We start from the raw sequence: 71,551 nt of genomic DNA, 5'->3' as shown, positions 1-71,551 counted from the left end.
AATCTTCAAGCCAAGTGTCAGGCTTAGATTCACCGGTGAACTTGCTGACTCCAGTCGCCAGCCTGAAGTTGGGAGGAATCACTGCGGCTCTGATGGCTCGATTGAAACACTCTGGCCCTGAAGCATGTACTCTGCTGCTGGCAGGCGCATCTCTGTTGTGGCCTTCTCGATGAGCTCTGTTCCTGTCAACCAAACCTTGAACGAGGATGGATCTCGCATCAAAGCCTGGGTCCCTGGGGTCGACTGGAATCCTCTGCCCAACACTATGAGGGCGTCTGTCATCTTGCCGTCGAGGCGCATACGACCCACTCCTCGGGGGAGGGGTTGGCACTCGACGTCTATTATCACGGTCGAATCGGTGATCATACTGCTCATTCCTCCTATACTGATCATGCCGGTCACCATGCCCCTCACGCCTCGGGGGCGATCTCGGGTTGTGAGCCGACTGGACTGTATCTGTTGCAACGGATCGACTATGGATTCTATCCCGCGACCGAGAAATGGCGGAATTCTGGTTTCCCGCCGCCCGGAGCAACGCTCTGATCTGCAACAAGCCCCTGCCAGCCTCCGACTGGGAGGGCTGAATTGATTCTGCTATACGGGCCGCAGCGGCCAAATTCTGAACTGGGGTTCGGTATACCTGCGGCAGTGGGAAGAGCTGACGTCGACTGGACTCGGGAGCTTGCTGACGTCGACTGGACTCGGGAGCCCGCTGACGCGCTTGCTCGTCGAGTATTCGCTGGAGATTCTCCAGTCGAGTGCGCTCGGCCAGGTTAGCAAAGCGCGCGTCCTCCAAGGCCCGGGCCTCGGGGGTTTCTCCGACAATAGGAGTGTGGAGCGCGTCCATGTTCCGGCGGCGAAGCTCCTCTCGCTGCAACGACGTGGGAGGTTCGGGGAGATACTCATCGTGGGGATGCGACGGGTCGCCCCCACCCGCGCCTCCATCAGCGCGAGGGTAACCGGGAGGAGTGTGCGTTCCATCGACCGCCAGAACCTCAGCCATTGGGTCGCTGTTGTCGCACTCGGATGCGGTCTCCGCGGAACCAGTCGTCAGGTCGAACAGGCCGCAGAGGGATTCGTCGGGCTCGATTATCGCGACTTGTGGGGCTGCCGACTGACGAGCCACGTCATGCCTCACCCACCGCTGGAGTCTCGACCGACCGGAGCGCTTGCGCTGGTGGGAGACGGGGCAGGGAGACGAAACGGGAGCCGACTGGTACTGGGTCGACGGCTGCCGCAGGAGGACGCCACGAATGCATGCGCGGAAGTGCGTCGCGCCACGGACGGGGAGCGCATCGATGTCGAGCGGCGCCTCCTGAAGCCAGGCGGAGTCTTCGGCGATGAAGGTGAGCGCGCCGAGACGGATCTCGCGGCCCTCTACCAAAACTCCGCAGGAAACCATGATCGAATGGATCGGAAAAGATCGCAACTTCTCCAACAAGGCGCTAAGACTCCTGCCCCACGGTGGGCGCCAACTGTCGTGGTTCTAACTCTGACAGTGATGTAGGGGGTGTGTATGGAGAGGCTAGATCTCAGCTATGGAGAAGTTGTAAGCACACGAGGATTACGAGTTCAGGCCCTTCTCGGAGGAAGTAACAGCCCTACGTCTCGGTGCCCGGAGGCGGTCGATTGGATTATGCGTGTGTGGATAACAGGGGTGCGAACCCTTCATACTGAGGAGGGGGTGGCTTATATAGAGTTCGCCGGCCCCCTCCTACCCTCAGTAATGCAGGGTTTAAGGTACATTTAAGGTTGGGCGTTACTGGTAACGCCCCTAATAAAGTGCTACAATGACCATAAAGACTACTTAATAGCCGACCGTTTGCCTGTGGAGTGACTTTAGATCTCCTGGCGGTCGAGTGGTGGCTTCTTGGTCGAGTGATAGCTTCTTGGTCGAGTGTCTTGAACCCGTCGAGTGGAATACCTTCAAGTCGATTGAAAGGTGATTTCTTCTAGGGATGTCCTTGGGTAGGGCTCTTTGGACGGGTCCGTGCCCCTACCCTAGGTACATAGCTTCATCAGTTACCTCGTCAAGTTCTACTTTCCTCCCACTCACTTCTTTCGAGAGAAACTCCTTCTCTAGATTTCCGAATTTAGCTACAGAAGTCTTGCCTTCGGATCTGTGATAGAAGGTGTATCCAATAGTTTCCTTTGGATATCCTATGAAGACACATTTCTCCGATTTGGGTTCGAGCTTATCAGGTTGAAGCTTTTTCACATAAGCATCGCAGCCCCAAACTTTCAGAAACGACAACTTTGGTTTCTTGCCAAACCACAGTTCATAAGGTGTTGTCTCAACGGATTTTGATGGTGCCCTATTTAACGTGAATGTGGTTGTCTCTAAAGCATAACCCCAAAACGATAGCGGTAAATCAGTAAGAGACATCATAGATCGCACCATATCAAGTAAAGTACGATTACGACATTCGGACACACCATTACGCTGTGGTGTTCCGGGTGGCGTGAGTTGCGAAACTATTCCACATTGTTTCAAATGTACACCAAACTCGTAACTCAAATATTCTCCTCCACGATCAGATCGTAGGAATTTTATTTTCTTGTTATGATGATTTTCAACTTCACTCTGAAATTCTTTGAACTTTTCAAATGTTTCAGACTTATGTTTTATTAAGTAGATATACCCATATCTGCTTAAGTCATCTGTGAAGGTGAGAAAATAACGATATCTGCCACGAGCCTCAACATTCATCGGACCACATACATCTGTATGTATGATTTCCAACAAATCTGTTGCTCTCTCCATAGTACCGGAGAACGATGTTTTTGTCATCTTACCCATAAGGCACGGTTCACAAGTACCAAGCGATTCATAATCAAGTGGTTCCAAAAGTCCATCAATATGGAGTTTCTTCATGCGCTTTACACCGATATGACCCAAACGGCAGTGTCACAAATAAGTTGCACTATCATTATCAACTATGCATCTTTTGGCTTCAACATTATGAATGTGTGTGTCACTACTATCGAGATTTAATAAGAATAGACCACTCTTTAAGGGTGCATGACCATAAAAGATATTACTCATATAAATAGAACAACCATTATTCTCTGATTTAAATAACCGTCTCGCATCAAACAAGATCCAGATATAATGTTTATGCTTAACGCTGGCACCAAATAACAATTATTTAGGTCTAATACTAATCCCGAAGGTTGATGTAGAGGTAGCGTGCCGACCGCGATCACATCGACTTTGAAACCATTTACCACGCGCATTGTCACCTCGTCCTTAGCCAATCTTCGCTTAATCCGTAGTCCCTGTTTCGAGTTGCAAATGTTAGCAACAGAACTAGTTTCAAATACCCAGGTGCTACTGCGAGCATTAGTAAGGTACACATCAATAACATGTATATCACATATACCTTTGTTCACCTTGCCATCCTTCTTATCCGCCAAATATTTGGGGCAGTTCCGCTTCCAGTGACCAGTTTGCTTGCAGTAGAATCACCCAGTTTCAGGCTTAGGTCCAGGTTTGGGTTTCTTCTCTTGAGTAGCAACTTGCTTGCTGTTCTTTTTGAAGTTCCCCTTCTTCTTCCCTTTGCCCTTTTTCTTGAAACTAGTGGTCTTGTTGACCATCAACACTTGATGCTCCTTCTTGATTTCTACCTCCGCAGCTTTTAGCATTGCGAAGAGCTCAGGAATAGTTTTATTCATCCCTTGCATATTATAGTTCATCACGAAGCTCTTGTAGCTAGGTGGCAGTGACTGGAGAATTCTGTCAATAACGCAATCATCTGGAAGATTAACTCCCAATTGAATCAAGTGATTATTATACCCAGACATTTTGAGTATATGCTCACTCACAGAACTGTTCTCCTCCATCTTGTAGCTATAGAACTTATTGGAGACTTCATATCTCTCAATCCGGGTATTTGCTTGAAATATTAACTTCAACTCCTGAAACATCTCATATGCTCCATGACGTTCAAAACATCGTTGAAGTCCCGATTCTAAGCTGTAAAGCATGGCACACTGAACTATCGAGTAGTCATCAGCTTTGCTCTGCCAGACGTTCATAACATCTGGTATTGCTCCAGCAGCAGGCCTGGCACCCAGCGGTGCTTCCAGGACGTAATTCTTCTGTGCAGCAATGAGGATAATCCTCAAGTTACGAACCCAGTCCGTGTAATTGCTACCATCATCTTTCAACTTTGCTTTCTCAAGGAACGCATTAAAATTCAACGGAACAACAGCACGGGCCATCTATCTACAACCAAACATAAACAAGCAAGATACTATCAGGTACTAAGTTCATGATAAATTTAGGTTCAATTAATCATATTACTAAAGAACTCCCACTTAGATAGACATTCCTCTAATCCTCTAAGTGATTACGTGATCCAAATTAACTAAACCATGTCCGATCATCACGTGAGATGGAGTAGTTTCATCGGTGAACATCACTATGTTGATCATATCTACTATATGATTCACGCTCGACCTTTCGGTCTCCGTGTTCCGAGGCCATATCTGTATATGCTTGGCTCGCCAAGTATAACCTGAGTATTCCGCGTGTGCAACTGTTTTGCACCCGTTGTATTTGAACGTAGAGCCTATCACATTCGATCATCACGTGGTGTCTCAGCACGAAAAACTTTCGCAACGGTGCATACTCAGGGAGAACACTTCTTGATAATTAGTGAGAGATCATCTTAAAATGCTACCGTCAATCAAAGCAAGATAAGATGCATAAAAGATAAACATCACATGCAATCAATATAAGTGATATGATATGGCCATCATCATCTTGTGCTTGTGATCTCCATCTTTGAAGCATCGTCATGATCACCATCGTCACCGGCGCGACACCTTGATCACCATCGTAGCATCGTTGTTGTCTCGCCAATCTTATGCTTCCACGACTATCGCTACCGCTTAGTGATAAAGTAAAGCATTACAGCGCAGTTGCATTGCATACAATAAAGTGACAACCATATGGCTCCTGCCAGTTGCCGATAACTCGGTTACAAAACATGATCATCTCATACAATAAAATTTAGCATCATGTCTTGACCATATCACATCACAACATGCCCTGCAAAAACAAGTTAGACGTTCTCTACTTTGTTGTTGCAAGTTTTACGTGGCTGCTACGGGCTTAAGTAAGAACCAATCTTATCTACACATCAAAACCACAACGATAGTTTGTCAAGTTGGTGTTGTTTTAACCTTCGCAAGGACCGAGCGTAGCCACACTCGGTTCAACTAAAGTTGGAGAAACTGACACCCGCTAGCCACCTTTGTGCAAAGCACGTCGGGAGAACCGGTCTCGCGTAAGCGTACGCATAATGTCGGTCCGGGCCGCTTCGTCCAACAATACCGCCGAACCAAAGTATGATATGCTGGTAAGCAGTATGACTTATATCGCCCACAACTCACTTGTGTTCTACTCGTGCATATAACATCAACACATAAAACCTAGGCTCGGATGCCACTGATGGGGAACATAGTAATTTCAAAAAAATTCCTACGCACACCCAAGATCATGGTGATGCATAGCAACGAGAGGGGAGAGTGTGATCTACGTACCCTTGTAGACCGACAGCGGAAGCGTTATAACAACGCGGTTGATGTAGTCGTACGTCTTCACGGCCCGACCGATCAAGTACCGAAACTACGGCACCTCCGAGTTTTAGCACACGTTCAGCTCGATGACGATCCCCGGACTCCGATCCAGCAAAGTGATGGGGAAGAGTTCCGTCAGCACGACAGCGTGGTGACGATCTTGATGTTCTATTGTCGTAGGGCTTTGCCTAAGCACCACTACAATATTATCGAGGATTATGGTGGAAGGGGGCACCGCACACGGCTAAGAAAACGATCATGTGGATCAACTTGTGTGTCTAGGGGTGCCCCCTGCCCCCGTATATAAAGGAGCAAGGGGAGGAGGCCAGCCGGCCCTATGGCGCGCCAAGGAGGAGGAGTCCTCCTCCTAGTAGGAGTAGGACTCCCCTCTTTCCTACTCCTACTAGGAGGGGAAAAGGAAGGGGGGAGAGAGAAGGAAAGGGGGGCGCCGCCTCCCCTCTCCTAGTCCAATTCGGACCAGGGGGGAGGAGGCGTGCGGCCCACCCTGGCTGCTCCTCTCTCTCTCCACTAAGGCCCATATGGCCCATTACTTCTCCCGGGAGGGTTCCGGTAACCCTCCGGCACTCCGGTTTTCTCCGAAATCACCCGGAACACTTCCGTGTCCGAATATAGCCGTCCAATATATCAATCTTTATGTCTCGACCATTTCGAGACTCCTCGTCATGTCCGTGATCACATCCGGGACTCCGAACTAACTTCGGTACATCAAAACTCATAAACTCATAATATAACTGTCATTGAAACCTTAAGCGTGCGGACCCTACGGGTTCGAGAACAATGTAGACATGACCGAGACATGTCTCCGGTCAATAACCAATAATGAAACCTGGATGCTCATATTGGCTCCCACATATTCTACGAAGATCTTTATCGGTCAGACCGCAGAACAACATACGTTGTTCGCTTTGTCATCGGTATGTTACTTGCCCGAGATTCGATCGTTGGTATCTCAATACCTAGTTCAATCTCGTCACCGGCAAGTCTCTTTACTCGTTTCGTAATACATCATCTCGCAACTAACTCATTAGTTGCAATGCTTGCAAGGCTTATGTGATGTACATTATCGAGAGGGCCCAGAGATACCTCTCCGACAATCGGAGTGACAAATCCTAATCTCGAAATACGCCAACCCAACATTTACCTTTGGAGACACCTGTAGAGCTCCTTTATAATCACTCAGTTACATTGTGACGTTTGGTAGCACACAAAGTGTTCCTCCGGCAAACGGGAGTTGCATAATCTCATAGTCATAGGAACATGTATAAGTCATGAAGAAAGCAATAGCAACATACTAAACAATCGGGTGCTAAGCTAATGGAATGGGTCATGTCAATCACATCATTCTCCTAATAATGTGATCCCATTAATCAAATGACAACACATGTCTATGGTTAGGAAACATAACCATCTTTGATTAACAAGCTAGTCAAGTAGAGGCATACTAGTGACGTTTTAGTTTGTCTATGTATTCACACAAGTATTATCTTTCCGGATAATACAATTCTAGCATGAATAATAAAAATTTATCATGATATAAGGAAATAAAATAATAACATTATTATTGCCTCTAGGGCATATTTCCTTCAGATATGCCGTGACAGCCAATGCGTTTTCCTGGGCAACTCAGCCCGGTGGTCGCCGGAGTTTGGGACGCTCCTACGCTCAAAGCTATGGCGTGTCGCGAGACAATGTCATTGGCAGAGGATCTCAACCAGCATCACTATGCAGTGGCCTCAGACTGCAAACAGGTGATTGAAGATATAGCATCAAGAAGCCAGGGAGAATATGCCGTTATAATGAGAGAAATACGAATGAGATCACCACGCACCTGTAAATTTACTTTTGAAAATCGTGAGGCGAATGTTGAAGCCCATAAGTTAGCTAAATTTGCTTTGTCTTTACTTCCAGGGCGTCATGTGTGGCTTGGTCAGCCACATGACCAGACTTGTATCCCACACTCTGTGGACTTTGAGTAATAAAAGGCTTTTCCCCTCAAAAAGAAAACTTGTAGTTGTAGATTTATTTTCTAACCCTGATAAGTGCCACACGTGTGGCGCGAACACATAGCAACTCCAAACGTTTTTATGGCAAGTTTAGTGACAACTTTAGTTGTTAAGTATGGCAACTTTAGTTATTAAGCATGAAAACTTTCTTTTTGCATGGCAAGTTTCAGCTTCTTTTGTTTGCTTTTTTTTGGATGACAACTTTAATTGTAAAAAATGTCAGGACCAGATTGCTTCATGCCACACGTGCGACACCTATCATTTAGTTTATTTTTTTAGAATAGTTGTAAATTGTTTTAAGACCGGGCAAAAAGTTCTTGTCTTATCTTTTCCACCGCGAGGGATACCACCATCAATCAATGGCCACATGCGCCTCATGGAGATCAGAGCACATGCCATTAATCCTAGTGCTGACTTCATCCCGTGACAAATTAGCGTCACACCTCCTATATATGAGACTCTTGCTCTTGTTGCATCCCCATCCATCTCTTATTCGATTAGTCATTCACTCGTCCGCTATGCCTCTATGGGGGGAGAGCTTGTAGGATGGAGTTATAATAGATCAGTCTCCAACCAATTAGTTAAGCCTTGACACTAAAGTCTAAACCATGCCATGCGTCTTCCATTTCTTCCATTGATTCTCATTGGGAACGAGTGGCGTCAGGAAGAGAGCCATGACGCACGCCCTTACCTCGCTCGTGTGTCACGTGGCATCAGCCAGATCCTCTATAAATGATAGGACGAACAGGAGGAGACGTCGTACAAACACCAGTCACGCAATTATGAACTTCATATATGACATCCATAGCGTGCCTAGTGTCACTTCGACGAACCTTGTCTCCATAGCGACCCTTTGGTCCGGAAAATGCCAATGGTGGCCGCGCTGCAGGCAGGCCGGAATCTCGGCCGCTGCATCACCACGGGGATGCGCGCTGGCATTGTATATGTCATGTATTTGCTTTTCTTTTGGCATGTATTGAACTCGTCAGGCCCCACGCACATGCAAAAGGCAGCTAGGCTCCTGATGCTCGTCAGACATGTACGCACAGCATTGCGGGCTGGAAATCTGTACGCATGGCTTCATACATGCACCTGACATGTATGCACAACATGGCGACCCTGGTGCATGTTCACGCACAGTCCGCGTAGCTCCCTACGTCGTGGTGCTTGCATGGCTGACCACAAGTTCTTTCAAGCACGACGTGGATCATTGCTTGCCAGTAAGTTTATGATTCTTCATTAAGCACACTCATGGTTAATTCAATCTCTGTGGCTGGATAATTAAAATGATCAGGACGATTCTAATGTGGTGCACAGCAAGACGACCATCCCGGTCAGAGCATGGTAGTGAAATCTATTTAACATCAATGAACACGTTTTACATCTTGATTGGTACTCATTTATAACACTTAAAAAAACTATCTGACTGTGATGCACATATTGACTTAACTACTATGGATGAAGGGTTAAGAACGTTTTACAACTTCTATATGATCATGTTCCTGCTCCTAGGCGTGAGATCTCCGGCTCCGGTCGTCTTTGGTCTCCGCCGCCGCAGGGTGCGGTTGTTGACTTCTCTGACGCTGCCGTGTCGGAAGAGCTGGGCAGGTCTGCAGTGGGAGTGGTGATGCTTAACCATGAGGGCCGTTGCGTGGCCGCGTGCTCGGAGCCCCTAGCGGGCGCGCTGTCTCCTGAGGTGGTGGAGGCCATGGGGCTTCGACGGGCTGTCTCTGTGGCTCGGGAGGAGGGCTTCACCAATGTCTTATTCAACACGGATTGTCTATCGGTGGTGCAGCGTCTCTCGTTTTCCCTCACTGATCGCTCGGCTGTGGGATCTGTTCTCTTGAAGGTGAAGTTCTTGGCTAGCGGTCTTTCTTTTGCTCGCTTTCAGCATGTTCGTCGGCAATGTAATGTTTTAGCTCATATCCTAGCTAGAGCTTGTTTGAACTCTTCTAGTTTTTGTTTGTTCCGTTCTGCTCCGGATTGCATCCGGAAGACTCTGTGTAAGTTTGTTGCTTAATCAATAAAGGCCGACGTTCTCTAAAAAAGAAAGAGAACGTTTTACAACGCATGCCCGGGCGAGGTGTATGCTTATTGCACAGCGGGCAATGTCTCCACTCCTCTTTCTTCTACACGCGGTCACAACACCACCATGAAGTTTGAACATCTTTTGTCCTCCCATCAGTTGTCTTGTCCTACAGCTAGCCCGACTGCACGGCGTGCATGCACAGTGAGCAGCCGAGCCCGGTGTGGTCCAAGCCGGAGATGAACAAACCATGCATGCCATTTTAACCATATACTAGATTGAACTTGTTGTGTGATTCCTTAACCAAAGCATGCCATTTTAACCATATACTAGATTGGACTTGCTATGTGATTCCTTAACCAAAGCATGCCATTTTAACCATATACTAGATTGAACTTGTTGTGTGATTCCTTAACCAAAAAATCCCATATCTTCTGATTTTCGACACTCCATGCACGCCCAAAAGAAACTAACAGGAAAACTGAACAATTTTTTGGTGTTTAGAAGCATGCGTAGGCCAGATTGCGCTGCTAGATTTTCAGAACAGGCGGCTCCTTGCACGACCGCCCGCGCGCATGCCAGGTCGCAGCCCATGCCGCACCCTGCTGCATGTACTACCTATATGGTCACGTCAATTGCACTCATCCCTAGTGACAATATTGAGCACCCTAGTCAAGCTATGACCAGCCTTGTCATTTCATCAGTTTTGGGATGCCATGCTGTCGGGGGTGTCATGCGACATATGTCAAAGGATGACTTATCATGGTGGGAGAAAGTAATACGTCGCCGGTGCCTGGAAACGGGATAAGGCGTAGATAGGTGCGTGGACGCATCTTACCTAGGTTCGGGGCTCTCCTAGGAGAATACACCCCTAGTCCTGTTCTGTGGGGTCTTCATATGATCACTTTCTCAACAAGTAGCTACAAGCTTGCTCCTTAAGCTGTTTGGCTAGAGGAGAAAGAAGGGCAAGGCTAGCTCTACTCCTATTTCTATGTATATGTACTATCTAAGAAGCTGAACCCTTTGCATGGGTGCCTTGGAGGGTTTATATAGGCCTACCCCAGGGGTACAATGGTAATCTAGCTAGGCGTAGGGCCTAGCCGTTAGTGTCTCTGGTGGCCGGCTTCTCCGCCGGCTACTGGGGCCCGCTGCCTGGTGGGTGCCACCGGTTGTCTTGTACTTGGCCGACAGGCTGGACCCGCTGTTGGCAGGTCCTACCGGCTGCTTAGTACTATGGCAACGCCGCTGATGATGTGTGCTTTGCCGGGGGGAGCATGGCTACAGTGCCGCCGCCTAGCGGGCGTTTACTGTAGCCATTCCCCGTCTCTTCTGGTTAATGACACACAGACTTCGAGGAAGGGGGAGGGCCGCCTGCTAGGAATCGGCCTCCCCCGCGCCAACTGGTCAGGGTCCGCCGCCTTTTGGCTTCTCACAGACAGGTAGGGCCCGCCACCTGCGGGTCGTACCGACAGCCCGTCGTCGGGGCGCCGCACCCTAGGCCGTAGGTGATGTCATGGGCTGCATGGCAACAGTGTCGCACCGGTCAGGGGGTGCCTGCCAGGTACGGGACACTGTGGTCACGTTCCGCCCTGGATTCGAGGATGGCAGGTTGTACTGTAGCCACGCCCCGTCTCGTCGTCGTAAAGGCGTGCTAACTTTGAGGGAACGAGGGGCCGACTGCCAGGAGCCGGCCTCCATGGAGGCCGCCTGCTAGGAGTCGGCCCACCTCACGGCTGTCCTCTGGGCTCCGCCGCCTTCCAGCATCCGGTCGTTTGGACCAGCCGGCCCCCTAAAGGCGGATGCTTATCTTCGGTGCTTTGAGGGGCGCAGAGGTAAGCATTTATCAAGGAGGGCCGATGTGACTATCCGTGGTCATTTACTCCGACACATGTCGTGCATTGGTAAGCGGATTACAAGAAACTCGTACGTGCCTGGTGACCATGACACTAGTGGACAAGTGGAGAAGAATCATTTCTCATGGCTACATTTTTTTTTGAACAGAGAAAGGCACCCAAAGATACCAATATATTCAGCTCACAGAACATTTTACAGTCGAGATTACACCATCTGCTAGAATAAAGAGAAAGAAGAACTGCAGATGTAAAGAAAGAAGAGCTGAATAAAGACATATGAGAGAGCAAGGAACAAGATCCTTGCTGAAGAACAACATGTCCTAAGAAACAAAGGAAGAGAAGGGGAAAAGAAAATTCCAGCTTTGACAACAATCTCCTTCTTTCCAACAATCAAGCATAGACCATCATATCATGTTGAGATGAGGAACTTCCCAGAGCTATCAACTTTCTCCTAAAAGCAATACACCTTATGAAGCTGAATTCCTACAAAATTAAAATCAACAAGAGAGGCAGCTAAAGGACATGATTCAATGACATGAGAGTGAGAAGAGCAATTGAGTGTAGGTCCTCCAGCCATTTGAAAAACTTGATGAGCTAAATTGTGAGCCACCCCATTCAAATTCCTAGAAATATGAAAAACTTGGGGATTAAGATTAGAAGTAGAGTTTACAAAAGAAGCCACTTCTTTTCTAATATTCCAAGGAGTGGAAGAGTGAGCAATATTCCTGGCAGCAGCAACAGTGGCAAGAGAAAGAGAATCAGTTAAAAAAGTAGGAGTTTGAATGTTAAGGCAAGCCGCCAATTGAGCTGCACAAGCAAGAGCAATTGCTTCAGCTTGAAGAGGAGTGTCCGTCGAAGGGCCTGAAGCTTGAACCTGAATATTTATTTCCCTATTAGAAGAAGGAAGACAAAAGTAAACTCCCACACCTGTGCGCAATTGACCTTGCTGAAATCCTGGAACTCTAGAAGTTCTGAAAGCAGCATCAGAAAACACTTTAGCACCATTAATGAGAAGGTCTGATTTGAGAGTATTGCCTTGCTTAGGAAGAGGAGAATTATCAGGTTGAGAAGCCTGCAAAGACTGAATATTAGTAGAAGGCAGAATCTCCTCTTGGAGAATATTATTCAAACTAGTAGCAGCAATTTTAATTTGGTAGGGAAAAGAAAATTTCCTCTCAAAGAGGAAATCATTTCTAGCCTTCCAAATGCACCACATAAAATTGAAAATATTTTGCAAAGATGCATAAGGATGGCCCATAGAAGCAAAGTGAATCAGAAGGGAATGCATTGAAGAGTGACCTTGCACAAGGATGTCAGATCTAAGAAACCAAGGAGCAGAGAACCAGGCCGCTCTAGCAAAGTCACAAAGAAAGAAAAGGTGAAACTCATCTTCTTGCTGAGCACATCTACAACAATTCTGCGAAATGTGAATAGAAAAACGGCCTGCTCTCATTCCTGTGGGCAAAGCTTTGCTAAGCATCCTCCAAGCAAAAGTTTTAACCTTGGGCAATAAATCTTTCTGCTTCCAAATAGTTTTAAGAAAAGCTTTCAAATCCAAAGGAACATCCAGAGGAGCAGTTCTAGGATTAGTATGAATGTCTTGTAAGCAAAGTTTATAAGCAGCTTTGGAAGAGCAAATACCATTGGGAGCCAAAGGCCAACAAAGAATATCAGCATTATCATCATCGAGAATATCAATGTTGATAATCTGAGTAGCCAAAGGTTGCTGAAAAAGAGAGAAAATGAGCTGACGGTTCCATTGCCTTTGCCCAGGCTGCCAAAGATCCCTAACCAAGGAGGGATAAATAAAGCCTGATGGTTGAGGAATGAGAAAATCATGAATAGAGTTCCAAAGATTGCACCAAGGCATGCTCCAAATAGAAACATTACCTTGGGTGAGTTGATAGAAGGCATGCTCTTTAAGTTTAGGAAGCATTTTTAAAATGGAAGACCAAAAGGCAGATTTAGGTGGATTATTAGTAGCTTTCCAAATAGAAGTGGTAGAAAAATATTTGGCTTGAAGAACACAATATAATTGGGAGGAGGGGTTTTTAGCTAACCTCCAAGCCGCAGCAAGAATAAGACTCTCATTGACGGCTTTTAGATTTCTGATTCCAAGACCACCTTCAGACTTGGAGTTGGTAATATCCTTCCATGCTCTGAGACAAAGACTCCTCTTAGAATCTGTTTCTCTAATCCCTGTCCACCAAAAATTCCTAATGATAGAAGTGAGCTTGGCAATAATTTTTTTTGAAAACAGAATGTTTGCCATATAGTAAACAGGGATAGCAGAAAAGACAGAGCGAATAAGTTCAAGACGGGCAGCATGAGATAGCATGTTAGCTTTATAAGAGGGGAGCTTATTTAAAAATTTATCCAAAACAAAGTTATAAGCAGCACCCCTATTCTTAGCAGGCAAAATTAGAGGATGACCAAGATGAGTGAAATTAGCATCAAGATTAGCAACAGGAAAGACTTGCTTAATATCATTAATAATATTCTGAGAAACATGATTGCTAAAGAGAATGGCAGATTTATTCCAGTTAGGAGTTTGACCAGAAAGAGCACAAAAGTGTTGAATAAGACTGGCCATCGTCTGAGCCTCCTGATAAGTAGCGTGCCCACACACCAGAAGATCATCTGCAAATAGAAGAGAATGGACAGAGGGGCAGTTTGGTCCAAGAGAAATTCCCTGCAATTGGTTAGCCTGCAAAGCTTCATTAAGCAAGATGGAAAGTTCATTAATTGCAAGAACAAACAAGTAAGGAGACATGGGACAGCCTTGTCGTATTCCTCTGAAGCTCTTAAATTTAGGAGAGGGCTGGCCATTAATGAGAACAGAGAATGAGGGAGATGAGATGCATGCATGAACCAAATTAACAAAATGACCATGCAGCCCTTTACGAGCCAGAGCAGAAACAATGAAATTCCATTCTAAACCATCAAAAGCTTTGGCAAGGTCAATCTTAAGCATAAAGGCATCATATTTCCAGGATTTAAGAGAAAACGAGTGAGCAATTTCCTGAGCAATGATAATGTTGTCACTAATACGTCTACCCTCAATAAATGCTTGTTGAGCTTGGTCAATGTAATCAGGAAGATGATGCTTAAGTCTATTCGCAAGAGACTTAGCAATGATTTTATAAAGCACATTACAAAGACTAATAGGACGGTAGTCCATGGGCACAAGAGGAACCAACTTCTTAGGGATAAGAGCAATATTGGTATCATTGATGTGAGGGGGAAGTGTAGCAGTATTATAGAAGTGAGTGACAAGCTGAGTTACCTCATCCCCAATCCAATCCCAAGTAGCTAAATAAAATTCTACATTGAACCCATCAGGACCAGGAGAAGCATTAAGCTTCATGTCTTTAAGAATCCGCAAAAGTTCAGTCTTGTCTGGAATAGAATAAGTAGGATCATTGTTGTCATTAGTCCAAATAGGGGAAGAAAAAGGCCTGCCAGCATAAGTGTTAGGAAAGGAAAATATGTGTCTGAAATAATTAATAAACGTTTGCATCATGGCCTCCGGTTTGAAATGAATATTGTCATGCTCATCTTTGATAGAACAAATAGTATTTCTTTTTCTACGTTTGAGCACAGCCTGATGGAAGAATTTTGTGTTGCGATCACCTTTTATAGCCCAAGACTTTTTACTTCTTTGCCTGTAAAACCGATTGAGTTTGGAAAGCGTAAGTTCATACCTATTAGTAAGAGTACTTTCCAAAACATGGTCCTGTTGGTGGAGAGGCAGCTATTGCAAATCCTTGATTCTGGATTCTAGCTCAGCAAGTTCTTGTTGGAGAGGTTTTTTCTTCTTGCACCAGACTTTTAAAGATCCTGCCAAAGAAGATGACTTTGCAGCAAAAGAGGTCAGGGAACTAGAAATCCAATTATTTTTAGCAAAAGAGTGAAAATCTTTTTCCATAAGCCACCAGTTTTCAAATTTAAAAGATTGTCTAGGCCTAACAAGTTTACCTTCCGAGGAAATTAAAATGGGAGCATGGTCACCAAGAATAATAGGAAGATTCAGCACTTTAGTATTAGGATAAAAAGCGCACCAATCAGAATTGACCAAGCATCGATCAAGACGTCTATGAATGGGCTTAGAAGTATGTTGCCTACCACGCCAAGTATAAGCAGGACCACTATAACCAATATCAAACAGCCCACAATTTTTAACAAGAGACCTGAAAGCATTCATACGATAGAAGTTGATATTACCATCACACGCATCCACATCATAAAGGATATCATTAAGGTCCCCCATACAAACCATGGGCTTTCCTAGGTTATCATAGACAAAATCAGCAACTTGGTCCTAGATGGCATTAGTCTGCCTGTGATACGGGTCGCCATATATACAAATAAGACAAAAGTTGACCCCTGAAGCTGCATGAACTACATTTGCTAAAATATAGTGAAAAGCAGCAGCATGCACAGAAACTTTGAGCTCATCGGTCCACATAAGCCAAAGGCCACCTGAGGCACCTCTAGAAGGAACAACAAAGCCGTTGGCAACATCAAACCTATTAACAAGATCGACAGAACGGACTTTAGAAGACTTGATTTCTGAAACAAATGTTACCTGTGTCTTCGTAGACCGCATCAAGTTGGAAATATAGAGCATCCTCTCACTGCCAAGGCTTCTGCCCATACCTCGGCAGTTCCAGGCGATGGCCCTCATAGCGCCCAAAAGATATCTGGAATCGAGACAAATAACTCTGCCTTCCTCACCCCACTCTCCTGGCTCGGCGCGAGCCCGGGGTCACCCACAGCAAGGAGACGCCAGATCTGCGAAAATAAGGCCGTTGGGCAGAAGCTCCGGATCTGTGGCGAAAGTGGAGAGCAGCAGCAGGTCACTAACAGAATCGGAGGGCAGTGAGTATCACGGGGAGGGAAGAAGCAGAGAAGCAACAAAAGGGGATCTGGATGAGCAAGATGGATTGAGGGAACAAGGGGAAGTAGAGAGGAGACACAGAGGAGAAGGGAATCCGGGAGACGAGGGATGAGATAGGAGATCAGAGAAGGAAGGGGAGGAGAAGAAGCGGCATGACGCCAGTCACCCGGAAATCGCCGGAAATCACCAAGGAGGCAGAGCACTAGACGGAGGAGCAGGGGAGCTCGCGGAAAAGACAGAGCGCGGGACAAGGGTACTAGATCTGGTCTTGCCGGACGCGGAGCAGGCGAGAGCTAGGAGATCAGGCCGGCGGCGGCCGGACGGCCACGCGCGAGCATGGCGGTCACAGGAGCGCTCGGGCTACATATTAACGGATTTCTCATGGCTACATGTTAACGGAGGTAAGCATGCACATGAGTTATAGTCTGATAACCAGCAGAACAAAGATTAACAGCGTGAACCCTAAATCAACTGAAATTATCCTATCCCAGATTATTTCTGAAATCTGATTTGACCGGTTGATGCATGTGTTTGCTCTGAATTCTAATTTATCCTAAATTCAGTGAGACATAGTTATTGTCTGAACTCTAAATTATCTTAAATTCAGTGACCCATAGTTCATCAGAATTTCACAATCCAGGACCAAAAAATTCTATACTATCTATACCAATATAAAAAGACCCAAAAGGGCAGATCCAAACCATCTCAGCCGTCAAATCATGTTATTTAGCGGTTCAAATCGCTCCAATGTTTAGCACCAAACATGTTTAACGCTCTAATTACCCACCACTGCCATTGGTTATAAACACGTTTTGACTCAACGTTATCCCATGAAATCTGCCATGTAATTAATATCCCACCATTTCTGCGAAAAAGTAATTGATATCTTACCAAAATATCAACGTGCAACAGATATATCTTACCTAATATAATGTGCAACTAATATACTACCTAATATAAACGTGCACTACACGTACATTATTACTAGTACCACCAAAAGTCTAGCGCACACTAAAACAAAGTTAGTGGTCAATCCTACACTCGAATGCACGGATACTTTAGCCGACCAGCGAATCCGTATCGGATATCGTATCCGATACCGATAATCCTCCGATACGCCCCCGATACGTATCGCTGGAGTATCTGAGAATAAATGATTTAAAACAATTACGGTACTCTAAGATATTTCACCAGTACGTTTTTGATACTTTTCCAGCCCAGATAAGAGCCCGCTCAGCCCAGTTAAGAAGCAACCAGCAACCCTAGTGCCCCGATGCCCCCATCCTTTCCGTCACAGCGTCTTTCCTCCCTCCCATGTTCACACCAGGCGGCGGCTGTGTCGCCAGTGGCTCCTCACCCAGGTCCCAGGGCCAGCAGCAGTGGCGGCTAGCCGGCGATGAGCTCCTCCTCCTTCTCACCAACGTCCCCTCTCACCAACAGCCATGTATGGACACTTCTCTTCTCCATTTCTCCTGCCCAGCCAAGCTTATCTCCTCTTCTTTTTTCTCTGATCTCTGAAGATCTGTCATTCTCATCTCCTCTAGATTGCTTTGAGTACCTACAATGTATCCGTATTGGCACTTTTTGAAAATGGTGAATTTACGTATCCGTATTGGCCCGATACGGATATCCATATCAGTGCATTCGAGATCCTACACTATACCATTTCAAAATCCATATGAAACAGCAACAGTTGTCAATAGGACAGCTTGTAAACCGTGCATCATTACACTATCTCAATTTGAACAGTTCGTTAAGAATAATCACTAATCAAAGTTTAATAACACATGCAGTGCAAAAAGTTGAAACTGTATGAATTAGCACCCCCAAAAAAACATGTTGTAAAAAATTAAGCCGATCTGGCAAATACGCATGGGCATGAATAACATTTTCCCCTCATGATTATCCGTCACATACATCGTCTAAAAAACATCACAGCAAATTAGGATCTGCAAAAGAAAATCGCAAATGCACAGACTATCAGAGAGCACTCTATTATGGGTTCATCAACACAAATGATTTACATCTCGATCCATCCATGCAGCCAAATCAGCCATGCCAAAGCAATAGTAAGGAACAAAATTAAAATCGCCCAAAACATGCAACTCTAAAACACATGAACACCAGCTAGGAGAAAAAGCATAAGTATAGAATGTGTGATCCTGCCTCACCGAAACAATGGAAGAAATGTCTTTTCCCGGACAGATCCTTGGACGAGGACCTCATCCTGAGCAGATCCGGTGTTCCGCAAACTCGAGCTGATTCGGCTGCTGGAGTGGAAGATGACGCTGGATCCGGGTGATTTGGCCGCCGTAGTGGAAGAGGACGAGCGCTCCGGCCGTCGCTTCGGTCGTGGCAACCGAGGGAGGGTGAGGCCCTGAGGCTGCAACCGGTCTTCGGGCCACAGCTAAAGGGGAGCGTGGTCGCCAACGGTAACCACCGCACAGGCAGGGGGGGCATCACTGGGACAGGAGCTCTGGTCTAGTCCACACGGTAAACCAGGGAGGATGGAGTTGGGATGGGATCGCTTCACCTGTGCCGTTTCGAACCAGCACCTATGGGCCAGTCTTTCTGGATGCGCATGAGCAGGTAAGTAGTATGGGCAGAACAGGATACGCCTAGGCGTCGGATAGCCGTATCCCAGACCGTATTTCAGGTAGTAGGCCTGGGACAAGCCTGCCACACACTGACACATTACAGATCCCCAAGCCCAAACAAATGGTCGGGATAGTGGCCTGCCTGTAGCGCGGCCGCCAAAAGCCCTCACTCCCCTTTGGTCTGGCTTTAGTGGACTGCATCAGTGGGATTACCTAGAGCTAGCTAGTCTGAGACTCCTATAATGCTGGAATACTGATCAGCCCAAAGATATGCATTCTTTCTAGAAATCTAAACAGTGCTTCAAACGTTTTTTTACGCTTGACCCATTTTTTCACCAGTCCAAATTAAGAAGATTGATGTGGCTAGATGAAGTGGTCGTCCCTTCATGCAAAGAAAATGTTACTATAAGTTCATCTGAGCAATATCAAAACTGACGCACTAGGAAGAACTAGAAGAACACCCGTGCGTTGCAACGGGGCCACATTAACTTTAAAAGTTCAATATTAATATTCTCATATATATCAAGTGACATTGGCGACCTTTTTACCATCAATTCCTCACACACACTCTCTGCCTCCCTCTTCCTCACTCTCTCCCCCTCTCCCTCTCTCTCTCTAACACATACACATATCCATCTTATTGGGTACGGGACCATAATCCATCTATTTCACACACACACACGCTAGTACATAACAATATGGATTATGTGTATTATATTTGCCACCACAACTGAGGAAATTAATTTCATGTAAATGGGCCAGCCACACCTCCAAGAATACGCGGAGGAGGTGGCCCGGGTCGGCGTCGGCGCCGTCCGGCACAGGCCACGGGCCCGCTTCCAAGCGCGTCTGCGCGTCGGCCACCCACGCCGTGTCCTTCAAGTGCCACTTCCACCGCACCAACTCCCAGGGTCACGGCCATGGCCAGGGCCAGGGAAGCCGCCCTTCTTTGCCCCCGTCACCGGTCGCGGCCAACGCGGTGCCGCGGCACCCAGCCTCGCCGTCCTCGTCCTCCAGCACTGTCGCGACCCAGTGACGCAGGCCAAGCATCGGCCTCGAGAATCAAGAACGCTCGACAACGTAGAGGGAAGGAAAGGTCATATACATGTCATAAGAAAGGGAGTTTATTTACTGCTCCCTCGATGTATTGTTTCCTTTGTTTGGAGATTGATTACCATCCGTGAGTTAAGGTAAGGTTTACGTGATTGAGCGATTTTTTGAAAATCAATTATTTGTTTTCTAATTAATGTAATTGAGTGATTTAAGGTAAGGTTAATTAATTTAGATTTGATCTTTAGAGATTGTTCGTGATTGATTCTACATTACTAAATAACTTGCGCCAGTATGGAAAGTTCTGATCTGTTTAGATTTCTTTCGTTGTGTGAGAGGGTGACGTGAAAATAAACCGATGAAGTGAGGGGAGGGGACGAAAAAAATCTACGAAAAAAACCAGCGAAGGTGGGAGGAGGTACCAAAAAAACCATGAAAGGTGGGAGGAGACTACCAACTGCTTCATTAGGAGTAGAAATTATTAGAGATTAGAGATTATTTGTTTCCTGAAAATCTATTATTTGTTTCCTAAAGCAAATTGCATTAATGAGAGAGATTTCGTAGATTTGGCTAAGGTAGAAAAGAATCTATTATTTGTTTGCTAAAGCAAATTGCATTAATGGGAGAAATCCGTTGATTTGGCTAAGGTAGGAAAGAATCTATTATTTGTTTGCTAAAGCAAATTGCATTAATAGAAGAGATCCGTTGATTTAGCTAAGGTAGGAAAGAATCTATTATTTGTTTCCTAAAGAAAATTGCATTAATGAGAGAGATTTGTTGATTTGGCTAAGGTAGGTGGTTTTTGCGGTTCGTGGCAGCTTAGTGTGAGGTGGGACGAGGTACCAAAAAAACCATGGGAGGTGGGACGAAAAAAAACCTGGAAGGTGGGAGTTTTCCTTGGTTAACCTACAAAATTTCGTAGATTTTTTTAGGACGAAAAAAAAACCGTGAAAGGTGGGACTAAAAAAAACCTGGAAGCGAGACTACCAACTGCTCCCTTAGGAGTAGAGATACTTACAAAACATAACTGACTAGTCGAAAAAACTAAACTCTACAACAAATTGAACATCAACAACTAGGTTAATTTCTTTGCATGTCAACGGCTAATTACAGAAGTCCTCGATATTAAACTCTCAGGTAACTCACGTCGTGACTACATCAGAGATTGTGTGTGTCACGATGTCCGTGAGCCTTTGATAAAACTGGTTAGTATGTCACAAAACTTATATTTTTGGATTTGTATTTGAAAGAAGTTTCCAATGATATTACTTTTCCAGTGTATAAATTATTTTTGTCAATCTAATTGAAGGTCAAAGTTTGACCCAAAGGACGAGGAGGACCGCAAAATGTTTTATTTTTCTTCCTTTCTTTCTCTGCTTCTACTCCAATTCTCCACCATTATCAATAGCTTGTGATCATATTTTGCTTCATCCTCTTTCAAGCGACAACTGCCACTATCACATCGTCAAAAAACACCTTATATTAAGTTAGGATGCAGCTGGATGAATTAGTTTTGTCCCTTCTTGCCAAGAACAATTTTCAAATATCTCGGAATAGCCTCAGAATGAACGTCAAAGCAGAGAAAATAATGTTCAGAGAATGAAATTGAATGATCAAAAGAATTGAACTCTGCAGCCAATTCAACATCAACATTCGGAGCCTCAGTGCCTTTGAACGTCAATGGACGTAGGCTCTTTATTGCCCTTTCCGATTCTGGAAGGAACAAGGAATGGTATGTAATTAAAAAATTAATGATCCAATGTCGACGTATTAGAGCAATCAAATCCCTTGACACATAGTTTTTGAGAGATCTTGTAAATTTCAACTAATATGGCGATAATCGCAAATGTTTTACTAGATATCCTAACAACAATAATGTGTTCGTATATCGAAACAGGCTTTCGCCTCGCTTTATTTATAGACAAAGTAGAAACCAAAGTAGATGGCATAACTACTAGTGAGGTCATCCCTTTTTGGCAAGACTATCAGATGGTATACGGCCAGTCATTTTCTTTTGCAAAGCGGTCATCTTTTTAACTAATAAAAACCCCATTGTTTACTACTCCCTCCATTCCATAATGCAGTACACATAAATTTTCTGAAAAGTCAAACCTTGGAGGTTTGACTAAGTTTGTGGAGGAAGACATTGACATATAAAGTGCCAAAAATATATCAATAGATTCATCATAAGATGTAGTTTTGTATTTTATATATTTTATATTATAGATATAAATAGTTTTTTGGTCAAAGTTTGCAAAGTTTGACTTTTGAGAAAATCTATACGCACTACATTTTGGAACGGAGGGAGTAATTGACTACAGATCCCACTGTATGTACGACTGTATATTCTTTATGTTAAAGTCTAGATGAAAAAAGGTTGCACGAGTCCTTGGATATGTCTATATTTATTTTACGTGCTTAAAGATGCTTTAAGGTTTGCGTTGCACTAGTAGAAAACAGGGCTATGGTCCAGGCCGGGTCAGCCCATTAGTCCCGGTTCAGTCTAGAATCGGGACCAATGTGAGCATTGGTCCTGGTTCGTGAGCCCAGGGGATATATATTAGTTAAGCCTGTGCTGACTAGCTGATTGATGCATTCATTGTTTTGGTATGTACACATATTAATTAAGTCTTTGTTCTTTTTTCTAGCCCTCCGGATCGAGCACAACTTCGGTAAAGAGACGAGGCCCGAAGAAAAAGTTGAGCTCGGATGAAAAGTTTGAGATCATAGCAATTGCGCCCGACGGCCAACCGATTGAACCCCTCTGGACAAAGAGCGCATTTGTTGCTCAGTGCGGGGTTCTGGTTAGGGACAAGATCCCGATAAGCATTCAGCAATGGTTTAAGCCGGCTACAGAAGACCCTGAGGTGTCTTATGTCAATGATATGCAGAAAAATGATCTTTGAACTAAGCTGAAGTCAAATTTCACCCTACCGCCAGAGGATAATCCAGGGAACCCAGTTAAAGAGAAATTAATCAAGTCTTTTGCTCTTAAGAGGATGGCAGAACTATTCAGGAGGTGGAAGAAAGAGCTGAATAAGTTTGTCGAAAATAATGAGACACCAGAATTCAAGGGCAGATATGAGAAGATCAGAGATCACTGGCCCGCATTGTGGCCCACAAGACATCGGAAAAGAGTAAGAAGATGCCGGCGACAAACAAGCAAAATGCTGCGAAGAAGAAGCTTCACCATCGCACGGGGTCAGGTGGCTACCTCGTAGCCCGGCCTAAGTGGTCCAAGACTGAGAATGATCTGGTTGATAAAGGGATCGAACCAGAGACAATTACCTGGCCAGACCGTTGCTGGACTTGGTTCTTCGGGGCTGGCGGAACCTTGGACCCTGTAACAGGGAAGTGCATTTGGACGAATGATCAAATGGACATACCAGTCAGGAAGCTTAAGCAGTATATCGAAGCAGCACAGGAAGGGACGTTCTTTCCAGACAGAGAGAACGACGAGCTCACAATGACCCTCGGGAATCCTGAGCACCCTGGACGGACACGAGGCACGCCAGGCTCCATTCCGTGAAAGGTTGGGTTTCCGGACGCAGGCGGTTACAAATCCCATGAGAGGAGGAAAAAAGTGCAGCAGACCCAAATGCAGGCGCTGCAAGCAAGGGTAGACGCGATAGAGGAACGAGAAGCAAATCGCAGCAAACGTACTGCCGAAGCCTCCCCCGAAGCTACCCCGCCATCTCAGCGCAGAAGCAGCGTGGCTTCCACCGAGCTGCTTCAGCCGGAGCATGCCTTGACGGCTCCTGCCAGCTATCCCGTGGATGCTATCACGGAGTCTCAAAATTGCCACCTTATGACGCAATGGATGAATTTGAAGGTCAAGGCGGCTATTGGCTCTGTTTATCCTACTGAACCCGACGCAACTTTTCACTGCTGGCCGATTCCAGAAGGATATGCTAGGGTGATGGTGGATGAAATAACGGAGGGATTTGAGGACCTCCAGCTTGACCACCCTACGGGTGAAGGGGAGACTCGGCTGGGGTCTGCTCTGAAGACTCCATGCCTATGGCGGAAGGAGCTCATCAACCTTCCGAACTGGATGCCTCCGCCTCCTCCTCCTCCTCCGGCGAGTCAGGGCACTCCGCCTCCTCCACCGCCTCCTCCTCCGGCGAGTGACGATCAGGGCCCTCGGCCGGCTCCTTCTCCGGCGCGTGGCGGCACTCCGCCTCCTTCTCCGCCTGCGCCGACGCGCCCGAGCAGCCAACCTCCTCCTTCTCCGCCTCGTCAGCAAGGGCGGAAGAGACCTGCCGCCACTCCAGCTGCTCCGGCGCGTCGTAGTCCTTCTCCTTCACCTCGTAAGCAAGTAAAGAAGACAACCGCTCCGTCTGCTCGGTCGGCGTCTGGCAGTACAACCAGAGGCGGGAGGACATACAGATTCGGTCCTTCTCTGAAGACTCCAGAGAAGTTACCATACGAGAGGACCCCGGAAAAGAACGCGAAGATCGCGCAAACCGAAGTGGATGACTGGTTTCAAGGGTTGAAAGCAAAGAGACATCCACCTCCAGAGGAGAAGGTAGATCCGGTGAAAGTGAAGTGCACTATGGCTGCCCTGGCAAAACCACCCAAGTCTCCGCCGAAAGGCAACTATGAGCGCATTATTGCAAATACATGGGCCGAAGCGGAGCGGTCGGGAAGTACAGTCAGTGATCAAAGGCTGAAAGAACGACGAGCAGCTAGGAAACAAATTGCCCAGCTCGGCGAACAAGCGAAGCAATCGTGCCCCCCCCCCTCAAGGTGCCTAGCGACATCGTCGATCCGAGGATGGTGCCCGGTTATGGCAATGTTGACGATTACCTGCCCGACGATGTACATTATGATCCCATGGAGGTGCAGATACACAGATACGAGTACGGGAAGCCTCTCGTCAAAGATGAAAAATCTTTAACAACGATGATGCGAAGATTACATGATTGGTACTTGAAAATCTGCAGAGAGTCTGGGGGAGGAGTACTTTGTATGCGAGAGTTAAACCGGAGCATGACCTCGTTGGAATTGAACTGTTGCCTATTCCATTTGAGGAGTTCTATCAGTTTTTCAATCAATTGGCCCTCGATAAAACAACGATCACCTGCTACTGTCTGTAAGTACTACTACTTCTGTCATTAAGTCTCTCTATATAGCTCATCTCTTTCATTGCATGTATTTATAATTATCCTCACTATATTATGCAGAATGAAGATTGCCGAATTGAAGAAAAGACAAATCGGTGATATTGGGTTCGTTAACACATATCTCATAGGTGCAACTGAGGTTGAACATCGTCCCGGAGATACCAAGGCCAACTTGCTACGATCATTCAAAAAAAATGAAAACAAAGATATAATACTCTTTCCTTACAACTTCAAGTGAGTGTTACTGTCTTGTGCATATTCGGTTTCCCTTATATATTAGTCCAGGTTATAGTAATGTAATTGATGAGTTATGCATGCGTGTGCAGATTCCACTATATTCTCCTAGAGATTAGGCTTGAGCAGGGAGTAGTAACCGTCTTGGACTCTAAACGAAAAGATCCCCAGGAGTATGCGGACATGACTGAAATCCTCAAGAAGTAAGTTAAATCGATCATTATCCACCATATCAGCAACTTTGTTCATTTCCTGATATCAAGTAATTGTTTTCTTTGTCCGGCAGGGTTTGGAGAAAATTCACCAGAAAAGTTCCAGGACTGCCGAAGAAGCTGGAATTTAGACACCCGAAAGTAAGTACTATAGTAGCATGTTCCGCGCATCTCCTAGTGATTCAAGCGCTAGTTTCATCAATATCATTTAGCATTCTTGCTTATCAGTTTGATTGACCTCTATTTCTTGTAAAGTGGTTGTGGCAGGAACAAGGGAATGATTTCTGTGGATACTACGTCTGCGAGTCCATCCGCCACACGACCTGTGAGCGGGGCGGGTACTCTGACGAACAATATGAAGTACGTAAATAACAATATTCACAATTTTATTTTATTACCATCATTTCTATTGAGTTTCATTCATTCATATATATATGTATTGACCCCCTTCTTCAAATTAGATGTTTCGGAAGCGGGATGAACTCCTAGCACCAGCTCGCATGCGAGCAATTCAAGAGGAATTGGCGGCATTCTTTCTTGACCAAGTGATCGCTGAAGACGGAGAATACTATGTGGACCATGAGTCCGTATGATTATATTTGTAAGAGATAATTATTGTATATATGTAGCCGGTAGTGTCGGATAGATATACGAGAACTTGTTGTTCGACCAATCTCTCGGAGAAGGAGAGGTGGTCGATATCACTTCTCTCTGTATGCATATATGTTCATGACGATCTTCTGTTTCCTTCGTTTGCTTACTAGCTAACTAGCGTGTCTAGTCCTCTCTATACGTATGTATAGTACGTAGCGTCGACCAAGCACGGACGTAAGAGAGGACACTTCTCTCTATTAATTATAGCTAGCTAACACAATATATGAAACACCTAAATTAACCCCCCAAAACCCCCCAACCCCCCCCCCTTTCAAAAAAAAAAAACCCCAACCACAGAAATGCTGACGCGTGGATGCCTATTGGTCCCGGTTGGTGCCACCAACCGGGACCAAAGGGTCTCCTGCCTGGGCTCTGCGCACTGCCCATGTGGAGGCCCATCAGTCCCGGTTCTGGATTGAACCGGGACTAAAGGGTCGGGGCATTAGTACCGACACTTTAGTCCCGGTTCAGGAACCGGGACTAAAGGCCCTTACGAACCGGGACTATAGGCCCTTTTTCTATAAGTGTTGGTCTAGAGTAGTCATGTAAGCAATGGAGCAACTCATATTAATATACGGTCGTCTAGAGTAGTCATTGTAAGCAATGGAGCAACTCATGTTAACATATGGTGGGCGCATACAGATAACCAGACAGTCATAGCTTGTGTGTGTGACATTCCTGATCGGTTGATGCAGCCTACCTATCATGCCCAAAGTCTCGTAGTAAAGTTTTGACGGAGCAGTACCTCTAATTACTTATGTGCATCTAGGTTCTTAAATGTTTCCACCTCATAATTTTCCTCGCTTTTTTTTTTGCGACTCTTTCTTACTATTCTACATCTATAAATATCTACATACTCAATCCTCTCTCGACAAGAACGCATGCAGGTCTTAGATGCCCAAGGGGAGGCAGGAATTTGTTTGGCTTTGCTTCTTCGGAACGGGCGACATCAAGAAGCATGTTAACAGCCGTTGACTCTAGTCCAGTGTAATGAGATAAACTTCCACATGAATGCCTCACCACTTCTGTCATTGGTCCAACCTAACCCACTGCTCCTGCATCGAGAAAGTGCACAAATCATTAGCTAGTGCAAGGAATACGAGGTGCATAATTCCCAAAAGGTACTGCCTACAAAAGACGACGATCGACACTGACCCGGTCAAGCTTGGAACAAACATCAATGGTGGAACAAACGAGTGAGAGTCAGCAGTGTGTCTCCTCATTGCATCAGTGTATTACTATTGCTCAAGAAGACATGGGATGTGATCCAGAAAGGAAATAGCATGCACAGATCCAAAAACAGAGATATAAAACAGAGCAAGGTAGCAAGTTACAACAGCAAAAAACTGAAGACAGTAACCATATGATACGAAAATGAACTAGACAGAATGGCGCGCTCCGCTACGCCTTTGCTATATTCATGTCCTCCGTATGCGATTTTGCAGGTTTGACCACGAAGGCACCACCCCCGGCAATCAAACCCGCACAAACAACCACACGTAGTTCATTGAAGTACCGCCTACTTCCTCTATCCAAAAATACTGACAAATGGATAAAATAGATGTATCTATAACTAAAATAAGTCTAAATACAACCATTTCTAGGACAAGTATTTCCGAACGGAGTGAGTACCATGCAACGACCAAACACAACACCCAGAACGTTGCCAACTACAGGGAACATCACCGAAAGAGCAGCAACGAACAGTCCACCGGTCTGGCCAAACGGAAGCACAGTCAGCGCCACGCACATAAATCGCATCAGTGTGATTGTAAATCCAACATCATTAGAGCATAGTTTTGAAAACCTAGACCGACGAATGAACCGGACATGCTGCTGGAGCACCGGTACAACCGTTGGTCCGTCCAGGTTCGATAAAATAGTAACACGTTTTTAACTGAAAAAGGGAACTTTTTCCCAAGGTAAAAAAGAACTAAATAGCGCGTTAACTAACGGTCAAATGGCATGATTTTTCATTGCTGGCCAGGGATCGAATCCTACGCACCGCACTAATATGCACACTCTTACGAAGACCGACATGCCATCAACTACTCCCTCTAAAGTTAAGACTTATTTTGGGACGGAGGGAGTATGATTATTTTTTCCAATCATGAGCTCACATTGCATGCATGCAGAGATGAAGCTGGAAACTGGAAGTGTGTGCATAGATAGTGTCCACAGCGTGCCTTTTACTAGAAGTTTATTGCATGGCAACTGCTAAGTGTCTTGGTGACACCAGAAGGATAACAGCTCCCGGACTCGAGCCGCTGCGGCGTTGTGAGGGGCAACGACAGCAGCCTGGTTTATTGCGTGGGCTGGATGCTGCACCATGCATCCGTGCCTGCTGCTGTTCTACAGGGAAGAACCAGCACGGCGACGCCTCGTTGCGTTTGATGCAGCGATCTGACCGAGCTCCTCGCCCTGGTTAGATGCCACTCGTTCCCTCACAGGGGTGTAGTGCCTCAGCCAAACGCCCGTGTATACCTGAAGAAATAGCAAACAAATTAACGCCGACAAAGCAATCATTGCACAAGTATGAGAAGATCTGGCTGCCTGAGTAACTAACTACTGTCTTAGATGGTTTGTTTTAGCAACTGCATGACTCAAATAATGTTAACAGAATTATTTGTTCTACTAATTTTGAGAATATGACAGAAAAAAAAAACAGGATACTATAGGAAGACAAGATAAAGTGAAACATGACTAGAATTCATTGACTGACTTCTGCATAAGCAAAATCGTTTCAAGGTGCATAAAGGAACATGTATCACAGTGATAAGAAGTCCTTGCTAAAGCACAGGGAAAACTAGATCCACCGAACAACACTCAAAAGAATAAGAAGCATGTACAACATTATATTTCACACTACAGATCAAAGAATAATAGCAACTCTTAAGCTGGTGCTCAGTATAGACTGACAAACAAAACAAAAATGGTTGTCCCCGAATTCAGAACAAGCAAAAAGAAGTGCTCTACATAAAACTGTTGATAGCTACTGACCTGTTGAGGCCTCATAATTTTATTGTCAGGGTCATCAAGTGACTCCTTCCAATGTGCTAGCCAACCAGCCATGCGAGGAATTGCAAATAACACAGGGAAAAATTCTGTAGGGAATCCCATCGCTCTGAAAATCAACGAGTCACAATGTAAGTATTCAATAACAGAAATAGGGTGCACGGGGGATAGAAAGTAGACTCAGTTTCGAAGAAACAACTGATACACCTGTAAATCAGGCCTGAGTAAAAATCCACATTTGGATACAGCTTCCTCTTGATAAAATAATCGTCTGACAGTGCTGCCTTCTCCAAAGCAACAGCAACCTGGCATGGCATCAGAAAACATCATAAGGATGTGTTTGATTCGGCAACGCATGATTACAGTTTCGACCACCAATAGCCAAGCTGTTTAGGATCCTCATTTAAAGAAAACGACATAATTATTAGGCCCTTGTTGATACCATAACTCTAGGGTGTTTAAAGAAAAAGAAGTTAAATAGCAAAATGAACGATTGTCAAACCCTGAAGTGTTAGCCATTTGTGATATTAGCAAACAAGAGTAGCATAAAACACACAGCTTTCGTTCGGTCATAAAAAGAACAGATGACGAACAATCGTACAACTTAGGTCCACTATTTTTGTTCCTTTCAACAGTCAACAGATCCAAAGTGGAAATAATCTGAATTGCACTTCATCTATCTCACAATTTTTCAGTCAATTTTCACCCAGTAGAAAAGAGATATTTTTACTGTATTTTCTATCTTGCATGGTTCGATCCTTTTACTCTGTTACTTGCGAAACATAATGTTTCATAGACAAAGTTACTGACACTTAGCACCCACAGCATAAACAGAGCAACACTGTTTCATTACATGAGAGCACCGATCAAACTCTCGCCACATAAATGGAGGTTTCGTAAAGTTCTCAGAAAATCTTCCTCTCTACAGTTAAACAGATCAAGAATAGCTGACCTCGATAAGAGGATCCCGTCCAACAATAGAGAAAACCTCCTCTGCTAACTTTCGGATGACTTTAGCACGAGGATCATAATTCTTATACACACGGTGCCCAAAACCTGACATTTTCCGTTTCCTGAAAAATGACAGACATCGCTTGTAAAACAAGTCCCACGGTACATCAAAAGGTATCGAAGTAGAAATTCTACTGAAAAGACTATCACGGAGACAAGAAAAATATCAATCAAGCAGGAGTTGTGTATTATCACCTGTTCTTCACTCCCTCAATGAAATCTGGAATATTCTCCACAGCTCCAATCTCATTCAACATTTTAAGTACCGCCTGACATACAGAACATAACACTAAGTCCCATGGTAAGATGCAAATCATTGATCTCTTTTGGCCAGGATGCAGGTTTCTGAAATTAAAAGACTTCACAATACATACATTCCCTAAAAACTAACATGGTGTGGGGCTGGAAGGATATTCCTGGGAGGATGGATCTACTTGCATGACGCCACGATGAGAAACAGAAACACATAGAAATGTGTTGGTGGGCCTTGCTTCAGGAATTCATTTTCATGAGTTTCAATGTGAATCAGGCAAAGATTAATCACCTTCGAAATTATAGATAGTAATGGATTCTGCTTTACATGGAGAAAATGACAGCCTGCCAGTATGCATAAACACTTTACAGGTACCAAATCTAATAAAATCCATAGACGCATTAATAAGTTGTTCCTTGTGGTCTAATAATCTTGGTTATACTGTGTGCACTAGTTTTGATAGTTCCAAATTAAGGAGATATTGAGCAATGTAGATAAGGTCAGGGAGATATGGATATCAGACTCTTCATAAAAGAAATTGGAGCATTGGTCGTCATGGAACCGTTGCAAGCTCCTGCCGGGTACATAGGATGAACTAGAACTGCATGAGACTGCTAGTCACATACTTTCAGTTTTGTTAGGTTTCAATTTGGGTTTTGAATGGGCCTGGTAGGGCCAGAGGTGGAACACACGGTCTAAAACTGATTTAAGTGTAGGTTAATGATTATTTAAAATACAAACTTCCTTACAAGTGGATGCAAGATTCAGAAGGTTTTTCATGTAAAGCTACTGAGGCAAGGTCCTGCTGTTTCTTAGATTAATTAATGAATTACTAATGATGAGGATTGTCAAATATGTAGAAACATTATAAGCTTGAATTCATGAACGAGGAGGATGCAGAGCTCGATATAATTTACCTCATTTGCGCCACCATGCAGTGGACCATATAGAGCTCCAACAGCGCCAGAAAGAGCAGTGAAGACATCGACACCACTATACAGATATCATAGGTAATTAGACATCAATTTACTACTCGCACTTGAGAGGAGAATGAAGGACATGATACCTTGAAGCAAGGTGCCTAACAGCAGCTGTTGAGCAGTTCATTTCGTGTTCAGCATGGAGAATAAAAAGGATATCTAGAACCCGTGCAAGTCGGGGATTTGGCTTATATTCTTTGTTACCCCTGCAACACAACAAACATAGAAAAATATGTAGCAAATGGATTATTTAGCCAATATATGTGGGAAAAACAAATGAAAATAATTATCAAGTAACGTGACTTACAAAGAGTCTAGCATATACAAGAAATTCTCTGAATAAGAAAGATTATTTGAAGGAAGGACAGCAGGCCTTCCTGCTAGTCTCAGGTAGGCTGCAGCTGCTATTGCTGGTGCCTAAACAAATGGTCAGATATAGAAAGTTAAGTCACGTAGATGACTAAAGACAGAAAGTACTGTTGTTGCAACTTTCATCATGAGGTTATGTGCGGAATCCGTGGATATTTTAAGCATGGCAACATAATTTAATCAGTTGGATGAGTATCCTGAAAAACTACACTAACTGAAGATAATCAGATTATTAGTCATACCTTCCCAAGAACTCGCACAATTTGCTTATCCCTAACCTGCTTTGAGTTGTACAGATCTTGCCCCTGTATGGGTAGAATATGTCAAAGATCAACTTCAAACTGTTAAGCATAATAATAAAAAATTAAGTATGCATGTACAACAAACTATCAAACAAGAATTATAACAGTGAAAGTTTAAGGGTTTGACGGATACTATTGCATTGCGTAAGAACTATGTGAATAATCATCTGCCTAAATTGGTGCATTCAGAATGTGCTTACTCTAAGGGCAGGGTTTGCATCTGGGTGGAAGACAGAAAGTGTGCTCATTGCACTGGCAAGGACACCCATGGGGTGGGCATCGTGAGGCATTGATTGTATGATATCCTGCCAAAATTAGAAAGCACCATACATCACTTTGTAATCAGAGCGAAGCCCGAAACCTACATGATATTCTTAATATATTGTAATATCAAGACTCTAAAAGAAAAGGTAAGGGACAACGCATACCAAGAGTCCTTGAGGAACAGCAGAGTGCTGTGAAATTGCAAATTCCCAGCCTGCCAGTTGACTCTGAGTGGGCAAGTTCCCGTACACTGTGAACGCACAAGTCATTAACCAACGATTACAACAAAAAAAGCGAATATGCTCTGGAATTCAATAGGAATACAAGTTGCAAAACACTTACTTAAGAGGTAGGCGACCTCAACAAACGAACTGCTTTCGGCCACCTCCTCAATTGGATAACCCCTGTAGCGAAGAATTCCCTCATCCCCATCAATGTAGCAGATGGAAGAACGCACAGGGGCAGTGTTGAGATAACCAGGATCGTAAGTCTTAAGACCCTTGTCATCTTTCCCAGTGGTAATCTACAACATAACACAACGACAATCAGTTTTGTCCTCTTCGATCTGGTTTCATGATACAAATGAAGGATCATTGAGGCAGAGCTCCTGCTAGTTCCTTGAAAAAGAAGGTGTCACTGAAAGTAAAATGCTTATAGCGTGTTTTGTTAAAATTTGGTGCTGCAAAATCACAGAAATCTATAGGCAATTTCTACTGAAATAATTACGGCTACCAGCTTCCCAAGCTATACATGTCGGTCAATTAGACAAGTTCTCCTAGACCATGCCATAACATTGTTAATTGCAACAATTACCCATCAGAACAAATTTCAAGCTTGTACTGATTATCAGCTCAACTTCAACCTCACGTACAATAACCATATATTGTTGGCCCGATTGCATTAAATTTAACGAGCTCGGTCGAATTAAATATTTAATACGTCTATCTATCATCCTCAATTACAATTTCTACAAAAGAATAATTCATCAATTGCTGGATCATCTGATCTGATCACAGGTTCAACAGTAGATCCTAATTATTGGACTGGAACCTCAACTACCAACCAAAACTTAAGCTCTTTCATTACATGCGCCTAGCTACGACGAGTAGGATAAAAATCCTGATCCAATCCCGAATCCATAAGGCCAGCCCACCGCCAACCGAACTGCAGAGCACAAGCACTCTGCTACGGACAGAGGCAGCACAGATCGATTCACGCCACCCCCCGCCGCAGGAGAAGACAAGCTAATATCAGGCTGGACTGCTGGTTTTATACCTTCTTGAAGTCTGTGGCGCGGACGGTGCCGTCCTCCGAAACCTTGACCTCGTACCGCTTCCCGGTCCTCGAGTCCACCACGGCGAGCACGCCGGCGCGGGCCCCCGGGGCCGCGGCCGACGCCGGCGACCTCCCCAGCGCGGCCGCGGGGTCCGCGCCGGCGGCGAGGAGGTGGGAGGAGAGCACGGCGAGGCGGCCCCGCGCGGGATCGGCGCGGTCCATCGGATCGGTCGGTGCGATGCGAGCAGGGTGGACTGGAGACGAGCAGAGCAAGAGAAGAGAGGGAAGCGGTTGCTTGGACGTCTAGTTTGGTACGGCTTTTGCTTCGCGCAGCAGGATGCTGTTTATCTTTTCCTTTTTAAGTAGCGCCGATGGTCAATGTGTTCGTCTCGTGTGTTCACTAGTACGGTTATTTTCTAGGAGTAGGAGCGTCTCTAACACACCCTTTAAACCGCGGAGCGTTTTCAGTTCGTGGAAACGCATTTTTTAAGGATTGGTTTGAGCTGCAGCCGAACAAACTCCTCAAACTTAAATTGTAAAATTAAATACTCATTTATATTTTCCTGACGTCTTTTTCTTTCTCTCGCCCATGTCCACAGTCAGCTAGCTCGCTTCTACGAAACCGGCGAACAGCGCATAAAACGGCCAAATACGGAGCCGCGGGCGTCCAGGGTGACTTGCACGAAACTAACTAGCTCGAATCAATCCAAACGGCCAAATACGGAACCACCATCGTCGTAGCTAGCTGAATCAATCCAGGAGCTAGCTAGCAGGGGCGGAGCCAGGGGGGACGAGCAGGGGCCTGCCCCCCCCCCCCCCCAACGATCAACAATTTTAGTAGAAGCAACTAGTAATTATCAACAAGATTCGATCAATATACGTACTCGGCCCCTCCTATACTTGAATCCTGCCTCCGCCACTGCTAGCTAGTTGAATCGATTCGAGCGGACTGAGCTAGCTAGCTAGCTATCTGAATCTATTCGAGCGGCCGGAGTCGTCGTAAATAGCTCCTTTTGTGATGTGATTTTGTGTTATTTGCCAACCAATCTATATTTATGTGAAAAAAAAAATTGTGTTGGTGGCTACATTGACTATATTGGTTCTATAGTTCACACAATGTGGCACTTTCTTTTTCTAGGTGGTGGGAGGGTGCACGGGATTGATATATTTTTAAAGGCTGATTGCTACTGATTAATTTTGAAAATCATTGACCCAGTCTGAAGCATAAAACCAAATCTCAAATTGCATACATTAATTGATTGGCGGGGCTTCAAAATTAGGAAACATAGTGAATTAAAAGAATTGAATGGGAGCGCTCCTTGAGAAATTGTTGACCCGATCAAAATTGATTGACCCAATCATAAATTGCAGACATCAATTAATTGTGCCGCCCCTTAAAATTTAGGAAACATAATGAGTACAAAAGAGTCGAACAAGAGAGTTTCAAGAAATTGTTGATGCGATCAAAATTGAATGACCCAATTTCAATTGCAGATCTCAATTGAATGTGGGGCTATTTAAAATTAAAGAGCATAATGTTATAGCGGATCTTTGTTAACTTAGCTCACATGAACTGCACCAAATTTATGTGCCGCGGTCTTCAACTAGAGGGTTGGTTTTCATATGTTAGGTGTGGGAGGTGGAGAACCCGGATGGAGACGGTGCCATATCACGCCCAAGTCTCTTGCCGAGTATTTACTGAGCATTACTTCCTCTATTTATATGCACCTAAGCTCTTCACCTCCTGCAACTCTTCTTTACCACTATGTGCTATGCATATATAAATACATGCTTCTCTTGTTCCTTTTCACTTGTGAGACACAAGCTCGATCCTCTTGGCAAGAGTGTATAACTTGTCTTAGATGCCCATGCAGGGGCTAACTTTCACTTCTTCGGAATGAGCGGCATCAAGAAACGTGTTGACCGGATCACGTTCTCAGCTTGCCTAGGGAGGAAATTACTTATGACACATATGAAAACATGTTGAATAAGTTTGATTCCTCCAGATGTATAGCAAGGCAGTTTGTTTCAACATATGAAAACACATGTAGAACGGGAGCACCATCTTCTTCCCCTTTTGATGATTCAATGACAACAGAGTCCGACAACGATCTATCAGATCGTTCATTCCAGAGGCTTCAAAGAATTCCTTTGTTTTTGGGGGGCACAAGTGTCCCTAGTGTATCCATTTGCGCATCTCATGTATGGTCCTTTCTACATTTTCTTTACGTTGGAATACGAGCAGTGATTTTTTTTCTTCACGCGAATCGAAAACTGCCGTTTGTGCACTACACTGGTTGTCACTCTACTTCCTATCTCAATCCTCTAGCAATGATAATAATTCCAAAGTGCATATAGGTTGCACGAGGAACTCGTATTTTCTTTCCCTTTCCACATCGGTAATAAATCATACTTTCTTAGTCTCATGATGTAAGACGTTTTTTGACATTATATTAGTGTAAAAAAAATCTTACATTATATTCCCTTCGTTCTAAATTATTCATCGCAGAAATGGATGTATATAGAATTAAAATACATTTAGATACATTCATACATGCGACAAGTAATTCGGAAATGAGGGAGTAGAACGGAGGGAGTAATTCGTAGACGATCGTGATAAAAATGTGTGCACTGACATCGTCGGCCCACCTGCGGCATGCCAATCCCCTACCGTGGCGGGCCACGCGTCGCGCGCTCAGAGGCGCCACACCGTCTCCCTCCTCAGGTCGCCGACCAGGAGCCCCATCGGCGGCCCCCTAGCGCCACACTCGCTTCCAGGCTCACACCCGATGACACCTGGGCCACGCCGCCCCTGACCCCACGCGCCAGGGAGCCGACGCCCGTGCGCGCAGCCTTTGACACCCACACCCTTCTCCGCATCCACCCACCCACCCGTCCCCCACTCCCGCCGGCCGCCGCAGCCAGGGCAAGACGCCTCCTCCCCACACCCGATCTCCACCCCCACCCCATCCCCCGCCCCCGCCCAAACCCGCGCCATTTCAAACCCCGCCCAAACCCCCGCCCCGAGCATGGCCGACGCGCCGCCGCCGCTGGGGCCGCCCGCGAGCTCCTCCGATCCGCCCCCGCCGGCGGAGCCCGGCGAGCCGCTCTCCCGCGGCTACCTCTCGCTCCGCCAGGCCGGCCCCGCCAGCGAGGAGGAGGCGTCGCCAGCGCCCGCGGGACCGCCCGACGAACGGTGCAGGGCGATGATGGAGGTGGTGAGGAAGGACGGCGGGGTGGGCGGGGATGAGGGCAAGTGGAAGGTGTCCAAGCTGGTGGTGGAGCACAACCACGTGCTGGAAGCGGCGGCTACGGGGGAGGCTGCCCCCTCCGCGGCCGCGGCCGCGCCGGAGCTAGGGATGGAGTTCGACTCCGTCCAGGACGCCAAGGGCTTCTACTACGGCTACGGCGAGAGGGCCGGGTTCAAGGCGCGCACCGGCTCCAACCGCCGCTCGGCCGGCACGGGGGGCATGATCATGCAGCGGTTCCTCTGCTGCAGAGGCAATTACTCCTACAGGAAGGGTAACAAAGCCAAGGATTCGGCAGCCCCGAAGGAGGTGGAGGAGGGTGCCGCGGGGGAAGGGGAAGGGGAAGGGAAGGTTGGGGCGCATAAGAAGAGGGGCCGCAAGCCCGGGAAGAAGAGCACGCCGGTGATCAAGGTGAAGAACTCGGTGGAGAAGGGTGTCGCAACAGCAGGCACAGGGAATGGGCAAGCAGTACCTAGTACGGAGAATTTGGGGAGAGGTGGGGATAAGAAGGATGCTGTGGAGAAGGATGTCGAGTCTGTCGTCGAACTGGAGGAGGAACATGTTGAGGTGGAGGATGCTGCACAGGATGGTGCCCATGACCTCGGTGACGGCGACGATGCTAATTCTGATGCTCATGAGGGTGAAATGGAAAAGGAGGTGGAGGTCAAGGAAAAGAGAGGGAGGGGGAGGCCGAGAAAGGCTGTTACAGAGGATAATGCCCTTCAGGCATGTGTGTCGACGGACCTTGGTGTGATGGCGTCGCAGTGCGCTGTTGATGAGAGAAAGAAGATACTTAATAAGTATCTCTCGAAGCGACAGAGCAGACCTGCCTCGGGCAGGCCTGCCAAGGTAAATCACTTCCACCTTGCTGTTTGTTGTGATGGTGATATAGAATATATCATAATTTGCAATACTGTATTATGTGGATTGTGGACTGTAGAATACGATGTAAGTAGGCCTCATTGCTACAATGAGGCCCACATACTTGCTCATTTCAGAAAAAAGGTTATATACCTGGCACATCAATATTTATGGCCTGTTTTTACCAATGTGTGTTGCATATATCAGGACATAAACATATGTTAGAATGTTCAAGTGTCTGGGTAATCGGCCCTATATCAACTGAAAGTAATCGTAGATATAAATATAATATTGTATGATCCTTTGCTTATTTGGTAAGTACGTGTTCTTGTCCATTTTAGATTGTCTCATGCCAAGCTTTGGCGGAAAGGCGTAAGCGTGGTGATGGAGGTAGATTTCTGTCAAGCGACGGACCGCTGGTAACTTTGCTTGCATATCAGCAATATTTGTATTTGCGAATGCGCTGCATCACTGTGTTCTTTCGCTGTTAGCAGTTTCCATTAAGTGGGTGGTTAGTTATCCAATGAAAGAAAAATGGTAGCACTCAGTTGGTGTCTAATTGTCATCTCACTGTCAGGACTCACAAGCTACAACCGACTGCAGTCTCATACATACTCGCAAATAAATTGGCACCTTTTCTATGGAAGATATTGTCATGTGCTTAGGGTTGGAGCCTAATCTCGTTTTCTGTTTATTGATAGCTTTACATAGCTAGAATATAGATGGTTGGGGTAAAAGGAAGGCTTACGACATAAGGCAAGCACTAACAAACTTGGAAACTAATTGATACGGGGATCCCCTAGGCTATCGTGAGGATCAAGCAGTAGGCTGCCTGTCCTTATCATTGTGCCTGCGCCATACATTCTGCCCCACATGACAGATATGTGTTGTTACTTCATTTGTGTAGCCACTTTCTGTTGCTAATAAACTTAATTTTATAGAAGAAAATGTTCACTATGTACCCGCATTTCATTGATGTATAACTCTTAACTTCTATGGGGCTGGTTTCAACAGATTATCTGTAGCTCTTCTTGTTGCCTTCGCTGAACTAATTTTATGTGATTTGTGGGTGGTTTGTACTTACCTCCACTTTGCAACTCTTGTATGCTAACACAATTCTAATTTATCTGACCTGCTGTATCTCGTCTCATGAATGTGCAAATTATTCGAATCAACAAGCGTTAACTTGCCTCCATGTATTAGTTTTTTCAGAGTAAATGTGAAGCATTTCTGTGACATTTATCTCATTATTTTTATGCTTTCTTATTCTTGTTCTTGGCAGCCGTCAGAAAGGCGTTCAAAACGTCTTGAGAAGCAAAATCTTAAAAATGAAAAGAAGGTAAGCTTGTGTGCAAAATGTTCAATTGTAATGATATGTTTGACTTTTTCTCTGCAAGTGTTGCATAGGAGATACTTGTTTGAGTTCTCTGTATGAATCTTTTGATATAATATTTTTCTTCTATTATGTAACATAGAAAGGGAATAATGAATTCTGTGAGTTTACACCATTTCTTCCATATGAATTATTACATTTGCATATTTGAAACGGCCATTCACTATAACATGTATGATTGTTTTCCCTATTGTCCAGCCTGAGAGTAAAGAAGATGAAATAGTTGAAGCGGAACAGGATCCAGAAACTGAAGTAGTAGCTGGGCCTGGAGGAGAACCAAAAGTTGGTATGGTTTTCCTGAATGAAGACAAGGCCTATGAGTTTTATGTCAGCTATGCTGGAACTGCAGGATTCAATGTCCGAAAAGGATGCTCTGAGAAAACAGCAAATAATGTTACGAGGTCTCGGTCTTATGTATGTTCTAAAGAGGGCTTCCATCCTAAAAGTGTTACTGCTGAGCCAAAGAAACAACGAGCAGAAATAAGAACTGGCTGCGAAGCACACATGACTGTTAGAATCACTACTAGCGGCAAATATGTTGTGACTGAGTATGTGGCTGATCATAATCATGATCTTGAAGCTCCCTTGGTGGACATTCAGATTCTTAGATCACAGAAGTTATTAGCAAAGTTACAGCAGCCTCCGGATCCACCAAAAGTTGTTTTGATACCAAATGATTATAAAAATTACGTAAGGACAAGACACACGAAGGATATGCAATCAGGCGATGCTCAGGCAATTTCTGAATATTTACAGAGGATGAAAGGCAAGAATCCTTCATTCTTTTGTTCCATTCAAGTGGATGAAGACGACCAATTCAGAAATGTATTCTGGGCAGATGTTAAATCAGTGATGGACTTTAACTACTTCGGTGATGTAGTATGTGTTGACACAAGGTATAGCACAAGTGATTATTGTAGGCCTTTGTTGTTGTTCATTGGAGTTAACCATCATAAGGAGCCAACCATATTTGGTACAGCATTTATTTATGATGAATCAGTCGAATCCTTCAAGTGGTTGTTTGAAACTTTCAAGTCTGCTATGAGCGGTAAGCAGCCAAGAACAGTTTTGACTGATCGCTCTACAGCAATAAGCGATGCAGTTGCTTCTGCTTGGCCAGGGACTGCCCATCGCTTCTCACTGTTGCATTTATATCAAAATGCCACCAAGGTACTAAGCGATACATTCCAAGGTTCGGAAACTTTTGCCCATGATTTTAGTCGGTCTTTGTATGACTATGAGGAGGAGGGGGACTTCTTGTCTAGCTGGGAAATCCTCTTGGCGAAGTACAATCTGAAAGACAACGAGTGGCTAAGTAAATTGTATGAGGATAGAGAAAGATGGGCTTTGCCTTATGGGCGTGATATATTCTGTGCAGATATTGCAGCCACACTCCGAAGTGATAACATGGATGCCATCCTGACAGGTGTTCTTAAAACAGAAATAGATCTTCCATACTTCTTCAACAGATATGATAAATTTTTGGAGGAGAAACGTCTAGCTGAACAACAAGCTGACTACCTTGGAGTTCAAATGACACAGAGGGTACCACCTCTGCGGTTACTCTGGCAAGCTGCTAATACATATACTCCTGCACTGTTTGAGATGTTCAGGTTAGAATTTGAACTGGTCTTGTCCTGCATGGTTTATTGCTGTGGTGAAATTGGACCAATATCCGAGTATGAGGTAACTGTCAAAAACAGACCTCAAGTCCATTTTGTTAGATTTGACTCATCAGAATATATGGTCGTTTGTAGCTGCAAGAAGTTTGAATTCGTAGGCCTTCCATGTTGCCATGTACTGAAAGTTCTTGAGATAAAAAATATCAAAGAACTTCCACCACAATATATTTTGAAAAGATGGCGAAAGGATGCTCAGAGTGAATCTCCAAAGGAGAACTTCGGTTTTGCTGCTGTGGATGAAGATCCCAAGTTCACGGTGTCTAAACGGCACAATTCGCTGTATCGAACTTTATATAAAGTGGCAGCAAAGGCTGCAGAAAACATTGAAGGTCAGAGATTTATGGAGAGCCAATATGATCAGCTCCTGGAGCAAGTTGAGCTTCTTTTGCAAGCAAAGTTGCATGACAAGCCTTCCTTAAGCACTATCATGAGAAGTCAACAGCCAAATTTGCCTCAGAATGATACCAGCAACAGTGAACCTCGCAGAGCAAGTAGTAAGAAAAATAAAAATGTAGAGAATCGTCGCCAGCAGCAAAGTCCTCTTGAATCAAGTAAAAAGAAAAAAGGTAGACAAGGTATGTTCATCACCTAAGCTGCTCCATGCTGGATTGAACGTGAATACATGATCAGTGTCTGATCTTATTAAATTGTTGCAGGTCTAGTGGAGCCTGAGGAGGCTGAACTCCCACTTAGGGTTCTTGCTCCCACAATATCGAATGACATCCCGAATCACATGAGTACTCCAACCAACCAGTTCCTTGCCCCAAATCATATAATGCAGGTAAAACTTATATTTCCTTCTACTTCTCTTTCCATAAACCCCTGTTTTGATGAACAGATAAGATGATGAATATTGTAGTTTGTAGTTAAGTCTGATATATTATAGCTTTATCGAAACAGGCACCATATGTTACACAGCAGTTTGGTCTTAATTCTCTTCAAGGATTTTCTGGGATGACGCCATTTGGGCAGGTAATGGACATTTTTTAATTTCTTGAAAAAGCAATACAATTTATACTTTGCTGTCACTACATATCGGTGTGTCGATAGATGCAGGAACAATCACCTGTTCATCTTCAGCAACCTCATCTACAACAATCACCCTTTCATGGCGGTCCTCAAATGCACCAGGTGATTCTACATTTGTGCATTACTCTATGGTTGGTTACACCTGTGTTGTCCTTCTCATGGGATTTTACTCCAATTATTTCTTCAACAGTTGCTAGGGTAGGACTTTTAAGTGAGCATTGATTTCATATCCTTACATACCCCTCTATAACAAGTTCTCTCCATGGGAGATATTCATGTACTCCCTCCGTTCGGAATTACTTGTCTCGGATATGGATGTATCTAGAACTAAAATACATCTAGATACATCCATTTCTGCAACAAGTAATTCCGAACGGAGGGAGTAGTTGATGTAGTCGGTCAAGTGACTGTAATCAGCATTACATAGCATGAGCTCATTCAACACCTTGTTGGCTAATTTTTTTAAGAAGGCAAAATGATGATATCTAGTTTTCGTCGTGTTTTGGTGCAGGCTCCCCCTCCAGATATCCAGTCATTGCAATTTCTTAGCAGTAATCCTCAGCTGGGCCACCAGACCACGGATCAAGGCCAGTACACCATCCCAGTATGGGATTTCCTGTGATGTAGCATGTGTTTATGCCAGAATGTAGAAACTCAACTATCCTAGCTGTAAATCATGTAACGAAAAATAATGTAGAAACTGAGCTGTCCTCCCTGGCCCACCTTGTTTATATTAATGAAAATATGTGGCACTGGTAAAACCTGGACCAAACCTTTATACTATGGGTGAAAAGGTTACGCCGCGTTGAAAGCCATAAAAGTGCAATTATTACTAGTTTTTTTGTTTTGAAATACTTGATGAGGCAAGGCCAGGAGCTCTGCCCTTTTCATATAAGAGGAAAGTTGCCTAGTTAACTGAGGGAAAACTGGGCGAGAACTGGAATACATAAAGTAAAAGCACAAAAAGGAAGACTAGAGCCTGGGGGTAAGGTTTAGATGGACATATTCGGACGGCATGCATAACATCAAGGAACATTGTCTGAGCCAGATACAAGGGAGCCGAATCCCAAAACCACCAGCCGCTGGTCATGAGCAAGGGATCATGGACTATCATTAACAAGTTTGCCATTTTGTTGACACCCGCCAAAGCGTGGATCGGTGCGAAGAAAGAGGCTTATCGTACATATCGAGGTAAGCCTTAATCTTGTTCTCCGTGATCTCATCTTTGATTCTTTGTTCATCTGCAGCATCTGAGGTTGCAGGCGGCTGCCCGCCAAACACCAAAGCGGAAGCCAGCTTTTTTAGCGGCCACCGCGGTTGCCCGCCTTCGGGCCGCTTGATTTTTAGCGGACAGCACGGCAGCACCGTCAGCAACCAATCGTTCTCATGACAGCAACGTTCACATTCAGAACTGCAGAAGCACATATACTGTGTGGAATGGGTCTATTTCCGAACACTCTTCTTCCAGCTCTAGTGTGCCGTGCCCCCTGAAGATCTCCAGACAATTCCTCTGTTTGCCTCGCTGGCTCCTCAACAAGCTAACGCATCACTTGCTTCCAACCCAGTAGCTCACGAGATTCTCAATCAAGTATCAAGTGAGGACTGTAACTGTTAGTTTTGTGAACACTGGTATACATGCAACCTTTTCTTTCCAAGGAAACCCCTTTACGTCTGTTTTTTCAGCTTGCTCCCGCTGAATGTTGCCAATCAGGTGTCATATGTGCTTGGCCATCTCGCTCCTGGATATGGACCTTGGGGTCATGGTTTCGGCTTGGCCCCAATAGGATATGACACTTCAACCGTGTCTCTGAACTCCACAGTGACCGGCCCTCGGCACTCTCTAGTTATAACTGAAACTGGACAAGAGATGGACACTCCGATGGAACACATATAATGCTGATCCTAGCAGCCTGATGGATGATCCTGATGTCTAGCTTAATTCTTTTTTTTTTGAGGGAATCTAGCTTAATTCAGGATGGTGCTACTGACTCTTACAGGTAACTGGCCTCAGTCTGATCAGTCACATTGTTGATCCATCCTCCGGGCCTGCCGAGCCTGCAGCTCCTAAGACGGGTCGCGACAGAGCTCCAGCTCCAATTGATACAACTAGTTGACCCGTTGCGCCAAATGGCGCAGAGACCCGCTAAAGCCATGTTGTCGATGAAAATTGTTTTATTTTGCAAGGACATATTTGATATTGGTAGTCAGAAAACCCATGTGTTAAACCATGCTATATTGAAAATATGTTTATCACATTGCGAAATCTGAATTTGAAAAAAAAAATTGTATGACCCATTGCGCTAAAAAAATATATTTGTATAACATGACCTGTTGCGCCAAATGGCGCAGAGTCTCATTTAAAATCATGTAGTCGTTAAAAGTATTTGCATTTTCAACAACTTTGTTTGAGCAAATACATCCAGTATGAACTTAGTAAAATTTTAATTGATTGTGTGTTTAAGCTCACATAAAAGGCAAGATGGCAACAACATAGTACAATTGTTTCATGTGCAGCAGCAGCCAAAATTAGTTAGCTTATAAATTGTTTGAAGGGAACCAAGCATTTCAGAGTAGATTATCCCACATCTCATTCTCCTAGAAAATGAGCCCAAGCGGCCATCAACAAAAATACAATTGTTTTGATACAACAACGGTAAGAGAAATGAGTAACCGTCAAAGAAACAAAACGAAATTGGTTTTTTAACCATGGAGGAGAGTTGCATGTAAACTTTATAAAAGAAGGCCAACGTCAAGGAACAACATGTTAGGGCATCTCCAGTCGTTGCCCCCCCCCCCCCCGGACGCATAAAAATCGCCCCCTGGGGGCGAGCCGGCGATACAATCGGCGCTGGGGGCAGTTTTGCGCCCAGTCGTCGCCCCCAGCTCGCCTCCAGGCGCCGAAATTGGCCCACTTTGCAGCCCAATTTCGGCGAATAAACGGGCCATATGGGCGAGAATAGGCCCATATTCGGCGTGGTTTCGCCGTGTCTCGGCGTTCAATTATCAACACAATTATTTCTTATCACATATTTCATCACAGAAAAATCAAATACTTCAACAAAATAGTATAACAACAAATAGTTTAATACAAATTATATAGTTCAACAAATAAAAACTCGTATTTCATCACACGGCGTCCCCCTTGAGCCTCCATAGGTGCTCAATCAGATCTTTCTGCAGTTGATGATGCACCTGTGGGTCTTGGATCTCCTGACGCATACTGAGATAGGCAGTCCAAGTTGCCGATAGCTAGTGATCAACTTTGGCTAGAGGACCCTGCCTGTAGTATGGTTCAGTGTCAAACACTGGGTCTTCTTGCTCGCTCTCGATGATCATGTTGTGCAAGATGACACAACAAGTCATAATCTCCCACATTTGATCTTTGGACCAGGTCTGAGCGGGGTACCGAACAACAGCAAATCGAGATTGAAGCACACCAAATGCCTGCTCGACATCCTTCCTGCAAGCCTCCTGAAGCTTCGCAAACCAGGCGTTCTTGCCTCCTGCCACAGGGTTTGAGATCGTCTTCACAAATGTCGACCATCTCGGATAGATGCCGTCAGCTAGATAGTACCCCTTGTTGTATTGGTGCCCGTTGATCTCGAAGTTCACCGGAGGAGAACGGCCCTCAACGAGCTTAGCAAAAACAGGAGAGCACTGCAGCACGTTGATGTCATTGTGAGTTCCTGGCAATACCAAAGAAGGAGTGCCAAATCCAAAGGTCCTGTGTGGCTACCGCCTCAAGCACCACACTGCAACTGCCTTTGGCGCCTTTGTACATCCCCTGCCAACCAAATGGGCAATTCTTCCATTTCCAATGCATGTAGTAGATGCTTCCAAGCATCCCAAGAAATCCTCTTGCTGCATTCTGGGCTAGGATCCGAGCAGTGTCTTCCGCATTGGGTGTTCTCAAGTATTGTGGCCCAAACACTGCCACCACTGCCCGACAGAAGTTGTAGAAACACTCTATACTGGTGGACTCGGCCATGCGCCCATAGTCGTCGAGTGAATCACTGGGAGCTCCATATGCAAGCATCCTCATCGCTGTCGTGCACTTCTGGATGGAGGTGAATCCAAGAGCTCCAGTGCAATCCATCTTGCACTTGAAGTAGTTGTCGAACTCCCGGATGAAATTCACAATCATGAGGAAGAGCTTTCGGCTCATCCGATAACGGCGCCGAAATGTTCTCTCGCCATGAAGTGGAGCATCGGCGAAGTAGTCGGAGTAGAGCATGCAATAGCCTTGGAGATGATGCCGGTTCTTTGCTTTCACCCGCCCCGGCACCGAGCCACCTCGCCGCGGCTTTTCATTGCTCGCCAGCAGCTGGGCGAGGGCGGCGAGCACCATGAGATGCTCTTCTTTCTGGACGTCGGCCGCGGCTTCCTCCTCCAGCAGCACGGCGAGCTCTTCCTCCTCATCCGAGTCCATCGCCGAGACAGGCAAAACGCCGAACACCTTGCGCTCGGTGGGCGTGTACCCGCCGTTAAACCACGCCTCCGCGGCCGGAAACGGCGGCCGAAAATGCCCAGCTGCTGTGGGAGGGGCTGCCGCGGCGAAGCGCTGCTATTTTCCGGCGGGGAATGGCTATCTAGCGGAGTAGGGAGGCGGCCGTCGCCGGGATATAGCTAGTGGTGGCCGAGGGCGCGGGGGGTGCGAGGCGAGTCGGGGGAAGAAAACCTTGACTTTTCCCCTGTCGGTGTGGGCCAGGCATGCTTTTCCCTAGCGCCGGAGCCCCCAACTGCTTTCCAGCGCGCTGGGTTCGGCCTGTGACCGCCGGGCGGAAAAAAGGTCCGAACCGGCAATTTTTGGCGTCCTGAGGGCGCGACTGGGTCGTTTTTTCGGCGCCGGCACCGAAAAAGTGGCCCCGGGGGGCCTGTTGGGGGCGCGGCTGGAGATGCCCTTAACATACTCATCCTACTCTTGGTTCTGGTCATCGGTCCGGGTAATCAACTCCTGACCAACACCTTCAACAACTACCATGAAAACATGCCCCTTCTTATTTACCCTTTCATACAGGAACTCAAACAGGCCTCCCTTCTATTACAACGTGGAAATCAATCTCAGGATTCAAGCAGCAGTCAACATCTCGGCTGCTCAGAGTGGCATGAAGAGTAATGTGGCCCGTGCTCCTGCTCATAAGTATGACAAGACCGATGCCATTCACAGCTCTCACAGCCCCCACATGTGCCGCGTTGATTGCCTACTGAGCAATTTATAAAGAGCCTATGCACTGCACTCAACAACGCAGTTCAACATATGAAACTAAGCTACAAAAAAGCGTCTGCTTGTCTATATACATCCGTATGTAGTTCTTATTGAAATCTCTAAAAAGATTTATATTTAGGAACGGAGGGAGTACATGCGAAGATAAAAACACCAATGCTTTTCTGGACTTTATTTATTATGACAGTGACATTCCAGAATAAAATACAAACAAAGAGAATCATTGTACCTTGATGCCGTTAAATACAATGTCAAGCTCACATACATTCTTGGAGCACCTAATCAATGTTTCAACAAAAACTGCGACAAGAAGATTAGTTGATCTCCTTAAAGAGGTTGTTATAGAAGAATCTTTGTGACAAACAGAGGAGAAAGAAGATGAACAATTCAATAAGTGTTAGATGTGAAAAGGAATGCATGCTAGCATTGTGGTAGTGCAGTGACATTTTTTAGAGCAGATAGTAGTGCAGTTACATGCAAGAGTGTTTAGCAACAATCATAATTTGCACTGGAATACAGAATACAAACAAGTAGTGTATGGATATTGAGCTGAAAGAACCAGTCATGGGATATACAGGCACTAGCGTCACTACTGGTTCAAAGATTGCATCAGCCTCGATGAAATTGCTCACACCCTTCGGCCTTGCAGACAACACTACAAGAAGAGGAACTCAACCACATCATCTATAAAAAGTGTGAAAAGAAAAGGAAAGCGAATTGTGTGTATGCATACACTGGAAGACGCTGCGGACCAGTTCCTAATGCTTCTCTCGGTCTTGCAGCCATCGGTTTCTGTGAGCAGGAGAACAAAGAAAAACAAAGTGCAGAGCTTAATCACTAAGGCATTTCATGAAGCACGTAAAGATCTAAAAATGAAGTGGTTCTGGATTTGGGTTGGGAAATTGGCTGAGCAATTATGACCAGGCTGCAGGAATAAGTCCTTGCCAACATGTAAATTATCCAGTCAATAGTAAATGGTCTAGAGTTAATGCTAATCAGTTCTGCATAGAAAATACTTTCGTAAATAACCCGCCCTGTTTAAACAAATAAATTAGTAATCTGTTATTAATCCAGGACAAAGTGAAATAACTGAGGGGCTATGTACATCTTCCACAGTCCATCTTCCAGAGATGGTGTAATTAACTTCCCTGCAATCTTGGATACATTCTGAAATCTGCAGAAACATATATCCAAATTCATGCTGGTTCTCATGGTATGCGGAACAATCAAGCTAAAGGCCTATGTGATGAATCTTTCTATAAGCAAGTGAACGAAATGTTGCAGAAAGAAAAGGAGGAAATGAACCGCTACACACAAACACATACTCAACATCAGCTCAACTGTACCATGAAATGGCAACCATTCCTAAATTCATCCTAGCTAAAACAAGCATGAGTTTGAACTAATAAAGATGCAGTCGAGCGACACAACAACGAAGGAGAAAAAAGAAGAGAATAACAAGGTGGAGCAAGTAAGAAGGTTCGCTGCACCTCAACTGTTGATGACTAATTCATTCTTGTCAGATAATCTCCTTGAGACAAAGCCTGTATCCATTCTCTCTTCAGCCCACAATCCTAGAAAGTGGGTTCCCTTTTAATCCAGTTTATGTTTTTTTGGTTATGTTTTTTCATCATTATTATGATCCACTTGGAGGATCCCAGTAACTACAACAATCACCTTTAGCTATTTTAAGCATCACTGTTGATGTCTAACCAACACCACTAATACAGCAAAGGTAGATCAGATTACCAGAAAGATCTATATGAGAAACAAGATCATTTCTAGATTTCAGAATTATTACTCCCATACTACCATTCAATTAAAGTTAACCTATAGCCCGTGACTCGAGTCAGATTGTGAAACTCTCTGAAATCTCTTCAATCGTTATGACTATCCATATGGTGATGCAAAGAACATAAATTTGCAGCCAAACAGTACAAATCATTAGAACTCTTCCCTCAAAAAAAATCATTAGAACTCTTGTAGTAGAAGAAAACAGGGGAAACACAGCTGAACTCTACAGTGTAGTTCATCATGTGCTGCAAGATGGAGAACACGACTAAAGAGGCCAGGCTCCCTGAGCATGATATGGGCGGACCTGGCAGCGTCCGTCGCATCCGACACCACGATGCCGCAGGTGTCCAACAAAATCCGAAGGAAAACAGTGAACACTAATGATCACAAGAAGTGCATAGCAAATCCATAGTTTTGATATATAACTATATAAGACAAGATTATTTTTTGCATGAAACTGTATCTTATTACATAGAAAAAATTTCTATTATTGATTATGAAGGAATATATTTAGCCTAACATCTTAATACTTCAAGGTTTTAACAAAAGAAGAACATACAGTTTAGGAGTGAATGGACTACATGAGTATGAGAAAAAAATGATAGCCATTACTGCATACTGATAAACTTCATGATCTAGTACGCACCACACGATCGCCAATAGCTCCTTGGCTTCTCTTATTGGATTGACAGCATCTTAATTTTGAGCTGCAACATCACATACAAGGCAAGCTGTGTCTCAACGCTTCCTGAGATTATACCTGCAGCGAACAGTCCCGTACTTGCAATCCAATGAAAGTGCTGAAATAAGTTGTCTGACTTTAATAAACAACAAGATACATCTACCTCTTGTGCGTCTTCGGAGGTTCCTTGGTTTATTTTGCCATGGTAGGATCATCACGAATGGTAGCATGAACCTTCTTGTACAGTGCTTCCATGTCATCAGCCGCAATCCCCTTCTTGATGTACTCACTAAAGTGAAATTGGTACTCCTCAGGTTCTTCATCAGCTATTGACTGAAATAAGGGTAGGGCAGAAGTTAAAACAAGATTCAGTAACCTGCTTCAGAAATAAGAACAAAGTGCACTGTTTTAGGATACTTTTATATGGATGAATCAGGCTCAGAAAGAATTCATGTATACAACAACGATAGCCCAGGGGAACGAAGAAATGGCATTATAATAATACCACAAGGACAATGGATCCAACTCACCTTCATGCAGTCTGCAACATGATCTTCATAAATGTAGTTGCGGTGAATCTCAGTGTCCAGCCACTTCTCATTCTTCTTGAAGCCAGCAAATCTCTTGTCACTGTGCGGAATATCAAGACCACCATCCAAAGTCCCCCGGCAGCAGCACACAGACTGAAGCAGGTCTCAAACTGATAAATTGTATGTTTCCCTTAATAGTTTAGAACCCTCCTAAATAGAATAAAAGAAACATACCAACACCATGCAATAAATTGAGATTAGGCATACTCCATCAGTGAGCCTCCTGCAAAGCAATTGATCAAACAACATTGTAGTAAGCTAGTATATTTTTCTTGTATTTCGATGTTTACCAACTATACAATTTAAAAATGTTTATTATTTAGATTTCTAACCTGTCAAACAAAATCATCAATCGTGCATTCAAGATCTGTAGGTAAACAAAAGAAAGGAAACTTTTCACCACAAATCTCATCTAGCCATTACAAATCATAGCATCAGAATAAGAGAACAAAGTTTAGCAAAGGGACAAAAAAAATTATAAAGCACTACAGTAGCAGCTCATCATGGCAATCCTGGAAAGGAAGACTTGTAAGTGTAGAAGAGGTATGTGCTGCGTGGGCGCAAATAGTTCTGCATATTGGACTATGGTTGTGTTGGCATTTGGAATATATATTCCACTTTCAGTGATATGTGTACATGGAAACTTCTCCATGTAGGTGTAGTCCATACATAAGCTAAATCCCTGGAATACCTACCAATTTAATATATATGCTTGAATGAAGCTGCAAATGAGAGGAGGTGAAGGCAAACCTGAACCGCCTCGGCATCCTTGTTTCTGCTGTGTCGGGAAGGAAAGGGTTGCGGAGCGTAGGAGATGCATGGAGTCCCCATTGCGCACCCGTTGAGGCCCCCGCACCACCGCGCGAGCTGCCGTCTGCCCACTGCACATGCACCTCGAGGAAGAGGTGGAGCGCAGCCTGCCGTACCTCGCGCCCGAGCCCCACCCTCCTCGTAGGTCCTGATCGAGAAGCGGATCGAGCCACCACCAACCTTCAGGTCGCGCCCTACCTCGCCGGGGCAGGCAAACGACGACTGTTGACCCTGTCATGTCTGTTGTCGCGCCTCCCTCTCCTCTTTCCTCTCTCTTTCTCCCTCCTCTCCTTCCATCAGTCTTTCCCTCTCATCTTCTCTCTCTCTTGGAGATAGAATCCGTCTCCTTCCTTCCCTCTCCCCCTCTCATCTACTATCTCTCTTCTGCAGATCGAATCGATCCCCTCCTCCGGTCGACAATGTCCAAGTTGAGCTCTTCCTCCAGCGGCTTCCTCGCAACTAGGGCGGCGCCTCCATCACCTGCTGGGCTTGCTGGGCCTGGGGCAGACGAAGAGGGCTATGCCTAAGAGAGGACAACGAGAGGGATGACGAGGCAGGTGGGCGACGGGTCAAAGCGACACAGGAAAAGGTAACAGACGACCCAAAGAAAAAGAAGCCTCCAGTACGCCTCACGATGCGACGCGGCATGGCGATGGCGTCCCTCCTCGCTCCATACTCGGCACGAGCCAATCCAGACGCGGGAGGCCACACACACACAAAAAAGCAAGAGGCAGGACAATGACGCACGGGACCAAGGAGAATACAACCCCACCTGCAGCGTCACCGACAAGCGAACCACAGGGGCGAGCGGGAACCGCATAACGCGTAAATCGCGCATAGCACCCACGACGCACGAACGCGGCGCGGCAGGAGAGGCCGCCCGTGCCCCAAAAAGGCTAGGCCGTCCGTGCCCGAAAAAGGCTCACCCAGCCAATCGGCTGAGAGACTGAGCCCACAGGTCATGGTCTGCCGAGAACTCATCGCACGGTGAAAACGAGAACCAAAGAAGATCCAACGTCCACCAACGCGAAAATAAACAGTTTGACCAACATCCAATGATCCAAACCGAAGCAAATCGAGGGACAACCAAGGAGACAAGTTAGCCGGCCTCATTATATGTTAAAATGCATGTCCGCCGCAGCGGAAGGGCCAATAAATACGACGCCTTCCGTGTATTATGCAGCGCCAACGCGGTTTTGCGACGCGTCTGCTGGAGCCTGCTAGAGGAAACACGGCCGACCCAGCAGCAGCTTTGCAGGCTTTTTTGCGGGACGGCGCAGCGGCCTAGCGGAATATCCAGTCCACCTTGCAACCTGACCTAAATTTTGCTTGCTTGGCCGTCGGGATATTGCAGGAATCGTTCTCATTTTAGCATTGTCCGTGCGGAATGCACATTATTACAACATTTTGAGATCAAAAGAAACGCATACATTTGCCCGAAAACTTCTCCACTCTGAGAGTATGACTCTCGCGACCGCGGTCGTCCCCGCGTGAGCGCGCGGCCGCCGCCGGCCGGATCTCCATGCTCCGGCCACCCCTGCGTCTGCCGCTCCCAGATCCGGCCTCCACGTCGTCTGCTCCCCCCTTCCCTCCTGCTAGGAATCAGGTGTGGGAGCTGCGCCCCGGCGACCCCGCGCCGTCACTCCCGTCTTCACCGGCAGCTCCCCGTCGGCCACCCCCAACGCTGCTCCACGCCCCAGCGAGCGCGCTGTCGCCGCCTCCCGCTGAGATGTCTGCTGGCTCCGCGCCGCGCGTCGTCCCGCAGCCAGCGCCGTCTGTTGCTCGATCCCATCTGGATCGGGGCCCCGCCGGCGCTGAGCCGCTCCGTCCATGCTGTTGGCGGGTCAGGGAAGGTGCCGGTGGTGTCTCCGAGCAAGTTGGTTGCGCCTGTGCGTGCGCCCGCGCGACTGCCCGTGCAAGCCTCTGCTGCGTCGATCTTGGAGGGCCCGGAGGGGATGTGCTCCCCCGTCGCGCCACCGCATCTCGGCTCGGGTCGGCCAGAGCCCGAGTCATGGACCTCTCTGGCCGCTGACGGCGACGATGACGATGAAGAGGAGCCGACCCCTATGACACCGCCTGCTGCCAAGGCCTCGGCCCCAGTCGCTGCTCTGCCGGACGTGGTGGTGAAGGCGAGCGAGGTATGGCAGGAGGTGTTGCCCCGGCATGATCCGCGTCGCCCGACGTCGCTAGCCCCTGCAATGGCTCCGCGTCCAATCCCTGCTTGGCTGCACGGTAGATGTTGCAGATGCTTCGCTCCTGGGCATCGTGCGGCCGCTTGCAGAGATCCGCTTCGGTGCTCCCGTTGCTTGGAGAATTGTCACCGTGCACGCGGATGCCGCAATCCTTGGCGTCCTTTAAGTTCTTTGGCATGCCTTGCCATGCCGCCAGTCCTCGGTTCCATGCGCCATCTTGCTCTAGCTTCATGTAAGGGTGCAATGAAAGCCGTGCTCCCTTCCAAGGCGATTCACCACGGGTCTTGGGCGTCTGTCGTCTCTGCTACCGTTGGCTCAGCAACCCCACCCGATATTGATGTTGCGGTCCTTTTTGGCCGATCAGACAACATTGTTGCAGAGTTGTCTGGCACGGGTTCAGAGTTTTCTCGAGCGGGCGGAGGCTGCTCTTAGCAGGCTCTCCCTTGCACCGGCTAGGTCGCAGACCACTCCGATGTCATGCCCTTCTGGCGTGGAAGATGTTGGTGTTGGAAATATGCCCTAGAGGCAATAATAAAATGGTTATTATTGTATTTTCTTGTTCATGATAATTGTCTATTGTTCATACTATAATTGTATTAACCGAAAATCGTAATACATGTATGAATACATAGACCACAACATGTTCCTAGTAAGCCTCTAGTCGACTAGCTCGTTGATCAATAGATGGTCATGGTTTCCTGACCATGGACATTGGATGTCATTGATAACGGGATCACATCATTAGGAGAATGATGTGATGGACAAGACCCAATCCTAAGCCTAGCACAAGATCGTATAGTTCGTCTGCTAAAGCTTTTCTAATGTCAAGTATCATTTCCTTAGACCATGAGATTGTGCAACTCCCGAATACTGTAGGAATGCTTTGGGTGTACCAAACGCCACAACGTAACTGGGTGGCTATAAAGGTGCACTACGGATATCTCCGAAAGTGTCTGTTGGGTTGGCACGAATCGAGACTGGGATTTGTCACTCCGTGTAAACGGAGAGGTATCTCTGGGCCCACTCGGTAGGACATCATCATAATGTGCACAATGTGACCAAGGAGTTGATCACAGGATGATGTGTTATAGAACGAGTAAAGAGACTTGCCGGTAACGAGATTGAACAAGGTATCGGGATACCGATGATCGAATCTCGGGCAAGTACTATACCGGTAGACAAAGGAAATTGTATACGGGATTGACTAAATCCTTGACATCGTGATTTATCCGATGAGATCATCGTGGAACATGTGGGAGACAACATGGGTATCCAGATCCTGCTGTTGGTTATTGACCAGAGAGATGTCTCGGTCATGTCTGCATTATTCCCGAGCCCGTAGGGTCTACACACTTAAGGTTCGATGACGCTAGGGTTATAGGGAAAGTATGTACGCGGTTACCGAATGTTGTTCGGAGTCCCGAATGAGATCCCAGATGTCACGAGGAGTTCCGGAATGGTCCGGAGGTGAAGATTGGTATATTGGACGAAGGGTTTTGTAGTCCGAAAGTGTTCCGGAGGTACCGGGTGATGACCAGCATGACCGAAAGGTGTTTGGGGAGCCCCGACAAGTGTTGGGGGGCTTCATGGGCCAAGGGAAGGGGGCAAACCAGCCCACTAAGGGGCTGTGCGCCCCCCCTCACCTATTCCCACGTGACCAGGGGGTTTGGGGCGCCCCATCTAGGGTTCCCACCTCCTGGCTTGGGGGCCAAGTCACCCAAGGGGGAGATCCCATCTGCCCTGGCCGCCGCCCCCCTAGGGGAAACCCTAGGGCGCCTCCCCTTGCCCTTGCCACTATATATAGTGGAGGTTTTGGGGCTGCACAACATATGAGTCTCTCTCTCCCAAGGCGTAGCCCTACCTCTCTCCCTCCTCGTCTCTCGTAGTGCTTGGCGAAGCCCTGCAGGAGTACCGCGCTCCTCCACCACCACCACGCCGTCATGCTGCTGCTGGACGGAGTCTTCCCCAACCTCTCCCTATCTCCTTGCTGGATCAAGGCGCGGGAGACGTCACCGGGCTGTACGTGTGTTGAACGCGGAGGCGCCATTGTTCGGCGCTTAGATCGGAATCGACCGCGACCTGAATTGCTGCGTGTACGACTCCACCAACCGCGTTCTTGCAACGCTTCCGCTTAGCAATCTTCAAGGGTATGAAGATGCACTCCCTCTCTCTCGTTGCTAGTATCTCCTAGATTGATCTTGGTGACACGTAGGAATTTTTTTGAATTATTGCTACGATCCCCAACAGTTGGCTCTATGGAGGAAGGGAGGCAAGAGTTATATGGATGTTTCTCCCCTCATGTTGAGAACGGTTCATCGTCACTCTCAGGCGAGTCCATTGTCGTGCTTGAAGATCCGGTGTTGCAGGTCATGCCCGAGCTACGAGAGCTATGTCTTAGCCCTGGTTCTCCTCTCTCTGTAGATGTAACATCCCAAAATTCTAAATTTTGGAATGTTATAATAAATAGATAGATTTGATTGATTGTTTGATTGATTGTCTGAAAGTGAGTGAATTCAAAACTTGTTGAAAGTTAAATGAGAGGGAATAAAAGAACTTTCCCAAACTTTCATATTTGCTTTCTGATCTCCATGAATTCAAATTATTTTTCAAATACAAAACCCTTGAGCGAAGATGATATGACTTCTTCCATTTAAATTAAATGAAAGGGTTATGTGTGATTACTATTGCTTGCTTACGATAGATTGACCGGAGTGTGACGAGTAGATCTATCAAGATTTTTGAGTGCGAATCATCTTCATCAACATTGCAGGCAAGTTCACACTTTGATCATATCCCCTTTCATACCCAGTTTTTATGCATTAGTTTGACCCTCAAACATTGCATGAGTAGGATTGATAACATGTGGGTATTGGGAAGTAGTTGATGAGGTAGGAACCTATTGCCCTGCATTCAAACCTTGGGAGTTACTATTACGTTATGCTTATAGTGCCATGCTATGCTCGTAGACGTGGATTGGGTTTTGAGAGTCTTCGTGACAGATGTGAGATTGTTAATTAATGGTTTACTTAAGGTGGCAACTTAAACACACATCTGGGTGGATTGAGGTACCTGGGTATTCCAGGATTGCCTGTCTAGGCACCTAGGTAGACCAGGATTGCCTGTTTTTTTCGGACCGCCACCCAGGCTCAAAGGGATCATGAGATTTTTCATACTAGAAACTTCCGTGTGCAGCCACAAGCTATTATGGGCTCTAGCATAGTTGATTAAGTCGTGCGAACTCTTACAGGGTAAACTAGCAGATGTAGGGGAAAGTAGGTGTAACGGTCTATCCATCGTAAGGTGCTAGCACTTCTGAAAGACTATGTCTCGGTCATCCGTCTTCTCAAACACCATATAGTGCGAGAAACCAAACGGAGGCGATCGAGTCTTGTGGGGAAAAGTGCGCAAACCTCTGCAGAGTGTATAAACTAATCATGATTATCCGTGTCCCCGGTTATGGACATCTTGAGTATCTAGTACCTGGATTATCATGTGAATCTCAACATGTTACTCTAAAATTTAATTTTGTTGGGTTTAATGATGTTACCTAATTGGGATTGAGAATGCTGTCAACCATTCTCAATGTTCAACAACCACCATGATAGTTAAATAAAATTTATTCCTTTGCAGTAGGGAAAAATTGACTTTACGCAAAACCTTATAACCATAGAGCTTTTCCACCAGCCAAATATGCATGTAGTGATAGCCATTGTTCATCATTCTCTATGGTGTGAATTTGCCAGTACATTCAATGTACTGACCCTTTGTGGCTGCAATGTCTCCTGTTGCAGGATTTCTTACGACAAGTAAGTGATACGTTAGGGTTACGGTTTCTACACTCAACTTTGCCGTTGGTGTTGATGAGAATCCACAACCTTGTTACTTCCGCTATTTTGGATTGAGGTAATAGTATTTTACGTTACTTATACATGTGATTTACCTCTGTTATAAATCCTCGAGTGCTGTGTGTGTCAGCATACCGATCCAGGGATGACACTTAAGCATAGAGACTTGATCCGTTCGGGTCGGGTCGCTACAGTAGAGCATCTCATCGGCGGCCTCGTGTGAGGGGCATGTGTTGCCAAAGTCATGTGAGCAACTGAAGGTGCCTGAGTCCATCGTGTTGGCAGTTCCTGTGGTCGATGAGGTTGCGTCGGTGATTCCTTTGGTTGAGGTTGTTGATGCGGTCAGTGTGTTGATGTCGGCTTCTGGCAGCGTCTTGGTTGATGACAATGAAACTAAGAAATTCAATGAGTTTTATGATTTTCTTGACAAATGGGTGGCTCATCAGCCGACATCTGGCAAGACAAGTGACCCTCCAAAGAAGAAGTCAACTAAGGAGAAACCAAAGAAGAAGAAAAATAAGAAGTGTGACGCCATCCGAAAGGCGTCCGTGGGTTCATGATGGAGGGTGGTCAGTTTTCGTTGGTGTGCTCGCTAGGAGTTTCATTGTGTTCTACAAGTATTGAGAGTTGCGGTTGTTGCTTGTTTAGAGGGCCGCTTGAGCAGTTTTGGTGTTTCGTACTTTGCGAGTAGTCCGTATTTGGGAGTCTGTACCGGTTTTCGTTCGATTTTCCATAAATTAACCGGGCAACTCTCTTCTTCTTAATTAATCGATGAGGCAAATATTTTTGCCTCCGTTTCGAAAAAAAGCTATGCTTGTGCTTCTAAGATGCTCTTTTACAAAGAAGACGTGCTTTTGGCTGAGCTGAAAGGATTCAGTCTACCGAGTACAACATTTTAGTGACCATTTGGTTGAAAAAAACATGATCTATTGATGTTATCTTGTGCTAAACCTGAAAGGCTGAAAAATATATCTCAAATGCTGAGGTGACACTGATAAGGGGTGGGCAGTGATCTCCAATTAAATTTCGTTTCATGCAAAGTGAAGACTGTAAAATTTCAATCATTTGACAATACTAATGTAAATGGTCGAAACAAACTTCTCTCAAGAAACTTTCTGATGAGCAATCAGGGCATTCCATATAATTATTATCAGTTACTGCTCAGTGCGCACTATCATACTCTCTCCGTTTCAGTTTACAAGGCGTGCGCGTACATCTAGATTATTAATTTTATCACCGTAATATAAACTATATAACACAAAAATTGTACCGTTTGAAAATAGAACATCTGAAGTTTTGATATGTTTTTTTGTAATATATGACTTCTATTAGATTGGTCAAATTGACGATCTAGGGATACACGCACGCCTTGTAAACTGAGAGAGAGGGAATAGGTTAAATGATTGAGAGAGCAAGCAAGCCGTATGACCAACAACAGAATATAACTATCTTCTAGCAGGCTGATTCTTTTCAACTCAGCCAAATGGTTATCTCTCGGCAAATTCAGTAGAAGGTTTGAGTAAATGGTTAATTAAACATATGCCCCTGCAATTCTTAGTGATGGACCAAGTATGTGCATAGTTTTCGAGGTGGTATATCCATAGTAGTACTTTTATGACCGAGTCTGCTAAGATGTAAATGATGGATGACAGTTCATTGTGAAAGGTTATGTCAGGTTGAAAGCCATAAAGAATGCAACTAGTGCTAGTTGTGACAGGAGAATGGTATTGTCCGCGCGGACTGCACATTAGTTCGAACAAATAAGACATGCTTCTGACTTTGTTGAAAGGAATCAGTCTACTGAGTGCAAAAGTTAGTGATAATTTGTTAGAAAAAATAACACAATCTTTCAATGGTATGTATGATAGGTTAATAGGTCACCCACATCATATATGTTGTGCTATACCTGAGCCAAATGCCGAGATGACAATGGAATTGTCATGCGAAGTAATTCAATCAATTAACAGTACTAATGCAAACGGTCCAACACAAACTTCTCTCAAGAAACTTTCTAATGTGCAATTGGGGCATTCTGCCTAAACTATTACCAATTACTGCTCACTATCATACCTTAAATAGGGGAGACATTGAACAAGCCATATGCCCAGCAACAGAATAGAACTATCTTTGGGAAGTTCAGTAATAGGTTTGAGTAAATAGATCAGGTGTAGTTATAGTTTTCGAGGGATAATATATGGTACCTTTGTGATGGAGTCTGCTGAGGTATAAATATATGTCTTTCGTGATGGTGGGTGTTGCGATAATGATTGGTGATATTTCATTGCGGAATGACCCAAAGAAGTTGGGTTCCTTAATATTTAGCTTATCCTTGATTTGGTTCAGACTGAAGAGGTAACAAGCATGACTGGATGAATATCCAGCAGCTCAAAAACTAAAAAGAACTTTAAGGAAAAAAATGGACGTTTGTGCTATAACCAAATCCAGTTGAATGATTGACGCTGAAGTTCAAGTCTTCAACCAAACATGCAGATAAATAAATGGTGTAACTGCCGCGCCAACTCTTGGAATATGAAAAGAGTCCAACCTCTTACATTTATTGTTCTCTACCATGTCCTAGTTCTTATATAAGTAGTTTTCCTTGCTACCTTCTTCTCAAGAACTATAACTGAATGCGCCCAACACTATGGCTCGAGCACATTGTGGGAAAATGGTAAAGAGTGTTAGGAATGACAGGCAACAGGAACACTGGAATTGTTATCTTATTTTTTAGGGGAACTGGCACGAGCGGTGTCTGAAGATTCAGGAGGCTACAAAGCCCACCAGTAGTCAAAGCAGTAGAAGATGACGAAGAATCGTTACCACCAAACACCAACACAGAACCCAGATGACAATGAAGGAAAACCTCAGTCGTTCCCGTAGGAGCACGGAAGAAGACTCTTCACACAACAATGCACAACCACACCACCGCACTGCATACATGGTCGTCGCTGAAGAAGAAACAAACCAAACCCATAAATAAGAAGGTTTGGGAAACCTCGATAATGGTGATGAAGAACACATACCTCAACACCTTGCACTGTCCGCAACATCCAACACATTGACCGAAGGAAATATGCCCTAGAGGCAATAATAAAGTTGTTATTTTATATTTCCTTATATCATGATAAATGTTTATTATCCATGCTAGAATTGTATTAACCAGAAACTTGATACATGTGTGGATACATAGACAAAACACCGTGTCCCTAGTAAGCCTCTACTAGACTAGCTCGTTAATCAAAGATGGTTAAGTTTCCTAATCATAGACATGTGTTTTCATTTGATTAATGGGATCACATCATTAGGAGAATGATGTGATGGACAAGACCCATCCATTAGCTTAGCATGTTGATGGTTCAGTTTTATTGCTATTGCTTTCTTCATGTCAAATACATATTCCTACTATGAGATTATGCAACTCCCGGATACCGGAGGAATACCTTGTATGCCATCAAACATCACAATGTAATTGGGTGATTATAAAGATGCTCTATAGGTATATCCGAAGGTGTTTGTTGGGTTCGCATAGATCGAGATTAGGATTTGTCACTCCGAGTATCAGAGAGGTATCTCTGGGCCCTCTCGGTAATGCACACCATAATAAGCCTTGCAAGTAATGTGACTAATGAGTTATTTGCGGGATGATGCATTACGGAACGAGTAAAGAGACTTGCCGGTAACAAGATTGAACTAGGTATGAAGATACCAACGATCGAATCTCGGGCAAGTAACATACCGATGACAAAGGAAATAATGTATGTTGTCATAACGGTTTGACCGATAAAGATCTTCATAGAATATGTAGGAACCAATATGATCATCCAGGTTCCGCTATTGGTTATTGACCGGAGAGGTGTCTCAGTCATGTCTACATAGTTCTCGAACCCGTAGGGTCCGCACGCTTAACGTTCGATGATGATTTTGTATTATATGAGTTATGTGATTTGGTGACCGAATGTTGTTCGGAGTCCCGAGTGAGATCACGGGCATGACGAGGAGTCTCGAAATGGTCGAGAGGTAAAGATTGACATATAGGACGATGGTATTTAGACACCAGAAGTGTTTCGGGATACACCGGGTACTTATCGGGTCACCGGAAGGGGTTCCGGGCACCCCCGGCAAAAGATATGGGCCTTATGGGCCAAGAGGGGAAACACACCAGCCACAAAGGGGCTGGTGCACCCCCCTATATGGTCTGGCCAAATTGGAGAAGGAAAGGGGAAGAAGGAAAGGAAAAGGGGAATAGGATTCCCCCTTCTCCCTCTTCCCTTCCTACTCCGAATAGGAATAGGAAAGGGTGGAGGCCGAATTGGGAGGACCCCAAGTAGGATTCCTCCTACTTGGGGTGCCCTCTTGGCTGCCTCTCCTCCCCTCCAACCTATATATATATGAGAGGGGCATCACTAGAACACACACGAATCATTATTAGTCGTGTGCGGTACCCCCCTCCACAGTTTATGCCTTCGGTCATATTCATGTAGTGCTAGGCGAAGCCCTGTGCGGATAACTTCACCATCACCGTCACCATGCCGTCATGCTGACGGAACTCTCCCTCGCCACTTTGCTGGATCAAGAGTTCGAGGGACATCATCGAGCTGAACGTGTGCAGAACTCGGAGGTGCCGTACGTTCGGTGCTTGATCGATCGGAACGAGAAGGAGTTCGACTACATCAACCCCGTTGTCAAATGCTTCCGCTTTCGGTCTACAAGGGTACGTAGACACACTCTCCCCCTCTCGTTGCTATGCATCTCCTAGATAGATCGTGTGTGAGTGTAGGATTTTTTTTGAAATTGCATGCTACGTTCCCCAACAGTGGCATCTGAGCCAGGTCTATGCGTAGATGATATGCACGAGTATAACACAAAGAGTTGTGGGCGGTGATAGTCATACTACTTACCACCAATGTCTTATTTTGATTCAGCGATATTGTTGGATAAAGCGACCCGGACCAACCTTACATGACCACGTTGATGAGACCGGTTCCACCGACAGACATACGCAACTAGTTTTGCATAAAGGTGGCTGGCGGGTTCTGTTTCTCCAACTTTAGTTGAATCGAATTTGACTATGGCCGGTCCTTGTTGAAGGTTAAAACAACAAACTTGATAAATCACCGTTGTGGTTTTCATGTGTAGGTAAGAACGGTTCTTACTAGAAGCCCGTAGCAGACACGTAAAACTTGCAACAACAAAGTAGAGGACATCCAACTTGTTTTTGCAGGGATGTTGTGATGTGATATGGTCAAGACATGATGAGATATACGTTATTGTATGAGATGATCATGTTTTGTAAAAGTTGTCGGCAACTGGCAGGAGCCTTATGGTTGTCGCTTTATCGTATGAAATGCAAACACCATGTAATTGCTTTACTTTATCACTATGCATTAGCGATAGTTGTAGAAGAAATAGTTAGCGAGGCGACAACGATGCTACGATGGAGATCAAGGTGTCAAGTCGGTGATGATGGAAATCATGACGGTGCTTTGGAGATGGAGATCAAAGGCACAAGATGATGATGGCCATATCGTGTCACATATTTTGATTGCATGTGATGTTTATCTTTTATGCATCTTATTTTGCTTAGTACGACGGTAGCATTATAAGATGACCCCTCACTAAAATTTCAAGGTATAAGTGTTCTCCCTGAGTATGCACCGTTGCGACAGTTCATCGTGGTGAGACACCACGTGATGATCGGGTGTGATAAGCTCTACATTCACATACAACGAGTGCAAGACAGTTTTGCACATGCGGACGGGTTAAACTTGATGAGCCTAGCATGTACAGACATGGCGTTGGAACATTGGAGACCCAAAGATCGAATATGAATCATATAGTAGATATGATCAACATAGAGATGTTCACCATTGAAGACTACTCCATCTCACGTGATGGTCGGACATGGTTTAGTTGATATGGATCACATGATCATTTAGATGACTCGAGGGATGTCTATCTAAGTGGGAGTTCTTAAATAATATGATTAATTGAACTTAATTCACCATGAACTTAGTCTTGATAGTATTTGCATATCTATGTTATAGATCAATAGCTCGCGTTGTAGCTCCCCTATGTTTTTTGATATGTTCCTAGAGGAAACTAAGTTGAAAGACGATAGTAGCAATGATGCAGACTGGGTCCGTGATCTAAGGATTATCCTCGTTGCTCCACAGAAGAATTATGTCCTTAATGCACCACTAGGTGACAGATCTATTGCAAGAGCAGATGCAGATGTTATGAACGTTTGGCAAGCTCGGTATGATGACTACTTGATAGTTTAGTGCACCATGCTTTACAGCTTAGAACCGGGACTTCAAAAAAGTTTTGAACGCCATGGAGCATATGAGATGTTCCAAGAGCTGAAAAAGTTATTTCAGACTCATGCCCGTGTTAGGAGGTATGAGACCCCTGACAAGTACTTTGCCTACAAGATGGAGGAGAATAGCTCAACTAGTGAGCATATGCTCAGAATGTCTGGGTACTACAATCACTTGAATCAAGTGGGAGTTAATCTTCCAGATAAGATAGTGATTGATAGAGTTCTCTAGTCACTATCACCAAGTTACTAGAACTTCATGATGAACTATAATATGCAAGGGATGACGAAAATGATTCCCAAGCTCTTCGCGATGCTAAAATCAGCGAAGGTAGAAATCAAGAAATAGCATCAAGTGTTGATGATTAACAAGACCACTAGTTTCAAGAAAAGGGGCAAAGGAAAAGAAAGATAACTTCAAGAAGAATGACAAGCAAGTTGCCACTCTCATGAAGAAGCCCAAAGCTAGACCCAAGCCTGAAACTGAGGGCTTCTACTGCAAAGGAAATGGTCACTGGAAGCGGAACTACCCTAGATACTTGGCGGATAAGAAGGATGGCAAAGTGAGCAAAGGTATATTTGATATACATGTTATTGATGTGTACTTTACTAGTGTTTATAGCAACCCCTCGGTATTTGATATTGGTTCAGTTGCTAAGAGTAGTAACTCGAAACAGGAGTTACAAAATTAACAGAGACTAGTTGATGTCGAAGTGACGATGTGTGTTGGAAGAGATTCCAAGGTTGATAAGATCACCATCGCATACTCCCTCTACCTTCGGGATTAGTGTTGAACCTAAATAAATTTTATTTGGTGTTTGCATTGAGCATGGATATGATTGGATCATGTTTATTGCAATACGGTTATTCATTTAAATCAGAGAATAATTGTTGTTCTGTTTATATGAATAAATTCTTCTATGGTCATACACCCAATGTGAATGGTTTACTGAATCTCGATCATAGTAATACACCTATTCATAATATTGATGCCAAAAGATGCAAAGTTGATAATGACAGTGCAACATATTTGTGGCACTGCCGTTTAGGTCATATTGGTGTAAAATGCATGAAGAAACTCCATGTAGATGGGCTTTTGGAATCACTTGATTATGAATCATTTGATGCTTGCAAACCATGCCTCATGGGCAAGATGACTAAAAATCCGTTCTCCGGAACAATGGAGCGAGCTAATGACTTATTGGAAATAATACATACTGATGTATGCGGTCCGATGAGTGTTGAAGCTCACGGTGGGTATCGTTATTTCCTGACCTTCACAAATGATTTGAGCAGATATATCTACTTAATGAAACACAAGTCCGAGACATTTGAAAAATTCAAAGAATTTCAGAGTGAAGTGGAGAATCATCATAACAAGAAAATAAAGTTTCTACGATCTGATCGCGTAGGCGAATATTTGAGTTACGGGTTTGGCCTTCATTTGAAACAATGTGGAATAGTTTCAGAACTTGCGCCACCTCGAACACCACAGCGTAATGGTGTGTCCGAACATCGTAATCGTACTTTATTAGATATGGTGCGATCTATAATGTATCTTACAGATTTACCACTATCGATTTGGGTTATGCATAGAGGTAGCTGCATTCACGTTAAATAGGGCACCGTCTAAATCCGCTGAGGTGACACTGTATGAACTATGGTTTGGCAAGGAACCTAAGCTGTTGTTTCTTAAAGTTTGGGGTTTCAATGCTTATGTGAAAAAGTTTCAGCCTGATAAGCTCAAACCCAAATCGGAGAAGTGCGTCTTCATAGGATACCCTAAGGAAACAATTGGGTACACCTTGTACCACAGATCTAGAGGCAAGATCTTTGTTGCCGGGAATGTGACCTTTCTAGAGAAGGAGTTTCTCTCGAAAGAAGTGAGTGGGAGGAAAGTAGAACTTGATGAGGTAATTGTACCTTCTCTCGAATTAGATAGTAACTCATCACAGAAAACTGTTCCCATGATGCCTACACCAACTAGGGAGGAAGCTAATGATAATGATCATGAAACTTTAGATCAAGTTACTACCGAGCCTCATACGTCAAGCAGAGCACGATCCACACCAGAGTGGTACGGTAATCCTATTCTGGAAGTCATGTTACTAGACCATGACGAACCTACAAACTATGAGGAAGCGATGATGAGCCCATATTCTGATAAATGGCTTGAGGCCATGAAATCTAAGATAGGATCCATGTATGAGAACAAAGTGTGGACTTTGGTGGACTTGCCCGATGATCGGCAAGCCATTGAGAATAAATGGATCTTCAAGAGGAAGACGAACGCTGATGGTAGTTTTACTATCTACAAAGCTCGACTTGTCGCAAAAGGTTTTCGACAAGTTCAAGGTGTTGACTATGATGAGATTTTCTCACTCGTAGCAATGCTTAAGTCTTTCCGAATCATGTTAGCAATTGCCACATTTTATGAAATCTGGCAAATGGATGTCAAAACTGCATTCCTTAATGGATTTCTTAAAGAAGAGTTGTATATGATGCAACCAGAAGGTTTTGTCGATCCTAAAGGTGCTAACAAAGTATGCAAACTCCAGTGATCCATATATGGACTGGTGCAAGCATCTCGGAGTTGGAATATACGCTTTGATAAGGTGATCCAAGCATATGGTTTTATATAGACTTATGGTGAAGCCTGTATTTACAAGAAAGTGAGTGGGAGCTATGTAGCATTTCTGATATTATATGTTGATGAAATATTGTTGATTGGAAATGATATAGAATTTCTGGATAGCATAAAAGGATACTTGAATAAGAATTTTTCAATGAAAGACCTCGGTGAAGCTACTTATATATTGGGCATCAAGATCTATAGGGATAGATCGAGACACTTAATAAGACTTTCACAAAGCACATACACTACTAGGGAAAACCTTATACACAGAAATTTAGCAACAACGCGGGTTAAAAAAGGGCGCTAGTGCTAGATAGCAGTAGCGGTTCAGAATAAACCGCACTGCAGATACGATCCTAGCAGTAGCGCGTGTGCCTGTAAAAGCGCTACTACTAATATTCCCATTGCTAGAACGATGGGCTACGCATAGCAGCAGCGGCCTTGCAGGAAGCGCGCTACCGCTAGGGCATGAGTAGCAGCATGTTTCCCTGTAACAGCGCTACTGCTAATGGAAATAAAATAAAATGAAAAACAAATAGAAAAGTAAATGAAAATGAAAGAAACAGAAAAAGGAGAAAGAAATAAAAATAAAATGTAAAGCAAAATAAATGAAAAAGCGAAAAAACAGAGAAAGGCTTAGCTGTAGCGTGTGTTAGTAAGAGGCGCTGTAGCTACGCAGCTGCAGCGCGTTTCCAGGACCCCGCTATAGAAACAGAAAAGGAAATAAAAAGAGAGAAAATTACATATGTATAGCAGTAGCGCGTTTTGGAAAAAGCGCTATAACTACCTTATCTATAGCGTGTTCTGCGAAACGCGCTACCGCTAGTTTTGACTTAACCGAAAAACCGTCCCCCCCCCCCCCCCGGCCACCACTTACCCCCAAATCTCTCGACCCACCCCGCCGCCGTCTCCCCGATTTGCCGTCGACGCCACCAGAGCTGCCCCCAACGCCACGGAGCCGCGCGGACTCATAAACCCCACCGGAGCCGCCGTCGACGCCACCGGATCCTCCCTCGCCGTCACCGGAGACGCCCCTGCCTCCCTCGCCACCATTGCCTCCCTCGCCACCACCGGAGCCATCCTCTGTAAGCCCCCACCCCTCCTCTCTCTCTCATGCATAGGTTAGCTAATTTAATTATGTTAATTATCTAGGTTAGGGCAAAATTTTAGTTAGGGCTTTGACAGAGAAGTAGTTATGTTAACTAGTTTAATTAGGTTAATTACCTAGGTTAGTGCTAAAATTTAGTTAGGGCTTTGATAGAGAACTAGTCAGGTTAACTAGTTTAATTAGGTTAATTATCTAGGTTATTTAGGAAAGTTTTATTTTAAAGATGATCCCTTCCTAGACTTTTATTGTTGATTATATCTTTTCATTGAAGTGGTCATGTTGTTTGTGCCCAAGTGGCTTTGTTGTTTGAATGAAGCTGAGTGGCCTATATATGTTTTGCCGGAATGTTGATTCATTTCCGTTCTGGCAAATTTCAGGTTCTCAATTTGTCCACTTTTTAGCAAAGGTCATGCCGAAATTTTCCGTGAATTTTGGCATGACTTGTGCTACAAACTAGGACATATCAAGTGCCCGGGATTTTCTGCACTAGGAAGGAGTCAACGTTCCTACAAAACATAGGCCTTTTGTATGTCATTATTCATTTTATTAGGTCTAGAATTAATTTACTAGATTTAATCGTAGGAAACATGGCTAGCAACGATGAAGGACAGGGTTCTGGTGATTGCGACGACGTCTACTGGGCGGCAGATGAATTTTTTAGCCTTGCCGACAATCAACCGGTGGCATCGGGGACTGAGACCGACACACAGACCGGTGCTGAGACTGAGACCGGCGCTGAGACGCAGACCGGCATCGATACCGGCGCTGAGACTGAGACCGGTGCTGAGACTGAGACCGGCGCTGAGACTCAGACCGACATCGAGACCGGCGCTGAGACTGAGACAAAGAGGCAACAACTTCCTAACAAACTCAAGACTACTAGACTGGTGGTCACGGAGATGGACGACGGCAATTTTGAGCCAAAGGCGCCCGAGGAAGCGCGTCCATGCTACGGCAATCAAATAGGCTGCATCGTACGGACAACCGCCACAATCAACAATGAGAAACTACCGAAGATAGAAAATATGAGGAGCTCCCTCCTAAATAAGTTTCACCAGATATTCTTGTTCCCGGGCCGGAATGAGAAGGATTATGAAGATCCAGATGAGGACCCGGCAATGAAGAAGATAAACAAACACGCCATGACCAAGTTTAGCAACGCGTTGGCCGCCTGGAAAAATCGAGTGAAAGCAAAGATCATCGACAAGAAGGAACCCTACTCCGAGATTGTAAAGGATAATCCGACAATCACGGAAGAGCAGTTTCAAATATTCAAGGAGGCTTGCGAGGCCGAAGCTGCCAAAAAAAGTCTCAGTACATGAAGGGGCTTCAAGAGAGGAACATTGGGAGCCACCACCTCGGAAGCCGTGGTTACGACGGAAAGAGGTCCAAATGGGCCAAGGAGGACGTGGAAGCCGCGAGTCTTGGCATCCCAGACCCCTTGGCGGATTTCACCGTCCCGCAGGAGCATGACGTCCTCAGGGCCCGGCACCGTTGGGACCTAGTGAACAAGGTTTACGAGACAACACCGGTCATTACAGAGTTCATGAGACTGTTGGTAATTTTAGTTTCTGATCAATTCGACTGCACACGTTAGTCATATTTGTAAACGATCCTTGTGCCTTTTGCAGAGAGAGCAGCACCGGATTGCGGCCGAAAGTGACTCGCCGTCTGAGGCATTGGTGAGGCCCAAGTGGGACACTCCATTCAACTGGGCGTTGAACATATTGAAACGACAACCGGTGGATACTCGACCGTCGTATGGACGTGTGCACGGTGTCGGAGATGGCGCCACGTGGAAGAAGTACTAGCATGAGACCACGGAGGAGAGAAAGGAAAGACGGAGGTTAACTGAAGAAAACATCGACAAGAAGGTTGAGATTGTGGTTGAGAAGAAATCATCTCAAACAGTCGCAACAGCGGTAGCTGCCGCAAAACTGGTGGTTGCAGATTTGTCTACTTCCTTGGTGACGGGCGTTATCACTTGGACAAGGCAAAATCTAGAAAAAATGCAGAGGACTTTCCCCTTGCCGACTTCTTGGGGAGCAACTCGACTAGCGTTGCACCAGCACCTGCTCCCGCACCGGCTCCCGCACCTGCTCCCGCACCGACTCCCGCACCTGCTCCCGCACCGGCTCCCGCACCGGACGTGCTCGGTGGTGCTTCATCTTTGGCTGAGCTCGACGCCCTCACGGTATCTGTCACACCGTCCCCCTTCAATATAAATGTATAATCTCCCGTTTTCGTTGCCTTTCGGATGTCTCACGTCGTAGACTTTTCTTTGCAGGCCGACGAAACCCCGTGCACCATATTGTACACCATCAGCGACCAGAAGGTGGACGTGGGGAAGGCGATGATAATGAAGCTGAAGGAACCATTGTTCCACAGCCGACCGATCCCCCCGAACATCTTCAAGGTTTTCGTGGCCAGTGTAAAACCGGGCCACGAGAATTTGCCTCCTCCAATACTAGCGGGGGATGACGACAAGACACCACGGCGGCTTGGTGATTGTTGCAATGGGTGGGTGCTGTTGTGGCCAAAGAGTCTGCTTCGTCTGGAGGCGGCCGGGAGCACACCCACGAGCACGCAGCCTCAGCAAGGTATGAACATCAACACCCCATCTACCCAATTAGCATCTGGTGTCGGGTTGGGTGATAGCGGACGGGGTAAGGAGGAGGCTCCATTAGTCGCTGATGATGTCGCCATGGATGAGGATGAGGACGACGATGGCGCTGAACAGTATGTCTATACTGGCGCCTCCTCAGGGTTTGAGCGTCATGAGTCGGTGCCTAAATTGCCGTCTCAACGTATTATGGACGACCTTCCGGTAGTAAAGAAGTCTAGGAAGAGAGCGAGGAAAGGCAAAAAAGCTGATTCTATGATCCAGCCGCCTCAGCAGCCTCGGCTTCAGGACCGTATAGATATCCCCGATGCGGATAAATGGCATATCCCCGGTCAACCAATCCTACCTGCAACAGCGCTACGGGCCAGATTTGGCGATCTAAGGAGACTTCATGACGATGTGCTGCGGGTAGAGAAAGGCCTCATCGCCTTGAAAGATCCAGGATACCCACTCTACATGGTTAACATTCCGCGGCAAATGTCGTACGTCGACGGCTTCCCCGCGGATAAGTTCTTCCTCCGATTCGATTACATATTCGACATGTTTCACGTGAAGAAGCTGGATTTTACGTTTCTCCACCTTTATGCCTTGCACATGAACTACATCATCGGGGTTGAGCAGATATCTAATATCTGTGTCGCTGACCCATACTACATGCACGAGGGATTCTTGGGAGTCTGCAAAAAGCACCGTGAATACGCGAGGGATTACATCGTCACTTTCATGCTCGCCAATAAGGACAAGGAGGCGATTCTCGTGCCTTATCATCCTGTGTAAGTCATCCGTGCTGCTATCCTTCCTTTGATTTCAATCATTCATTTGCACGGTGGAGGCTAATTAATTTGAGGTGTACTTATTTTGCGCAGCGGCGGGCGCGCTGTCCTCATCATCCTCTACCCCCGATTCTCCCACGCTCTTTACTTGGACTCATCAAAGAACATTCAAAAAAAGGATTACACCCACATCAAGGATGTTCTCGACAGTGCTATGTTTTACTACCAAGCAAGGGGTGGAGAGGTCAGGGACAAGAAGACAAGGGGCGGCAGGGCCGCCTTCGGCCATAAGACCGACTTCTGCTACATCCAGCAACCGAACGATTCTCTTAATGATGGATTCTATGTCCTACACCACATGCTGGAGTACAGACGGGATCACCAGAACCTTCGCATGTCACCTAGATCCGGCGATGCCCATATTTTGCAATGGGCAAAGGACATAGGAGATATCGAGGATCATCGACTTCGAGCTGAGTTCTATAACATCCAACGCGAACTTGCCCAAATCATCATGAAGGAGGTCGTCGGAAAAATAGGGATGTTCTACGGATAAGGACAAATGTCGCAGGAAGACGTCCGAACATGGATAGCCTCTCAGCGTCTCGACATGAAGCCTTTCATTAAGCTCAAGGACTATCTCCCTGACTTGGATGGATGGAACGACATGTTGGAGGGATTGTCGATATATGACAATGTGTCCGTTTAGTCCATACTTTCTGTATGACAAAACTTTGAGTTATGCACAGTGAAACTTTATTTGTGATGTAATTAAACCATCCTCCTCCTCGACTAGCGAAAATCACTCTAGTTAGGGCATTTTGGGGTACGATGAACTTTGTTATTTATGCTTATGATATGTTGTTTCTATTTTTGCCAAGTCTGTCTCTTTTTGTTGCTCAACTATATATGTTGCATATCATCGACTCATGTGACAATGCAGGTGCATAGATCATAGATGGCGAAGAAGTGCTACGCCAGGAGTATATATACGACAAGTGGCCGGAGTGTCAGG

The 71,551-nt window shown here is 45.3% G+C and overlaps 3 protein-coding genes across 11 annotated transcripts; 1 reads left to right on the top strand and 2 right to left on the bottom strand.

Annotated features, from left to right (window-relative positions):
* Positions 1–28,400: 28,400 nt before the first annotated feature.
* LOC123105232 (citrate synthase 3, peroxisomal) lies at positions 28,401–34,071 on the bottom strand. The gene is made up of 13 exons (XM_044527257.1): positions 33,732–34,071; positions 32,799–32,979; positions 32,621–32,706; positions 32,393–32,497; positions 32,133–32,195; positions 31,829–31,938; positions 31,608–31,727; positions 31,459–31,534; positions 30,484–30,557; positions 30,230–30,350; positions 29,485–29,582; positions 29,263–29,386; positions 28,401–28,746 (listed from the first exon to the last, which is right to left on the bottom strand). The coding sequence occupies exons 1-13, from the start codon at positions 33,951–33,953 to the stop codon at positions 28,615–28,617; spliced, it is 1,512 nt and encodes a 503-aa protein (XP_044383192.1). The 5' UTR covers positions 33,954–34,071; the 3' UTR covers positions 28,401–28,614.
* Positions 34,072–36,686: 2,615 nt separating this feature from the next.
* Positions 36,687–42,779, top strand: LOC123105231 (protein FAR1-RELATED SEQUENCE 5). Of its 3 annotated transcripts, none has more exons than XM_044527256.1 (8): positions 36,687–37,828; positions 38,182–38,259; positions 39,123–39,179; positions 39,432–41,481; positions 41,572–41,696; positions 41,816–41,887; positions 41,966–42,046; positions 42,456–42,779. In XM_044527256.1, the coding sequence occupies exons 1-8, from the start codon at positions 36,761–36,763 to the stop codon at positions 42,564–42,566; spliced, it is 3,642 nt and encodes a 1,213-aa protein (XP_044383191.1). In that variant the 5' UTR covers positions 36,687–36,760; the 3' UTR covers positions 42,567–42,779. The 3 variants fall into 3 exon arrangements, with proteins under 3 accessions (XP_044383191.1, XP_044383190.1, XP_044383189.1); XM_044527255.1 differs by having other exon boundaries at positions 36,690–37,828; positions 39,432–41,490; positions 41,972–42,046; XM_044527254.1 differs by having other exon boundaries at positions 36,691–37,828; positions 39,432–41,490.
* Positions 42,780–46,702: 3,923 nt separating this feature from the next.
* Positions 46,703–52,102, bottom strand: LOC123105230 (60S ribosomal protein L5-1). 7 transcript variants are annotated; one of them, XR_006450737.1, is made up of 8 exons: positions 50,985–52,102; positions 50,567–50,601; positions 50,409–50,457; positions 50,175–50,327; positions 49,808–49,977; positions 49,609–49,722; positions 47,902–47,960; positions 46,703–47,823 (listed from the first exon to the last, which is right to left on the bottom strand). XR_006450737.1 is itself a non-coding variant. In XM_044527252.1 (5 exons), the coding sequence occupies exons 1-5, from the start codon at positions 51,063–51,065 to the stop codon at positions 49,837–49,839; spliced, it is 459 nt and encodes a 152-aa protein (XP_044383187.1). In that variant the 5' UTR covers positions 51,066–52,102; the 3' UTR covers positions 46,712–49,836. The 7 variants fall into 7 exon arrangements, 1 of the variants encoding a protein (XP_044383187.1); XR_006450736.1 differs by having other exon boundaries at positions 49,609–49,977; XR_006450735.1 differs by having other exon boundaries at positions 46,713–47,823; positions 47,902–49,722.
* Positions 52,103–71,551: the final 19,449 nt, after the last annotated feature.

The sequence above is a fragment of the Triticum aestivum genome, chromosome 5A (genome assembly GCF_018294505.1).
Source record: "Triticum aestivum cultivar Chinese Spring chromosome 5A, IWGSC CS RefSeq v2.1, whole genome shotgun sequence".
Classification (NCBI taxonomy): Eukaryota; Viridiplantae; Streptophyta; class Magnoliopsida; order Poales; family Poaceae; genus Triticum; species Triticum aestivum.
This window is presented reverse-complemented; position numbering and strand designations above follow the sequence as displayed.

Coding starts and splice junctions, on each gene's coding strand:
- LOC123105232 (XM_044527257.1), bottom strand. CDS start 33,953: ATGGACCGCGCCGATCCCGCGCGGGGCCGCCTCGCCGTGCTCTCCTCC. Junction 32,707..32,798: donor TGAGGTCGCCTACCTCTTAA/GTAAGTGTTTTG, acceptor GTGCGTTCACAG/TGTACGGGAACTTGCCCACT. Junction 30,558..31,458: donor TGCATGGTGGCGCAAATGAG/GTAAATTATATC, acceptor TCTGTATGTCAG/GCGGTACTTAAAATGTTGAA.
- LOC123105231 (XM_044527254.1), top strand. CDS start 36,761: ATGGCCGACGCGCCGCCGCCGCTGGGGCCGCCCGCGAGCTCCTCCGAT. Junction 39,180..39,431: donor ATCTTAAAAATGAAAAGAAG/GTAAGCTTGTGT, acceptor CCTATTGTCCAG/CCTGAGAGTAAAGAAGATGA. Junction 42,047..42,455: donor GCGGTCCTCAAATGCACCAG/GTGATTCTACAT, acceptor GTTTTGGTGCAG/GCTCCCCCTCCAGATATCCA.
- LOC123105230 (XM_044527252.1), bottom strand. CDS start 51,065: ATGGGGACTCCATGCATCTCCTACGCTCCGCAACCCTTTCCTTCCCGA. Junction 50,458..50,566: donor TTGATGATTTTGTTTGACAG/GTTAGAAATCTA, acceptor ATTGCTTTGCAG/GAGGCTCACTGATGGAGTAT. Junction 50,328..50,408: donor CAATTTATTGCATGGTGTTG/GTATGTTTCTTT, acceptor GACCTGCTTCAG/TCTGTGTGCTGCTGCCGGGG.